The sequence below is a fragment of the Cryptomeria japonica genome, chromosome 9 (assembly GCF_030272615.1).
Source record: "Cryptomeria japonica chromosome 9, Sugi_1.0, whole genome shotgun sequence".
In the NCBI taxonomy this organism is placed as follows: Eukaryota; Viridiplantae; Streptophyta; class Pinopsida; order Cupressales; family Cupressaceae; genus Cryptomeria; species Cryptomeria japonica.
In genome coordinates, this window is record NC_081413.1 from 569,642,272 (window position 1) to 569,714,360 (window position 72,089).

The 72,089-nt window shown below is 34.5% G+C and overlaps 1 protein-coding gene across 1 annotated transcript; it reads right to left on the reverse strand.

Annotated features, from left to right (window-relative positions):
* Window positions 1-23,485: 23,485 nt before the first annotated feature.
* Window positions 23,486-32,305, reverse strand: LOC131051290 (uncharacterized). Its single transcript, XM_059211766.1, has 5 exons — window positions 32,165-32,305; window positions 25,276-25,318; window positions 24,631-25,186; window positions 24,398-24,524; window positions 23,486-24,072 (listed from the first exon to the last, which is right to left on the reverse strand). The coding sequence occupies exons 1-5, from the start codon at window positions 32,303-32,305 to the stop codon at window positions 23,503-23,505; spliced, it is 1,437 nt and encodes a 478-aa protein (XP_059067749.1). The 3' UTR covers window positions 23,486-23,502.
* Window positions 32,306-72,089: the final 39,784 nt, after the last annotated feature.

Below are 72,089 nucleotides of genomic sequence, written 5' to 3' on the forward strand. Positions count from 1 at the left end.
CCTCACCACACCTTCCTCACCCTTGACCTGTTCCACCTGTTTCTCCCTCACAAATCAATCAACACATCCCAACTGTTTTGAGCCTTTGCTTGCCCCTCTCATCCTTGTCGGATGTTGCACTCCATCTAATGAAAGGCCACATGGGAGGTTGCAGGTCACCAATATGCACCTACTCCCCATTATCAACTGAAAATCCAACCCCGAGAAGCGATGTTGCCAAGAACTTGTGCATCCCATATAATTACTCCTCCTCGATATACTACTGCATCACCCAACATACATCCTCCTTATTACCCATTGTAGTTCCCATGCCATGACCATGGAGACACTGTTTGCATTTTTTTGGTAGCAATGAGTGGCACTCATTTAATTCCTCACCCAAGGGAATGCCCATTTTTTGAAAGAAAATGGGCTTTGCATGTTTAAAAATACTTTTCATTCTTTTCTCCGACACCTAATCCATGAATGCCAACTATTGTTTAGTTGTCACTAGTGAAAAATTTGCTTCCATCCTTAAAACACCACTGCCACCTACTGATTTCCACTTACCAACTCAGTCAAAGGTTTTCTGCGAGGTGAAAGTGATGCAGGAGCATCCTCAGTTCTTGGCAATCTTGCATCAACCAAATTTTTTTTTTCTTTTGTTTTGCTTTCTTTTTGTATTTTCAACATTTCTTTTTTCATTTGCACACCGAACCTTGCGGAGTTAGATTTTGCTTATGGACATGTTCATCCACCTTATCCTTAGTCCGCAGGAGCTTTGGATCTTTTTTTCAACAAGTTATCGCTTCTGGAATCTGGGGTAGAGCATCGAAACCACTTGGACCTATTTGCTAATGGAGAATCTTGAGGATCTTTCTCGTAGCTTGTGAAGCCTAATTTAGTTGCTTCCAACCTTCCTTGGCGTGTGGCCGACCTTCTCTTGGGTCCACACATCTTTCTATGTTGTTTCTGGAGGGATTCCTTTGGTAGAGGCCGACTTGCTTGTTTTACATGTTTCATCTTTGTTCTTCGGCAATTATTCCATCTTGGGATGACTCGGATCATCCTTGAGCCATGAATATCATATAAATCGATGTAATTAAGCACATGAAAGACATATCTCAAGATATAGAAGATAAAGCAAAAGGTTAGGAGATCTAGAGTTAGCTCACATTCTTGCTTGAGCCTAGATACTGTATTTGAGCATGTGTGTCGAATCTTGTAAGCTCGCATGTTACCAACAATTGCAATACAATTATTGATGTAATATAATTCATATTTTGCATTGCCTCCATCATATTGAGTTGTTTGTATCGTGTTTCATTTGTTGCATAGTCTAGAGAGTTCTCTTTGAGGACTCTCCTACCGTGATTGCACCAAGTGGTATTAGAGCGAGTTTTCATTTCGGAGATTGTAGAGTCCTAAAGAATTTTGTTGTAGGGTGGCGAATTGCGGATCCGACCTGTAGCTATAGAGGGCTGGTGTGAAGATGGCCCAGAGAAATGTTAGAGGAATTGCAGCTCGATTGGAAGCTATTGAAACAACTTAGAGAAGAGGTCGATATATTGAAGTGTTGGCAATTTAGCATTATAATAGACAATGGGAGATTGTCGGCATTTCAATAAAGATATTGAGAAGGTTGTTGATGATTATGGATATAACTGATTAAGGATGTTTATTGTCTTAATATTATTATTTTGTCATAGATGTCAAGAAATTGATTTTCTAATTCAGTATGATGTTGCCATATCTTAAGAAGTATGATTTGAAGAATATAAAGATGTCGGTAAAAGACACAGAAAGATTATGATGAATAAGAGGATGAATAAGGTATTCAATGGGCAACTATTACCGAGTCAGACAATGATGAGATCATGATGTTTAGATTGTTTTGACATCATGCATATATTGTAAATTGTAAGGTTAATACTATACTATGTTACCGAGCAAAGAACCTAGTCGGTAAACCCTAAGGTTATCGCTATCGGTTAATGAAGGCAGAATGTCTACTGAGTGAAGTTTAGTATTTATCGAGTTGTTACCGAGCTTTAACTGAATGCATTAAATGTTTACATGCGTTATTTAATGAAGGAAGCTGATGAGCTGGAACTGATTAAATGATTGGTATGCCGTAAATAATGTTTGTTAAGAATCTATGGCAATGGAAGATCGGCAAGAAGATCTACAACTCAGATTGAACCGCAATACCCTAGCACAAGTTCCAAGAAATATATGCAATTTCCAAGGCGAGGTAAAATATTTTTCAGATCGAAAGATGCATTGAACCTGGTCAAGCATGAAGATTTGATGGCTATGATTGATCATGGGAAATGTGATCAAGGAGATTAAGCGGTTAGCTAATTGTTTATAAATAGGGAACTGTTGATAAACAATGCATGCAGGCAAGTGTATGCACATGGATGCTACATAGTGATTACCGAGCATAGAATCTTGAAGACCTGTTTGAATAACAGAGTATAGAAGCCCAACAGATGGACAAGATTAGCTCTATGTCTAGATTGTATTGAGCAAATAAGAATCTGCTTTAGCATTTTAAATGTGAAGTTGCAGATAGATTTTTATTACTGTTATTTTGTGAAAGTGACAGAAAATCTCTTAACCGAGTGGACTTAACAGTCTTATTTGTAAAACCCTCTAGCAAGGTGACATTCTGATTGAGTGTTTGAAATCCTTTAACAAGGTCACTTCTAACAAGGTGAAGATCCTAATAGATATGAGGGAAATCCCTTAACCGGGTCACATCTAGCAATGTGTTTGTAATCTTTAACAGGATTTGCTTTTAACCGAGCATACTCTAGAAGAGTATATTTCTTAGTGGGTCCGAAATCCCACAGTGGTTTTTCCCTATTTGGGTTTCCACGTTAAATCTGGTGTTATGAGGTTTATGATGTTTATATGCTTTTGAGTTTGCATGTTTAGCAGTTTTGGTTATATTACTGAAGCATATGTTACCAAGGTTGAATCTGATGTTTTTATGGAAGATTAAGTTTGTATGATTCAACCCCCCCCCCTCCCCCCCCTCTCATCTTGTTGGCTATTGGATCTGTACTTATATTAAGTATCAGAACTATCATGAAGATGTGAGCAAAGATGAAGAAGAAGAAGTGGGAGTGGGAGAAGTTAGAGAAAATCCACCAACGAACAATTTGGATGAAGAGAGGTTCATAAGAACCTTGACAAGAGTGAATACCATACCATATTTTAATCCAACGGATTATGATGGCAAGTTAGATTCAGATGAATTACTCGATTGGATAATGGAGATGGAGAAGTGTTTTGATTTTGAGGGCACTGCCGACAAAAGGAAGGTGAGATATGCTTGCACCAAGTTGAAAGGACATGCATCTCTTTGGTAGGAACATTTGTAGGTAGATAGGCAGAGAAGAGGTAAAGAAAAGATTAAATCTTGGGAGTGGATGGTTAGTAAGTTGAAATCGAAGTTCATGCATGCCGATTATCAAGTGAATATGTTCCAGAAGTTGCAGAACATAAAACATAAGGAATCTAGTGTGAAGGAGTATATTGAAGTGCTCTAGAAGTTGAATATCAAATCTAGACATACAGATGATGAGGTTGAACAAGTTTCCAAATACCTGAATGGGTTGCGGATTTCTATACATGACAAACTCAGTCTAATCAAGTTGCAGAGTGTTGAGGAAGCTTATCAATATGCCCTGAAGGCGAAGGAGAAGCTGAACAAAAGAGATAAGTAGAAGAAAAGAGGTAGAGGAGGAATATTTCAGGGAGTAAGATTTCAAGGAGGTAGGACTTATAATGGAGGAAGAGGACTTGGCGCAGATTAGAACAAAGACAAGGAACCTAACAGAGATGGTAGTTCATACCAAAAGGATGACATAAATTTTACTAGAGAAGAGAACCTAAGGGTTATTGGAATGAGGGTTATGAAAAGGAAGACAAAAGATAGGACAATAGAGTGTTTAGAGGAACTTTCTTTAAGTGCGGAGGAGAAGGACATTATGCTTTTGAGTGTAAGAAGGCAGAGAATAGTAAAAGAACAACATTGGTGGAAGCGCACGGGCTTCATTGGCTATGCAATATTATATCACATGCATTCATATTGGAAAGTTTAATATCCCAAAAATGAGGGTACAATATATTATTCCCTATCGGTGAAAATAGGGGGGTTTTAATTCAAGGTATGAAAAAATACAATATTTGGTGAAAATAGCGGGGCATTTAATTTAGGCTTTGTATTGGTAGGGGGTGACAAAAATGAAGTTTAGGGCAATATTTTTTGAAAATAGGGGGATTATTTAGTATGCCATGAATGCACGTGATATAACCCAAGTTCACTAAGTGAAGCCCTCATGGGTGGAAGAAGAACCCGTCAGATCAACTAACAAATCAGAAGATGAAGAATTATTGGTGATGAGGAGAGCATTGTGCCACACCAAAGATGATTAGGAGCCCTTGTAGAGGAGAAATGCATTCAAGACAAGATGTAAGGTAGTTGGTAAGTGTTGTAAAGTTATTATTGATAGTGGTAGTTCAATAACGTAGTTTCAGAGGAGATGGTGAATAAGTTGAATTTGGAGAGATTGAAGCACCCTAAGCCTTATTAGATAGCCTAGATTCAGGATGATCATAAGATACCGGTAAGTGAACAATGCTTGGTAAAATTGAAGATTGGGTCTTATCATGATGAAGTTTTGTGTGATATTATGCCTATGGATATATGTCATATCTTGTTGGGTAGACCTTGGCAGTATGATAAACATGCAATACATGATGGAAGCAAGAACATATACACTATTGTTACAAATGGGATGAAATAGACTTTGTTGCCCTTGGAGGAGCCTCTTAAGAGAGAAGTTTGTACTAGTGCTGGGGTTTGTTTGGTGGATGAAAGGAAATTCCTGGATGGAATGAGACATGAGAATGTGTGTTTTTCTTTAGTTCCTAAGAAGACTGAGGATCCTGAGCATAAAGAAGAACAATCGGAGGAGATAAAAGAGTTGTTGACAAAATATGGAGACATAATTTTAGATAATGTACCTAATGGATTACTACCTATGAGAAGTATCAATCATTGCATGGACCTGAATCTTGGAGCTAGTTTGCCTAATAAAGCAGCACACCAGATGACACTAGCAGAGAATTATGAATTGAATAGAAAAGTGCAGAAGTTGTTGCAGAAAGGTTTGATCTGAAAAAGTTGAGCCTTTGTGCAGTTCCAATAGTATTAGCACCTAAGAAGAATGGAAAGTGGAGGATGTACACCGACTCTAGAGCAATAAACAAGATCACAGTGAAGTACCGATTTCGCTTGCCTAGGATGGATGATATAATGGATTGTTTGAGTGGAGCCAGATACTACACAAAGATAGACTTGAAGAGTGGATACCATCAGATCAGAATCAAAGAAGGGGATGAGTGGAAGACAACATTCAAGACAAATGAAGGACTATATGAATGGTTGGTGATGCCTTTTGGACTGGCTAATGCACCAAGTACTTTCACAAGGTTGATGAATAAGGCATTGAAGAAAATATTTGGTAAGTTTGTTATTTTGTATTTAGATGACATCTTGATTTTCAGTAAGACAAAGGAAGAACATATACATTGCATTTGAGACAAGTTTTGCAGATGTTGAGAGAAGAGAAGTTGTTGATAAACATTAAGAAGTGTAGTTTCATGAAGGAGGAGTTAGTCTATTTGGGATTTGTGATATCTGTGGATAGATTGAAGATGGATCTTGAGAAGGTAAGAACAATTGTGGAGTGGCCTACACCGGAAAGCATTGGAGAGGTAAGATCATTTCATGGATTAGCTAGTTTCTACCGAAAGTGTATCAGGAATTTCAATTCAATTTGTAGTCCTATGACAAAAGCAATGAGGGGAGATATGAAGGATTTTAGGTGGACAAATGGGGCGAATAAGAGTTTTGAGTTGTCGAAACAAAGGGTTACAGAGTAGCCAATGTTGGCTTTACTGAATTTTAGCAAATTATTCTAGGTGGACTGTGATGCAAGTGGGAATGTAATTGGAGAAGTGTTGAGTCAGGAAGGAAGACCGACAACTTATTTTAGTGAGATTGAATGATGCCAAAAGGAGATATTCGGTGTATGATCAAGATTTTTATGCCATAATTTAAGCATTGAAGAAGTGGAGACATTATTTGTTGCCTAAGGAGTTTGTGTTGTATATTGATTATCAAGCTTTGTAGTACTTGAATAGTCAAGGTTAACTGAATCAGAGACACATGAGATGGGTGGAGTTCTTTCAAAGTTTTACCTTTGTTTTAAATCATAGAAGTGGAAAGTCAAATAAATCTGTTGATGCCTTGTGTAGGAGGAACTTGCTGATAGAGATGAGAGTGAAGGTATTGGGTTTTGAGGAGTTGAATAATTTGTATCAGGATGACCCAAATTTTGCAGAACCTTGGAAAGCTTGTAAAGAACTGGTTATGGTGGATAGGAGCAAGTGGTTAGATTATTTTATTCAAGATGAGATGTTGTTCGGAGGAACTGATTGTGTATACGTAGGAGCTCTATGAGGGAGAATCTGATAAAATAAAATCATAGTGGAGGATTAGCCAGACACTTTGGTGTTGATAAGATAGTAGCCTTGGTTAGTGAGAACTAATTTTGGCCTCTATTTCATAAGGATGTCAGAAAATTTGTGCAAAGTTGTAGAATTTGTTAACTTGCAAAAGGTAGCAGTGAGAATATTGGATTGTATAAACCTTTGAATGTTCCAAACAGACTTTGGGAGGACATACGCATGGATTTTATACTTGGATTACCTACGACACAAAGAGGAAATGATTCTATATTTATGGTGGTAGGTAGATTCTTAAAGATTGCACATTTCATACCTTGTAAGAAGACAACAGATGCAGTGCATATAGTTGACCTATTTTTCAAGGAGGTGGTAAGACTACATGGATTACCTAAGAGCATAGTTTTTGACAGAGATACTAAGTTTGTTGGATATTTTTGGAGGACACTTTGGAAGAAGATGAAGACATATTTGAAATTTAGTTATACTTTTCACCCACAGAACGATGGATAGACAAAAGTAGTAAACAAAAGTTTGGGAAACTTGTTGAGATGTTTAGTTGGAGAGAAAAATGGAAATTGGGACTTGATCCTTGCACATACAAAGTTTGCCTACAACAATTCAGTAATCAGGAGTACTAGAAATAAACCTTTTGAGATTGTTACTAGAGTACACCCTAGAGGCATATTAGAGTTGACAGACACCAGTAATGAAGATAAGAGGAGTGCAAAAGCGGAAGAATTTTCAAACCATATGAAGACAGTACACTCAGGTTAAGCAACATTTGGAGGATATGAATAGTAAATATAAGGAGAAAGCAAATGAAAAGAGGAGACATAAAGAATTTGAAGTTGGAGATGAAGTGATGGTGTATCTGAGAAGAGAAAGATTTCCAGTTGGTACCTACAATAAGTTGAAGATGAGGAAGTTTGGACCTTGTAATATCTTGAAGAAATTTAGTTCCGGAAATGCATATGAAGTGGAGTTGCCGGATACTTTGGGTATTTAGCCTATATTCAACATTACAGACCTACATTAGTATCATGAAGCAAAATTCAGTGAAGACAATACAACAAAATTGGAGAAGCAGATACCCCAGAAGGTACTGGATCAAATTGAAGATATTTCAAATTGATATTAGGATTGGGTACAACACCCGGAGCAATCAGTACAGAGAGTATCTTGTGAAGTGGAAGGACATACCACTTGAAGACTCATCATGGATTTCGTAGGTAGAGGCAGACTTTCTTGGTTTTCCTTTGACCCCTGCAAATTGAGGGACTCACTTTTTCATCAACTCCGAATGTCTGATGTAGGAGCATCCCAGGTTCTTGGCAATCTTGCATCAACCAAAAACATTTTTTCTTTTGTTTTGCATTCTGTTTGTAGTTTCATCATAATTTATTTCTGAGTTTCTTTGCATTTGAACATCGAACCTTGCAGAGATGGATTTTTCTTATGAACATGTTCATCTAGCTTATCCTTAGTCCACAGGACGTTTGGATATTTTTCTGGCAAGTTATCACTTCTAGAATTTGAGATAGTCTTCTAACTTAGAGCACCAAAACCACCTAGACCTATTTGCTAATGGAGAATCTTGCGGATCTTTCCTGTAGCTTGCGGAGCCTAATTTAGTTGCTTCCAACATTCCTTGGCGTGTGGTCGACCTTCCCTTGGGTCTACACATGATCCCACAATACTGGGTTACACTTTTTGGTACATCCTGATTTTTGTTGAAATCATACATTTTTTAGAAAATATAATGATTTAAGATTTAAGAGGTCCCATTTGAAGTAATTAATTGAGGAGAGTTAGATCATATATTCTTAGATCAAAATTTCTTGGATAGAACCTCTCTACATCTAAATCATATTTGCAATGGAGTCTCCTTCGCACCTATCAAAATGCTGATAAATAATCACTTTTACATTAGCTTTTGGGGGGTCAAATGAATCTGTTTATGTTTTTTTTAATTATTTACTCATTATTATAAGCTTTCCAAATAATATAATTTTTAATATATTTAATTTCATTAATATATTTACGTTTTATTTCTTATGAATGTAGGTTTTTCATCGAACATTAAGGATTGTGTTACACACATGTAGAAAAAAAATAGACAATTTTTGTTTTTGTAAAAAATATATTTTCTCTAGGTATTGATATCCTCATTTCAAAATAAAAAGAATAAGTTAATGCAAATGCATACAAAGAAATTTATGTATTATAGAATACATCTCTATCCAAATTACAATTACTCTGTCTTAAAAAATTAACTAAAAAAAATATATGTGAAAAACAATTATGAAAAAATATCCATTCACTAGACATTGGTGTGACAATTCTATATTTTTAAAATTAGAATTTTCTTCTTGCTATAAAAAAAGTTATGCATTATCAAGTAAATGTCTCTAATGAAAAATGCCGATTACTATAAATATTGAGTTATTAAAAGCTACAAAATAATATGGACAATTAATTTTTAATTACTTTAAAAATATATATTTAGAATCTCTATGAAAAATCTCATAAATTATTAGTTTACTTCACCTTCAAATTCTTAATGGTCTAGCTCCTATAGGTTTTAGAAAGAAGATTTGATGCAAAATGTTGATTCTAGTGTCAAAGTTGGCCACAAAGTGTAACCCAATATTATGGGAGCACATCTGTTGATTCTAGAGGGATTCCTTTAGCGGAGGCCGACCTGGTTGTTTTACACTTTTCATCTTTGTTCTTTGATAATTGTTCCATCTTGGACCGACACAGATCATCCTTGAGCCATGAATAGCATATAAATCGATGTAATTAAGCATATAAAAAACAAATCTCAAGATTTAGAAGATAAATCAAAAGGTTAGGAGATCCAGAGTTGGCTCACATTCTTGCTTGAGCCCAGATATTGTATTTGAGCATGTTTGTAATCAGGCATGTGTGTCGAATCTTGTAAGCCCATATGTTGACGATAGTTGTAATAGAATTCTTGATATAATATAATTTAGATTCTGCATTGCCTCCATCACATTGAGATATTTGTGTTGTGCTTCATTTGCTGCATGGTCCAGACAGTTCTCTTTTAGGACTCTCTTGTCGTGACTACACCATGTGGTATTAAATCTTGAAGAAATTTAGTTCCGGAAATGCATATGAAGTGGAGTGGCTAGATACTTTGGGTATTTCGTTGATATTCAATATTGCAGACCTACATCAATATCATGAGGGAAAATTTAATGAATACACTGACATCAGACTTGGAGAAGTAGATACCCCAGAAGGTACCAGACCAAATTGAAGACATTTTGGAAAGTAGGATTGGGCGCAACACCCATAGCAATAAGTACTGAGAGTATCTTGTGAAGTGGAAGGACAAATCAATTGAAGACTCTGTTGGGTCTCAAATCAACAGATTGGATAGGTTCTAAGGAAATGCCAACTCCTATGATGAAACCCTCCTATGATCAAACCCTCCAATTGACTTGGCCAACTTATAGAGTGAACCTATTTGGTTACTAACTCTCTCACTTTAGGCTCTGCAGGACCTAGGCGGGTATACCTACTCACTAGTTGTTCCTTCAACTAATGCTTTTTATAACAGATTTAGTGTCTTAATCTGATATCTCCTAGTCTCAGAATGGCATAAGTTTCTTAAATAGACTGATTTCAGATGTGTGTATTGATCTATGTATCTTACAAAAGTATATATGTTACACTTTGGCTAAATTATCTACTATACCTACTCTACTAATCCTAATGCTTAAAAGTAAAGGGTAACTGGTATGGTTAAAGGGTTTGTTTACAAATGATCAGTGCCTTTCCTCTTATTTGGGCTACAGAGTCTTATATTTCTTTAGGACTTATTGTGTAAACTTATGAGACAGTTTTTAAACCCACCACCTCTTGATGAGTTTGTCAGTTACTGTTTCTTATGAGCTCTACTTCAATGTCTATATTGTAAACTGCTTGAATGGATTTAACCCTAACTTTTAAGAGACCATCCAAGGAAGAAATACAGGGAACAATTACAATTCACGAGTAAATCTTTTTGATCCAAATCTACAATATGAAACACAAAATTTTACTAGAAGAACACGAATAACCTTATCCACTTTTAGATAATATCATAAGCAACTGCCTTCTGAAAATATGTTAACTCTCAAGACATATGAGAAAGAAAATGCAACTAGTAATTTTTGATAAAAAGTTCAAAAGTACAAAATTGCCACCACCTCTTTTTTTTTTTTTTTTTCTCTCTTTACATTTTACATCACACATATATATGTGTTTGAATGGTTTTCATACCCCTTTGGGTGAAAAGACACCCCCCTTTTAAATAAAAATAATTCCAAATCCCGAAATTGCCTTAGTTTATGTAATTAATTGTCACTTTACAAGTTGTTTAGGCATATTAGAGGTATTTTAAGGCTATTTTATGGGTATATAATGGATAAATGGTCTTTAAATGATGTAAATACCCCCTTTGGTGCTTCACACTCCATTTTTTATGCCCATTATTGTGTTTATGTTATGGTTTCATATTGTGCAACAAATATAAAATATATTACTTGTACCTATTCAATATATATATATGTATATATATATTTAGAATTTTTCTTGCTCCTTGTCTTGGAATTTGGAATTCTAAAAATTGCAAATTTTAGGGTTCCAACAGACTCATCATGGATTTATCAGGTAGAGGTAGACGATCGTGGTTTTCCTTTGATCCCTGCAAAGAGAGGGACTCACTTTTTCATCAACCCTAGATGTTTGATATAGGAGCATCCCTGGTTCTTAACAATCTTGCATCAACCAAAAACATTTTTCTTTTATTCTGCTTTTCGTTTGCAGTTTCAACATTTCTTTCTGCATTTCTTTGCATTTGCACACCAGACCTTGCGAAACTAGATTTTTCTTATGGATATGTTCATAAAGCTTATCCTTAGTTCCCAGGACGTTTGGATATTTTTACGGCAAGTTTCCGCTTCCGGAATCTAGGATAGTTTTCTAGCTCAGAGCACCAGAACTGCCTGTACCTATTTGCTAATGTAGAATCTTGCGGATCTTTCTCATAGATTGTTGAGCCTAATTTAGTTGCTTCCAACGATCCTTGGTATGTGGCTGACCTTCCCTTGGGCCAACACATCATTCTATGTTGTTTCTAGAGGGATTCCTTTGGTAGAGGCCGACCCGATTGTTTTACACATTTCATCTTTGTTCTTTGACAAGTGTTCCATCTTGGGCCGACACAGGTCATCCTTGAGCCATGAATATCATATAAATCGATGTAATTAAGCATAAGAAAGACAAATCTCAAGATATAGAAGAAAAATCAGAAGGTTAGGAGATCCGGAGTTGGATCACATTCTTGCTTGAGCCTGGATACTATATTTGAGCATGTTTGTAATTAGGCCTGTGTGCCGAATCTTGTAAGCCCACATGTTGTCGATAGTTGTAATATAATTCTTGATATAATATAATTCAGATTCTGCATTGCCTCCATCACATTGAGCTGTTTGTGTTGTGTTTCATTTGCTGCATGGTCTGGACATGAGTTCTCTTTGAGGACTCTCCTATAGTGACTGCACCAAAAAGGAGCTCCACCTCAGACATAAATAATGACTTTTGACACATAGCATTTATTGCACATCTTACCATCATTGTCATCAAATTTCAGTGGCATACAACCCTCCTTGCTCATCGGCCTGCTCACTTGGCATTCATTAATCATCAAGCTTTACACCTCAAAGATCTTCCCATATCTTCTCCAATTGATCTCCATTTATTGCTATTGGCACATGGATAGTCTGTATGCCACATTTTTCTCACCTCTCAAGGTGTGGGTGACAAGGAAACTTTTGAAATTCGATAAATAATCTTGAAATAATTTTACGAATTTATTCAATTTCCAAGAAATTGACTCACTTTTGATAATGACGTTTACTACTAACTGAGAGTTGTCTTCCAAATGATGGTTTGATACTGCTAACTTGTTTGCCATTTTTAATTGCTAGCAGAGCGGCTTGGGCTTCGACTTCATTCTTCATACCCTCTGCCCTCTGCCAACTTCTTTGCCCCTATTGCTAGAACATTACCTTTCCATTCCCTTGCAACAAATTTTGCTCCTAATGGACCCAGATTACCTTTTGTCGCCCTGCCAAAATTCACCTTGATCCACCCCTCCTCAGATTTGTACCATTCAACATCCTTTGCCCTCTTCGTATTCGAATTAGCCTAGACAAGCCCAATAACAGACCATTATTATTTTTAAATTATAAAAAAAGTATTTACATAAGATGAATTTATTTAAAATAAATAAATATTTAGTTTTTATTATAAAATATATTAAAATTTTAAATTAATTTATTAATTAGTATATAATTTTAATTAATAATATTTTCAATTCCAAAATATTTATAATATATCATTAATATCATATAAATCGATGTAATTAAGAATAAGAAAGACATATCTCAAGATATAGAAGATAAATCAGAAGGTTAGGATATTCGGAGTTGGCTCACATTATTTCTTGAGCTCGAATACTATATTTGAGCATGTTTGTAATCAAGCCTGTGTGTCGGATCTTGTAAGTTCGCATGTTGCTAATAGTTGTAATAGAATTATTGATATTAATATAATTCAGATTATGCATTGCCTCCATCACATTGAGTTGTTTGTATCGCGTTTCATTTGTTGCATAGTCTAGATAGTTCTCTTTCAGGAATCTCCTACCGTGATTACACCAAGTGGTATCAGAGCGAGTTTTCATTCCGAAGATTGTAGAGTCCTAAAGAATTTTGTTGTAGGGTGGTGAATTGTGGATCCAACCTGAAACTATAGAGGACTGGCATGAAGATGGCCCAAAGAAATGTTAGAGGTGGTGGACTGTGTGGAAATGCAGACCCTGCTATGATGGAAATGTTGAGAGGAATTGTAACTCAATTGGAAGCTATTGAAACGGCCTAGAGAAGAGGTCGACATATTGAAGATGTGAGCGAAGATGAAGAAGAAGTGGGAGTGGGAGAAGTTGGAGCAAATCCACTGACGAACAATCTGGATGAAGAGAGGTTCATAAGAGCCTTGACAAGAGTGAATACTAGACCATATTTTAACCCATCACATTATGATGGCAAGTTAGATTTAGATGAATTGCTTGATTGGATTATGGAGATGGAGAAGTATTTTGATTTTGAGGGAACTATTGAAAACAAGAAGGTGAGATATGCTTGCACCAAGTTAAAAGGACATGCATCTCTTTGGTGGGAACATTTACAGGTAGATAGGCAGAGAAGAGGTAAAGAAAATATTAAATCTTGGGAGTGGATGGTTAGTACGTTGAAATCAAAGTTCATGCCTCCTGATTATCAAGTGAATATGTTTCGGAAGTTGCAAAACATAAAACATAAGGAATCTAGTGTGAAGGAGTATACTGAAGTGTTCTACAAATTGAATATCAAATCCAGACATATTGATGATGACAATGAACAAGTTCCAGATACCTGAATGGGTTGCGGATTTCTATACAGGACAAACTCATTCTAATCAAGATGCAGAGTGTTGAGGAAGCTTATCAATATGCCCTGAAGGCGGAGGAGAAGTTGAACAAAAGACATAAGAAGAAGAAAAGAGGTAGAGGAGGAAGATTTCAGGGAGTAAGATTTCAAGGAGGTAGGACTTATATTGGAGGAAGAGGACCTAGCGCAGATCAGAACATAGACAAGGAAGCTAACATAGATGGTAGTTATACCAAAAGGATGAGATAAATTTTTACTAGAGAAGACAACCTAAGGGTTATCAAAATGAGGGTTATGAAAACAAAGACAAAAGATAGGACAAGAGAGTGTTTAGAGGAACTTGTTTTAAGTGCGGAGGAGAAGGACATCATGCTTTTGAATGTAAGAAGGTAGAGAATAGTACAAGAGCAACATTGGTGGAAGTACATGAGCTTCATTGGCTAGGAAATGTTATATCACGTGCATTCATATTGGGGAGTTTAATATCCCAAAAATGAGGGTATAGTATATTGCCTATCGATGAAAATAGGGGGGTTTTAATTCAAGGTATGAAAAAATACAATATTTGGTGAAAATAGGGGGCATTTTAATTCAAGCTTTGTATTGGGAGGGGGTGACAAAAAAGGAGTTTAGGGAAATATTTTTTGAAAATAGGGGGATTATTTAGTATGCCATGAACGTACGTGATATAAACCAAGTTCACTAAGTGAATCCCCCATGGGTGGAAGAAGAATCTGCCAGATCAACTAACAAATCAAAAAATGGAGAATTATTGGTGATGAGGATAGCATTGTGCCACACCAAAGATGATTAGGATCCCTTGCAGAGGAGGTATTTGTTTAAGACAAGATGTAAGGTAGTTGGTAAGTGTTGTAAAGTTATTATTGATAGTGGTAGTTCAATAACCTAGTTTCAGAGCAGATGGTGAATAAGTTGAATTTGGAGAGATTGAAGTACCCTAAGCCTTATCAGATAGCATGAATTTAGGATCATCATATGATATCGGTAAGTGAACAATGCTTGGTAAAATTGAAGATTGAGTCTTATCATGATGAAGTTTTGTGTGATATTATGTCTATGGATATATATCATATCTTGTTGGGTAGACCTTGGCAGTATGATAAACATGCAATACATGATGGAAGCAAGAACATATACACCATTGTTACAAATGGGATGAAATAGACTTTACTGCCCTTGGAGGATCCTCTTAAGAGAGATGTTTGTACTATTTCTAGGGTTTGTTCGGTGGATGGAAGGAAATTCCTGCATGGGATGAGACATGAGAATGTGTGTTTTTCTTTAGTTCCTAAGAGGAATGAGGATTCAAAGCATGAAGAAGAACAACCAAAGGAGATAAAAGAGTTGTTGACAAAATATGGAAGCATCATTTTAGATAATGTACCTAATGGATTACCGCCTATGAGAAGTATCAGTCATTGCATGGACTTGATTCTTGGAGCTAGTTTGCCTAATAAAGCAATACACCAGATGACACCAACAAAGAATGAGGAATTGAATAGAAAAGTGAAGGAGTTGTTGCGGAAAGGTTTGATTAGAGAAAGTTTGAGCCCTTGTGCAGTTCCAATAGTATTAGCACCTAAGAAGATTGGAGAGTGGAGGACGCGCACTAACTCTAGAGCAATAAACAAGATCACAGTGAAGTACCAATTTTGCTTGCCTAGGATGGATGATATAATGGATTGTTTGAGTGGAACCATATAATACACAAAGATAGACTTGAAGAGTGGTTACCATCAGATCAGAATTAGAGAAGGAGATGAGTGGAAGACAACATTCAAGACAAATGAATGACGACATGAATGGTTGGTGATGCCTTTTGGACTGACTAGTGCACCAAGTACTTTCAAGAGGTTGATGAATGAGTAATTGAAGACATTCTATGGTAAGTTTGTTATCGTGTACTTAGATGACATCTTGACTTTCAGTAAGACAAAGGAAGAATATATGCTGCATTTGAGACAAGTTTTGTAGATGTTGAGAGAAGAGAAGTTGTTGATAAACATTAAGAAGTGTAGTTTCTTGAAGGAGTTATTCTATTTGGGATTTGTGATATCTACAGATGGATTGAAGATGGATCTTGAGAAGGTAAGAGCAATTGTGGAGTGGCCTACAATGGAAAGCATTGGAGAGGTAAGATCATTTCATGGATTAGCTAGTTTCTATCGGAATTGTATCATAAATTTCAATTTAATTTGTAGTCCTATGACAAAAGCAATGAGGGGAGATAGGAAGGATTTTAGGTGGACATCTGGGGTGAATAAGAGTTTTGAGTTGTCAAAAAAGAAGGTGACAAAGTATTCTGTGTTGGCTTTATCGAATTTTAGCAAAGTATTCCAGGTGGACTGTGATGCAAGTGGGAATGCAATTGGAGAAGTGTTGAGTCAGGAAGGAAGACTGATAACTTATTTAAGTGAGAAATTGAATGATACCAGAAGGAGATATTCAGTGTATTATCAAGATTTTTATGCCATAATTTAAGCATTGAAGAAGTGGAGACATTATTTGTTGCCTAAGGAGTTTGTGTTGTATACCGATTATCAAGCTTTGTAGTACTTGAATAGTCAAGGTTAGTTGAATCAGAGACACATGAGATGGGCGGAGTTCTTGGAAATTTTTACCTTTGTTTTAAAGAATAGAAGTGGAAAGTCAAATAAAGTTGTTGATGCCTTGAGTAGGAGGAACTTGCTGATAGAGATGAGAGTGAAGGTATTGGGTTTTGAGGAGTTGAAGAATTTGTATCCGGATGACCCGGCTTTTGCAGAACCTTGGAAAGCATGTAAAGAACCGGTTATGGTGGACATGAGCAAGTGGTTAGATTATTTCATTCAAGATGAGATGTTGTTCAAAGGAACTCAATTTTGTATACCTAGGAGCTCTATGAGGGAGAATCTGATTAAAAAAAGTATAGTGGAGGATTAGCCAGACACTTTTGTGTTGATAAGACATTAGCCTTGGTTAGTGAGAACTAATTTTGGCCTCAGATTCATAAGGATGTCAGAAAATTTGTGCAGAGTTGTAGAATTTATCAACTTGCAAAAGGTAACAGTCAGAATATTAGATTGTATGAACCTTTGAATGTTCTAGAGAGACCTTGGGGGGACATAAGCATGAATTTTATACTTGGATTGCGTAAGACATATAGAGGAAATGATTCTATATTTATGGTGGTGGATAGATTCTTAAAGATGGTATATTTCATAACTTGTAAGAAGACAATAGATGTAGTGCATATAGTTGACCTATTTTTCAAGAAAGTGGTGAGACTACATGAATTACCAAAGAACATAGTTTCTAACAGAGATAATAAGTTTATTGGATATAATTTTTGGAGGACACTTTGGAAGAAGATGAAGACAGACTTGAAATTCAGTTCTACTTTTCACCTACAAACCGATGGATAGACAAAAGTAGTAAACAAAAGTTCGCGAAACTTGTTGAGATGTTTAGTTGGAGAGAAAACCATAAATTAGGACTTGATCCTTGCACAAGCAAATTTTGCCTATAACAATTCAATAAACAAGAGTATTGGAAAAAAACCTTTTGAGATTTTTACCGGAGTACACCCTAGAGGCATATCAGAGTTGAGAGATATCAGTAATGGAGACAAGAGGAGCACAAAGGTGGAAGAATTTGCAAACCATATGAAGACAATATATACTCAAGTTAAGCAACTTTTGGAGGATATGAACAATAAATATAAGGAGAAAGCAGATGAAAAGAGGAGACAAAAAGAATTTGAAGTTGACGATGAAGTGATGGTGTATATGAGAAAAGAAACTTTTCTAGTTGGTACCTACAATAAGTTGAAGATGAGGAAGTTTGGACCTTGTAAGATCTTGAAGAAATTTAGTTCTGAAAATGCATATGAAGTGGAGTTGTCAGATGCTTTGGGTATTTCACTTATATTCAACATTGTAGACCTAAATCAATATCATTAACATAATTCAGTGAGGACAGTACAACAGACTTGGAGAAGTAGATACCCCAGAAGGTATTGGACCAAATTGAAGACATTTAAAATTGATAGTAGGATTGGGTGCAACACCCAGAGAAATCAGTACAGAGAGTATCTTGTGAATTGGAATGACAAACCACTTGAAGACTCATCATGGATTTCGCAGGTAGAGGTAGACTGTCTTGGTTTTCCTTTAACCCTTGCAAATTGAGGGACTCACTTTTTCATCAACTTCAGATGTCTGATGTAGGAGCATTCCCGGTTCTTGGCAATCTTGCATCAACCAAAAACATTTTTTCTTTTGTTTTGCTTTCTGTTTGTAGTTTCAACATAATTTATTTATGTGTTTCTTTGCATTTGCACATCAGACCTTGTGGAGTTGGATTTTGCTTATGAACATGTTCATCTAGCTTATCCTTAGTCCATGAGATGTTTGGATCTTTTTCCAACAAGTTATTGCTTCTAGAATTTGGGATAGTTTTCTAGCTCAGAGCACCGGAACCACCTGGACCTATTTGCTAATGGAGAATCTTGCAGATCTTTCCCATAGCCCGCGGTGCCTAATTTAGTTTCTTCCAACGTTCCTTGGCATGTGGTTGACCTTCCCTTGGGTTTGCACGTGATCCCACAATACTGGGTTACACTTTTTGGTACCACCTGATTTTTGCTAAAATCATACATTTTTTAGAAAATATAATGATTTAAGATTTAAGAGGTTTCATTTGAAGTAATTAATTGAGGAGAGTTAGATCAAAGACTCTTAGATCAAAATTTCTTGGATAGAACCTCTCTAAATCTAAGTCATATGTGCAATGGAGTCTCCTTCACACCTATCAAAATGCTGATAAAAAATCACTTTTACATTAGCTTTTGGGGGGTCAAATGAATTTGTTTATAAGTTCTAAAAAATAATAATTATTTACTCATTATTATAAGCTTTCCAAATAATATAATTTTTAATATATTTAATTTCATTAATATATTTATGTTTTATTTCTTATGAATGTAGGTTTTTCATCGAACATTAAGGATTGTGTTTCACACGTGGAAAAATTGAAAAATAGACAATTTTTTTTTGTAAAAAATGTATTTTCCCTAGGTATTGATATCCTCATTTCAAAACAAAAAGAAAGTTATGTATTATAGAATACATTTCTATCCAAATTACAATTACTTTGTCTTAAAAAATTAACTAAAAAAAAATATGTGACAAAAAATTATGAAAAAATATCCTTTCACTAGATATTGGTGTGACAATTCTATATTATTTAAAATTAGAATTTCCTTCTTGCTATAAAAAAAGTTATGCATTATCAAGTAAATGCCGCTTATGAAAAATGTTGATTACTATAAATATTGAGTTATTAAAAGTTACAAAACAATATGGACAATTAATTTTTAATTATTTTAAAAAAATAAAATATTTAGAATCTATATGAAAAATCTCACAAATTATTAGTTTACTTCACCTTCAAATTCTTAATGGTCTAGCTCCTATAGGTTTTAGAAAGTAAATATTTGATGCAAAATATTGATTCTAGTGTCAAAGTTGGCCAAAAAGTGTAACCCAATATTATGGGATCACATCTGTTGATTCCAGAGGGATTCCTTTGGCGAAGACCGACCTGGTTGTTTTACACATTTTATCTTTGTTCTTCGACAATTGTTCCATCTTGGGCTAAGGTGGATCATCCTTGAGCCATGAATAACATATAAATCGATGTAATTAAGCATAGGAAAGACAAATCTCAAGATATAGAAGATAAATCATAAGGTTAGGAGATCCAGAGTTGGCTCGTATTCTTGCTTGAGCCCAGATATTGTATTTGAGCATGTTTGTAATCAAGCTCGTGTGTCGAATCTTGTAAGCTTGCATGTTGCCGATATTTGTAATATAATTCATGATATAATATAATTCAGATTCTGCATTGTCTCCATCACATTGAGCTATTTGTGTTGTGCTACATTTGTTGCATGGTCCAGACAGTTCTCTTTGAGGACTCTCTTGCTGTGACTACACCATGTGGTATCAAATCTTGAAGAAATTTAGTTCTAGAAATGCATATGAAGTAGAGTTGCTAGATACTTTGGGTATTTCACCGATATTCAATATTGCATACCTACATCAGTATCATGAGGTAGAATTCAATGAATACAATAAATCAAACTTGGAGAAGTAGATACCCCAGAAGGTACTGGACCAAATTGAACATATTTTGGATAGTAGGATTGGGCGCAACACCCATAGCAATAAGTATTGAGAGTATCTTGTGAACTAGAAGGACAAATCAATTGAAGACTCATCATGGATTTATTAGGCAGAGGTAGATTGTCGTGGTTTTCCTCCGATCCCTGCAAAGAGAGGGACTCACTTCTTCATCAACCCCAGATGTCTGATGCAGGAGCATCCCTGGTTCTTGGCAATCTTGCATAAACTAAAAATATTTTTCTTTTGTTTTACTTTTTGTTTGCAGTTTCAACATTGCTTTCTGTTTGCAATTTCAACATTTCTTTCTGCGTTTCTTTGCATTTGCACTTTGGACCTTGTGGAATTGGATTTTTCTTTTGGATATGTTCATCTACCTTATCCTTAGTTCTCAGGACGTTTGGATCTTTTTCTGACAAGTTTCCACTTCCAGAATCTAGGATAGTTTTCTAGCTCAGAGCATCGGAACTGCCTGGACCTATTTGCTAATGAAGAATCTTGCAGATCTTTCTCGTAGATTGTTGAGCCCAATTTAGTTGCTTCCAACGATCCTTGACATGTGGCCGACCTTCCCTTGGGTTAACACAACATTCTATGTTTTTTTCCGGAGGGATTCCTTTGGTAGAGGCCGACTTGGTTGTTTTACACATTTCATCTTTGTTCTTCGACAATTGTTCCATCTTGGGCCGACATGGATCATCTTTGAGCCATGAATATCATATAAATCGATGTAATTAAGCATAAGAAAGATAGATCTCAAGATATAGAAGATAAATCAGAAGGTTAGGAGATTTGAAGTTGGCTCACATTCTTGCTTGAGCCTAGATACTGTATTTGAGCATGTTTGTAATCAGGCCTGTGTGTCGAATCTTGTAAGTCTGCATGTTGTCGATAGTTGTAATAAAATTATTGATATATTATAATTCAGATTCTGCATTGCCTCCATCATATTGAGCTGTTTGTGTTGTGTTTCATTTGTTGCACAGTTTGGACAGTTCTCTTTGAGAACTCTCTTGCAACGACTACACCAGAAAAGAGCTCCACCTTGAACATAAATAATGGCTTTTGACACATAGCATTTATTGGACATCTTACCATTACTGTCATCAAATTTCAGTGGCATACAACCTTCCTTTCTCATCGGCCTACCCACCTTGGCATTCATTAACCATCAAGCTTTACACCTCAGAGATCTTCCCATATCTCCTCCCCCAATTGATCTTCATTTATTGCTATTGCCACATTGGATAGCTTGCATGCCACATTATTCTCGCCTCTCAAGGTGTGAGTGACAAGGAAACTTTTGAACTTCGATAAATAATCTTGAAATAATTTTACGAATTTATTCAATTTCCACTCACCTTTGATAATGACATTTACTACTAACTGAGAGTTGTCTTCCAAATGAAGGTTTGATATTGCTAACTTGTTTGCCATTTTAATTGCTAGCAGAGCGGCTTGGGATTCGACTTCATTGTTCATACCCTCTGCCAACTTCTTTGCCCCTATTGCTAGAACATTACCTTTCTATTCCCTTGCAACATATTTTGCTCCTAATGGACCCAAATTACCTTTTGTCGCCCTGCCAAAATTCTCCTTGATCCACCCCTCCTCAGATTTGTACCATTCAACATCCTTTGCCCTCTTCGTATTCGAATTAACCTAGACAAGCCCAATAACAGACCATTATTATTTTTAAATTATAAAAAAAGTATTTACATAAGATGAATTTATTTAAAAAAAATAAATGTTTAATTTTTAATATAAAATATATTAAATTTTTAAATTAATTTATTTATTAGTATCTAATTTTAATTAATAATATTTTCAATTACATTCATATATTTATAGTATATCAATAAAAAATACTAAATAAAAATTATATATAATTGCTTTTGGTTTTCATTGTTTTGATTGTGATGGAAACATAGAAAAAAAATCATACACAATAAAAAAATCATTGAATAGAATAATTTTTTTATCATTAATAAATCTCCATGGCTCAAGGAATTCACCAAGGTCGTATGCATTGAGGCCTTCTATGAAGAAGGGTGAGTTATGACATTAAAGTTCCATGGTTCTTTTTGTGTTTTGTTGGACCCTATGTTTTGAATTCGACAAGCTTTGTGTGGGGTCTTAGTGTGAGGGTTGTCGATTATCTTAATCATGCTCGTTTTTCTCTATCCAATTTCTGCTATAGACTATCTATATGCTATGGGTAGTCATGTTGGCTTCAACTGTCTTTTTTGTAACTTTTGTAAATTTCAGTGCCCCTTATTTGGCACCTAGAAGGGCCAGATAGGTTGTAATTAGGGTTATTTTTTGGGGAATGGACATTTTGGCTCTTGTATTAAGCTATGGTGATGGAGTATGTTTGTAATTTGGGTTTTTGGTTATATTAATATAATCTCCACCTCAACGCATTGCCCAACAACAAAAAAATTCATTGAATTATACATAACAAAAAATAGAATAGTAATTTTAATTTATAAAAATATATTAAATTCTCAAATTATTTTAATTAATTAGTATGTTATTTTAGTTGATAGTGTTTTCAATTCCATTCATATATTTATAATATATCTATATAAAATACTAAATAAAAAATATATATAATTGCCTTTGGTTTTCATTGTTTTGAGTGTGATGGAAATATGAATAAAAAACATACATAATCAAAATCATATACAATACTTTATAGATTATGAAGAACTCACGTCAAAGGTTGTGCAAATGCATTTTACTCTTTTAAGATTAAAAAGCATTTAAAGTAAAAAGTGTATTTTACATAGATTTTTAAAAATATAGATATGCTAATTATTTTCTTTTGGATAAAAAATATACTCCAATTAAATATTTATAATCATTGAATAATTTTTTTAATTTTTTTAATTTTTTTTTATCATTGAACTATACCTAATAAAAAATAGAATAATTTTTTTTTATCATTGAATTATACCTATCAAAATGCTTACTCGAGTAGTGCGAAGAAATTTTTACTATCCATGTGATTATCTATTCACTGTTTATGGATTTGATTGTGTAAATTTTTTAGCATCAATGTTTTGGGTCACACTAGTTGAACCATCATGAAGATGAGAGAGAGCTCAAGAAGTTGAAAATTTCTACTAGCGATCAAATCAAATTTTACACAATCAAATCGAGAAGCACCAAATAGATGCTTGCTCTATTTTTCTTCCAAATAACAAAAATCAAAATGATAATTTTAATAAATTGTTGTTACATAATAGAGGAAGAAGTAGAAAAGAGAATTGAGAGAGTTATTAATGAGGAAGTGGAAAAGAGAATTGAGAGTTATCAGTGGTTGGATGAGAGGGAGATCCAAACACCATCTCCATAAGATCAATCTCTCTCTTTCCATGCTCTAAATCCACCATATTGTTCTCAACATCCACAAATTCATCTAACATCATGTTTTCGTCATCTCCAGTGGGAACACCATCCAACAAAAAGGACAAGTTAATGGTGTTGTTAAGAGGAGAAGAGAATTGCTGGTGATGGGAAGAGGAGATGGAGATGGAGTCATTGCTGTTGGTGGTGGTGTATTCATTGTGAGGGGAGCAGAAAGACTCATCATCCTTGTCCTTGCCAGTCTGTGGGGGATTCAAACTCTTTATATACTCCTCCAAAATGGAGCTCCTCTCATGGCTGCCATCAAGTGCTCTTCTGCAGCGGCGCCGCCCAGACTGCCTCCTCTTGGTGGCATTCCAGTGGTTTTTAATGGCATTCTCTGTTCTGCCAGGAAGCCTCTTTGCAATCTCAGCCCATTTGTTTCCCAAGTCTCCATGAGCCCTCACAATCATTCTCTCTTCCTCTTCAGTCCATACATCTCTCTGTGAAAAACCACAACAAAACCCAAATCAAAATTCACAAACTTAAGAAAAAAAACGTGAATATCATTAGTTTTAAATTAACATACCTATTTTCAGAAAAATCTATGTAAATCACTCCATGCTAAGCGATTTCTATAGTCCACAGTATAGAGTGAAAGCAGTTTTTGATTCAATTATGTTCAAATTTCTGAATGAAAAAAACTTGAACACAATTGAATCCATAAACTACTTTCGCTCTATGTAAATCACATAATCTATGAAGGAAAAGAGAAATCATAAGTAATGAAATAGCAAGTAGAGGGAAAAGTGGGAAATGGGCAATGACCTTGATATCAGGGCGTAAATGGTTGTGCCATCTTTCTCTGCATTGCTTTCCCACCCGCCCTGTGAGCATTTGTGCAACCTGTGACCATTTTCGCAGGCCATACTGTTCAACTAAATTTATAAGCAACCTGCACCACCATTAAAAAAACTGAAAAGCCCGAATATTTGAATGTGAAAGAAAACAAAGATGAAGCAAACAAACAGACAAACAATATAATCATAATAAGACCTTACCTGTCTTCCTCTGCAGTCCACTGGCCCTTAATCACATTGTGCCTTTTCTGCACTCTACTGGAGCGCTTCACAATCCTTTTAGCATTCTGATTGATCACCCCACCACCGCCATAGTTTCTAGTGCAGGAAAGCTCTTGATGGAAATAGTATGACACAGCTGGAAGTGGAACAGCAAGCTTCTGGTTTTGTTCAAGCTGGTAATCTAAAATCTGGGACCTCATATCAGGTGACAGAACCAGAGAATTCTCATGGTGATAAGTTTGTCCACCCACTAGAGCATTTCCCAAATGCCCAGCTTGTGTGGAAGTAGAAGCAGCAATATGATCTGGTTGCCCCATTTGTGTGCCATACCCCTGCATGTCCAGACCATAGGCTGAAAACTTATCAGGCAGAGATATTTTCCCTGGCTTTAACACTCCTCTTGTTGGGCCTTTCAAGGACACCCTTGTGAGATTCAGTGTTGAGCTTTCCTTCTGGTATTGGTATGACACAGAAGAAAATCCCATTTCCTCAACAACTGCATTTTGTGCCCCCAGCAGAACATGACCATTCATATCTACATCAAAACATCAATGAATTCATCAATGTAAAACTCTGTAATTTCTTATAAAGAACATCTAAAGGCAGGGCAGAAGATTAACTTACCTGTAAAATCAATACCCAATTGGTGAACCCGCCACCCAGGGCTCTGAATCAAATGCAATCTGATCAAATGGGATAACTTTTTTCTTGCAATCTGATCAAATGGGATAACTTTTTTCTAAAAGGGCTACTTTTCTGGAATGGGATTGAAAACCAGAAAAAACAGAAAACCAGAATGCTCTTTGCTCTGTTGCTTCTAGAACTGTGGAATTAGTACTGGTTTATCATATCGATATGTTTCAATTGCTTATGCCCGAATTAGCATTGAAACTTAGTAAAAACTGTGTAATTCAGAAGGAAGAGCAGAGCTCTAATCTGCAATGAAGTAGATAAATTTTCACGTCCATTATTGAATGTTTTCAACCGTAGATCTCAGAAAGATCCGACGGTGGAGGATTGCTGGTGACCGTGACTTTTCGACTTCCACCATCGAAATTCTATTAATTAGAATTATATAAATTAAATTAAAAATCTTAGTTGATTCTCGACCGTAGATGGGAAATAAAATCGGACGGTTGTGGGCTTCTCGTGGTTGTGACTTTTTGCCTTCCAACATGGAAATTCTCATTCTAGGAATAATTAGGGCTATAAATTTGGCTAAAAATAGCATAAATGAGAATCCATGTTTCTTTCTTACATTTGTCTTATTCTTTATTTCTTGTTAGTTCCTTAAAGGTAGGATACTATTGTATTTATTGAAATCTATTTTTTAATTAGTTAAAGCAATGAATGCACAAAATTAAAATTTTCTAACGAAAACTTTATAGTCTAAATTTAATTTTAATTTTAAATAATTATAAAAATACCATTTTCCTTCATTCTTACACATTCCTTTCCATTCCTCTCAATTATTATTATTATTTTAAATAATAAAAGAAAGGGTTTTGAATAATTTTGTTTAAGTTTTATTCATCTGTATGGACTCTAGTTTGAGTAAACATAATCATACATAAAGGTTCGGGTTGTTAATGTGTGGGTAAATATAAGGTGATGTTATGGAATTCATAAGCATTAACTAGCAACTATTGTGGATTGTGGAAAAATAATCCGTTTCATTGATGATGCAAAAAATTACACAAAATCAAACCAGAAGCATTAACTAGCAACTATCATGGATTGTGGAAAAATAATCTGTTTCATTCAATTTTATTTTCAAGATTTCAAAAAATATATTCAAAGAAAGTAGGAGGTCTAGTATCCCCCATGGCATCTTCTTAATTAAACATATTAAAACAATAATCTAATTAGAGGCCTTCAATCCTAACGCTGGACCCATAATTAAAAATATTAAAATATAAATCTAGTTATGAGGTCTCACATCCCTAACACTAACCCTTAATTAAATACATTCAAACATAAATATAATTAGGACGGCTCACATCGAGATACTAGACCGTTAATTAAATATATTCAAACATAAGTCTAATTAGGAGGTCTCATATCCCTAACACTAGAACCTTAATTAAATACATTCAAACATAAATATAATTAGGATGTCTTGCATTGAGACACGAGACCTTTAATTAAATATATTCAAACATAAATCTAATTAGGAGGTCTCACATCCCTAACACTAGACCCTTGATTAAATATATTCAAATAGAAATCTAATGCAAAATTCTTGAATCCTCGACACTAGACCCTTAATTAAACATATTCAAACATAAATATACTTAAATTTAATATAATATTTAATCTCATTAAAGAGGTAGAAGTTAATCTTATATAAATACATTTTTATAATTCTTGAAAAAAAATTAAATTATTAAAATTTACGCAAATTTATTAAAGGATTTTGTTATAGTTTTATTAATTTTTATCAACTCTAATTTTTAGTTGGAGCAAATAAAGTAAATATAAAAATGAAGGTTTTAATAAAATATTGTTTTCATATTATTAATTTATATCAACTCTATTTTTTAGTTGGAACAAATAAAATCAAGTATAAAGATTGGAATTTTAAAAGTGGTTAGTAAATTCAAGGTAACCTTCAAATAATTTTATGGATTCCAATGATTTATTTTTTATTCTAATTTATTTTGAAAATACATTTAATTAAAAATTTGACTAAAGTCTTCTTTCTTAAACAAGATGCTTAATTAAATGTAATTTAAATATATTATAATGGTTAATTCTATTAAAAATAGTAAAAAATAATTTCTTATATATAAAATTAAATCATATGTTTTGATACTATTAATTTTTTATTTGATTTTTTTAGCTAGAAAAAATATATCCAAGTATAAAGACCTTAACTTTTAAAGGTTGTGAATAAATACTAACTTTAAGTTCATCTTATATAAATAATATTTATAATTCTTAATATTCTTATTAAATCATCTTTAGTTAAATAATTAAAAATTCTATAAGTTTATTAAATAATTTTGTTTTACTTTTATTAATTTTTATTGATTTTATTTTTTTGGTTAGAATAAATATAATAAAGTACAAAGATTTGGGTTTCAATGGTGGTGAGTAAGTGCATAGTGATTTCTAAATAACTTTATGGAATTCAATTATTTCTTATATGTTGTCGAGATTTCAAATAAAATACTTGGAAGGAAAAAATATTCAAATTAAATTTATTATATTTTAATTTTATTTAAAGTAGTAGAAATTATTTATGAATAAATATTTATAATTATTTAATAAAGTATTTATTTATTATTTATCATATTTAATTATATATTTTTTTATGGAGGTTTGTCCACAAATTCGTTTTAGCTACCTGATACAAGAGCACAACACGATCCTTGGTGGGTTCATTAAGAACCTTGCAACTTCACCAGCAAACCAAGCACCCATTATATATGCATAAATTTATTAAATAATTTTGTTAAAGGGTGACCACTATAATGTCTCCTTCAACAATGATGTTATTAAGGTTTAAGATTTTGACAAAAGATCAAGGAGTAGTGCTTCAACTTCTACTTTTTTATTGGTTCTTGAATTAAATTTTTTGTTTCCACTTTGATCACCTTACTTGAAGAACCTTGTGAGGCCTCACCTCGTATGTAATAATTTTGAGCCTATTTCTTAATTATATTCCTTCAACTTATCAATTAGATAGATCAAAAGTGATATAGTAAGCTAATAAACTGAGTGACCATCTTGGTAAGCCATATTGAATTTTTCTATAACTCTCCTCTAAATACTATGATGTGAATATATTTAAATAGTAAAAGGAATTGAGCATTATTTTATGAATAGTCATGCATCTCATCTTAAGTAAGCTTATATTACAAGGTTGTTGCTTATGTCATTTTCCTTGTTGTTTACTCTTTTCGTTCTCTTTGGGCGAAAGGTTAGTAATGATGTTATATGTGTAATGGCATCAAACACTATAAGGATTCTATTATACCAAGCATGGTAGGCGTAGTTAGTATGTTAACAAAAAAAATAAAAAATAGTATTATCTAGGGGTGAAATTTTTGGGCATGGTAAGCCTCAAGTAACACATTTATATATAAATGGGTTTAGGTTTCCCTAATATGCACCACCAAAGTTTAATTTCTATATATGCATAGCTATCATACGATTAAATTGACTTGTGAGCAATCAACTAATGAATGAATAAGATTTGAATCCCATGAACATGAGAATACTAGATAATTTATTCTTTTTTTATCATTTCTCTCTACAAGAAGAAAATATGCACTTTTGAATTGACCTGGAGGAGACTCTACTCGTTGCTCTACTCATTGTTAGAATTGTGATGGAAATTTCTAGGATTTTTTTTGCCTGACAATAGAAATTTCTAGTTTTGATGTCACTATTTCTCACCCATTTTCCTTGGATTTTTTAATGAAGATACATGTTCCATTTGGACTATCTAGATAAAAAATGTCGGGTTGGAGTTCCATAAAAATAATCCAATATTACATTATTTTTACTGTTCATAGTTTGAATAATTGTAACAAAATTTCTAGAAGGGTTATACTGCCTTTCAATTTATCAATTGTCTAGTCTCAATATTTCTATGAAAATGAATAATTTATGAATAAATGGTTGTTCATTTAATTAGCTTGTACATACAAAGAGGATACAAAAAAAGATCTAGAGAAACCAATTTTTTTAAGTCTATCCTCAATTGGGACTTTCCTTTTGACCACAATCAAAGAAAAGGCCCTAAATTAAGTAGTCCTTGTGCCAACATTTAACCATTATCCACTTTGGATCTTTCAAAGCATTCATCAAAGATTCATAACCAAAATTTAACAAAAATGATCCGCTTTAATTTATCATCCATTTTTTTGATGTGTAAGAAAGCTAAATTAAGAAAGGTTTGGATAGTGGCGACATAGTATGGAGTAACTATAATGTATGGAAACTAGGGTTTCACAAGTTAAGCAATGTAAACTAGTAAACCCACTTATTTATACACACCACATTAAAAAGAGATTGAATTCAATATATCTACCCTCAATTATGTTGAAAAATAAGACTAAATGCTAATTGAATTATGTTCCTTTTGTTTAGTGAAGATGCAATTGAGAAAGTGTAATTTGAAAGCTAGATCTAGGGTGATTGATAGAAAGGTGACATAAAACAACAAGAACAAAAAAGCTACAGACATCAAATGTAGACACAGAGCTAAGTCTGGATAGAAGAAACATAGGAGCACTTGTGACAACAAATTTGGCTTGAAAGTGTGAGGACATGTGGCAATGGGCATCTCAGTCCCTGATGTTAGATGCATATAGATGTGAATCCTTTGGAGTCAAGATGCCGCTCAAAATCTATTCCCAAAAGTTTATCAAAAATTATTGGGACCATGTGGCACTAGGCAACTTGGTCCTTTAATTTTTGCCTTTGCAAAATCCAGAACTAATTGTTGTCATCTCCTTTGTCAAAATCTCTGCCTATGGCATATGGATCTGTTGCTTGCATAGAGAAAGAAGGAAAATGGTGTTGTTGAAGGGTTTTTTTCCTTATTTCAAACCTTGGGTTTGGAATTAACTCTTGAATTGAATTAAAATTGAACTTGGAAATAGAAATGACTGAATTAAAAAACTTGTCTTTTAAGGACAAGACTACATCTAAATTTGAAAATCTTGAATTGGAACTTTCTTGCATTGAAGTGTTCATGCCAAGATTGATAATGTCATGTACAATATCTAAAAAAGTCTTGATCATGGATGCCATCATGAATGCTTGAAATCTAAACTTTGACCTCTCCTTCACTACCTTGAGGATGTGTGATTGCTTGCTCACTTGAATTTGAAAAGTGCAATTGGAAACTTATAGAGAGAGAGATCCTAAAATGAGGGGGTTAGGATTTCTTTTATACCTAACTACGCCAAATATGTTTGAAATTTTGAGGCAGGTCAACATGGAGAACATTTTTCAACTTGAAAAATGTGACCATTGTGGGGTCTAAATTTGGGCCCCTTTTGGGAGGACCATGGCGCCCACGGTGTCCTAGTCCCAGGAGCATGGCACCCAAGTCATCTTGATCCTACCAATCAGGATTGAAATTTGAATAGGGTCCCACATAGGTACAAAGGATGCTAAATTTAGGTGGGTGTGAGTAGAATCAAAATAGAATCAGGGCATGAGAGGCCACAATGTAAAAGTGAGGTCTAGATAAGGATAAAATTGTGTAGGGATACAATTTATGATGATACATCTAGCCCCCACTTTAGCAAGAGTATGAGACTACGTTCATACTCTCGAAAAGTACATGGTAGCATTGAAAAACATTCATCAAGACATTAAAGAGTCAAGACACACCAAACCCCAAGGACTTAGTATCTTATTAATCCAATATCAAGATAAAAGGAGCAACACATGAATAGAAAACATGACTATGTTGGCCTAGTAAGGCTTATGCTTACTATGAGTCATGTCAAGAAGAAAAAAATTGAATTGAAAAATTGGTGCAAAAGATCACAAAGCAAAAGGTTCAGTTTGCAAAGTAATTTGAATAAGTGAATTGAATTGAATGCAAAATGGATATTACAACATGCACCAAACATGTCATGGAGTGTGATCAAAATTGTACGAACCGAGTCTCATGATGTGTTCAAAAAGTGTAACAATGAGTGGAGTGCATGTAACCACGTTAAGTAATTGCATGCACTTCAATGGGAGCAATAGATTTAAGGTAGCATACATGCATCTTGGAAGACAAGAATGTTGCCACAATGACATCCCCCCAAGCAAGGACAAATCAAGGCCAATGGTCACAAAAAATAATGAGAAAACATAAAAGGGATCCACTAACTATGGTTAGTATGCACTTTTGATAAATCATGTATATTAATTATGATTGCATTGAATTGACCTCATCCCCCAAAGGTAGTGGATTTACGAACACAATGGAAGAAGAGCACATAAGAAGAACATACAAAAGTATTTTTGGGTCCACATGGTAGAGACCAAAAAGAGATCTCAATGCTTTTCATCATCCCCGAGTAGAAAACACAAAAGCACATTTACAAATAATAGAACATGTAGGACATAACATTGATATGACATATAGAGAAATTGAGATACAAATAGAGTAATTTCACAACAAATTTGACCTCTTTATTACCTTATGTCAATGGAGCAAAAAGGGTCATCCAAATAAATCCTAACACAACACAAAGAAATATCAAACAACACATCATGGGGGAAGCACATTACATACTAGAAAACACACATAAGAGAATCCATCGCATGAGCCAAGATAGTCAAGCAAATTGTCTACTCCCTAATCATTCTTAACATTAGTTAGGGATAGTGGAAAATTATATAAGAGGAGAAATAATGAGCACAATAGATGGAGCTACTGCAAGTTCCAAACAAGGACCATGCTCTAATGATGAGTTACTTTGTTTGTAACTAGGAGCTAGGATTAATGTTCTTAAAAAATGTCAAAGAGAGCTCATTATTAAATATTACTAACCTCATACATACCATCATCGGGATCAACATTATTAGCATTAACAATATTATCATCATCATCATCATCCATTTCATCATCTAAATTAATCACAATAGGATTTGTAACACGAAAAGGAAATGAACCATCATTTCTTTTAGGCATTTTAAACTTTTGACATGGTGGATTGAATTGAACTTCCTCCTTGGCATTAGGAAAAGATTGGACAAATGGGACCAAGTTAAGATTTTGCTTCTTTGGGGAGGAAATGGTTTTGGAAGCAAGTTCATGATCCTTTGAATGTTGTCTACATAAATATTCTCTCACACAATGATTTCTCTTAGTTTGACTTGAAACTTGTGAAGGTTGGGGATCAATCAACATAGGCTTCTTTTCTTCCCTTGTAGGGGGAGTAATGAAATAAACCTTACTAGGTTGAGATATACAAGATGTTAACTGCTTTCCTTTATATGATGTAGGGAATGGAACCACAACATATAGAGGAGGAATAGGAGTAGGACAAATTCCCTATCCAAGATGAGGAAGAGGAATATCCATCGATGAAGGGTTTTTAGGTATACTTAAGGCCAATATCATCTCATTTTTTGACTTTTGATAGGATAGGAAAATAAGATATGTATGCCATTTCAAAGGTAATGGTTGCTGAGGCCAAAAGTAATAAAGAGTGAAATTTCTACATCTTGTTGTGTGTTGGTAAAGGATATGATTGAACATGATAATATACCCACTATGAGGGAAATTCAAACACTTATCGATGGAAGAAGGGATAGATTGCATGGAAGAGAGACAAGGATTTCCCAATTTTACACGAAATTGATCTGAGTAGGGATGATAGTGAAGGTAACATATAAGCACTTAGTACCAACCTCAACTAAAAGAGTGATAGAACCTATAGTAGGAAAAGTGAAACCATCGTGCACCTTCATCATAATATCATATTTTTCATATGTTTCTTGATGATATTTTTGAGTAATGAGATGTTCTTTAGTGATAACATTTACCATACACATCAGATCAATGAGCACTCCATGTGATAACTTTCCTTTAATCTTTAGAGTAATGTATAATGGTCCATCATGTTCCTTAATAGTCTCCCTAGAGTCACAAATGATGCAAGGTTCAGTTTTAGGCTTGGGTTTTTCAATAAGGTTCACAACATTGTTGGATTCTATGCCTAAATCATAGAAGTAAAGCTAGGTTTTTTAGACTCAACCAAATTAGCAAAATGATAAGGCAAAGGATCAGTAAATATTTACAAATTTTGATTAGAAGGTGCCACATATTTGTTTCCTTTATCATCCACAACTTCCACACATATAGTATTGCTATCAATAAGGTCTTGGATATTATTTCTCAATTTGTAACACTTTTATTTATCACGATAATCTTGATGATGGTATTGGAAAAAAGATTTATGGTCAAAGGAAGGTGGTAGAGGCTTAGAGGTATCTATAAGTTTGATGGGAGGAAGTTCCAATACATTATCATTCATCAATCCAAACATTATACTATGCAATGATTCATAAAGAGAAATTAATTATTTTCTAAAGTATTTGGATAAGGGGGTTGCACCTAATGTTGTGGCTGCCACTTGTGGGTCAATATGGTTGGAAGAATTATCATTGATTTTGATGAAGCCTTTATTTTACTTTTTAAACTTGTTGAATGATTTTTCAACACTCTCATTCTTATCAACCAGAGCCATTGAAGAAGAGGATTCAAACTAGCTCACTTGAAGCTAATAGTTATGAAGCACTGCACACAATTGTGTGAAAGATGGTAATTCAGAAAATAGAAGCGTATCTGCAATATCCTTTTGTAAATTATTAATGAAAATTATTTGAACATTAGAATTAGTTACTAGATAAGAATTTTGTGAATGCAAATGTTTTTATCTTCCAATGAAATCAAACACTTTTTCTTTAACTCTTGGCATACAATGAATCAACACAATCAAAGTAATCTGAGGACCAATGCTATTTTGAAATTGTTGAATATATGCATTAGCCAATTGTGAAAAATAAGTGATAGAATAAGGACACAGAGAGAAATACCATTTCAAATCTTTATCCTTAAAAGTGCAAGCAAATATTTTTGCCATGAGTCTATGATCATGAGAGAAATCATTGCACAAGGTTTGAAATTTTTTCACTTGTCAAGGGATCAACTTTTCCATTATATAACTCCAATTGGGGAATTTTCACATCCTTAGGAGCAACCCCATGAACCACATCATCAGATAGCGGGATAGATACATCATATGTGGGGACATTTAACTTAGATTTAATTAAAAAAGATAATTTTTGTTACATAAGGATGAGACACTTTTAGCTTGGTTATTGATAGTGGCTTGAGTGGATGGGTTGGAATTGGACATGTTGGATTGTGGTGGAGGTGTAACATTGAAATAGGTAGGTGGAGATTGAGAATAACGAAGTTGAATATTATGGTATGTTGGTAAATGAGATGGTTGTGAAACAAATGAAAGATTCATAGAAGGATATATGTAGGAGTATTGATTAATATGATTACCCCCATGACTAACATGTGTAGGATTAGCACTTTGTGTAGAGGTAGCCATGATCATAGAAGATGTATATGTAGACACATTAGGTAGGGACATAGACATAGGAATGGAATGCTTAACTTGATTTGTAGGATTAGAGTAACCAAGAGCTTCAACACAACTTTTTATTGGCATAATATTGGTATCAATGATATGAGCAATGCCACATAGAACTTCCACACCTATCTCATCACTTTCAACCATTCTCTTCAACCCTTCAATCAAGGGGATTTTCTTAGTATTCAAGTGTTCTTGAGCCATCCATTGTTGAATCTTATCCAGCTCACTATCAAGCTTCCCAAACTGGTCACTAGCAACCCTAGTTAGTGAGATATCCTCATCATGATAAGTATGAGGGGAATTGTTTTCCATAATGTTAGGCATGTCTTATGCAGGATTAGAAGAAGTACCAAAAATCACATAGAATAGGTTACTCAACTTAGGCTCCATATCCTTGGTATTTAAACTTCGAGAGGCCCTTAGTCTATTTATTCTCACTAGAATATTGGATGTAGGTAAAAGGGTAACAAAAATCATGCACAAAGAAGGCAATATTGAATGCCAAGATTTGAAATCAAACTATCTTTGGTAATGCAAGCTATATATGATTAAACTATTCAATTTCCTTGTAATATGATTGATTAACCAATGAATAGATAGATTTAATTTATGAGATGCCTCTAAATCTAAAAATGACATGCCATAATAGTCAAATATGAACATATAAATAAAAAATCATGCAACCCACAAGTCAATTTTATCAAAATAAATTAGGGCTTTTGTAAATTAAACCTCTAAAGTTATGTAAATTAAATGCACATATGATATATGAGTGTAAATATGATTTTATTAGATACATACAAACCAAATTTAACAATTAGAATTGATGCTAGCACAATGTCACATTCACCAAAATGTAATGGATGGAAATGGAGTAGGGGCCTTCACAAGCTAAGCAATGTAAACTAAGAAGTCCACTTATTTGCATACAAAACATTAAAACGAGACTAATTTCAATATATTTGACCTCAATTATGTTGAAAAAGAGAGTTGAATGTTAATTGAATTTTTTTCCTTTTATTTAGTTGAAGATGTAGTTGATAAAGTATAATTTGAAAGCTAGATCTAGGGTGAATAATAGAAAGTTGACATAAAACAATATGAACAAGTTAAATAGACATACAATGCAGACATGAAGCTAAGTTTGAGAAAAATAAATAGAGGATCACTTGTGATAAAAATTCAACCCAAAAGTGTGAGACTGTGTGGCACTGGGCATTTCGGTCCCTGATGTCTAATATGAATAGATATGAATCTTTTAAAACCAGGATGCCACTCAGAATCTATTCCTAGAAGTTCGTTGAAAATGCTCAGGATTGTGTCACACTCGGTGACCTAGTCCTCTTATTTTCACCTCTACAAATGTTAGAACTGATTGTCATCATCTCCTGTGTCGGATCTTCATTTGTGGCTCTTGTATCAATCACCTACACATAGAAGGATGGAAAGTGGTTTTGTTGATGAGGATTTTTCCTTAGGTCAAACCTTGGGTTTGGAATTAACCCTTGAATTGAATTCAAATTCAACTTGGAAATAAAATTGACTGAATTGAAAAGCTCATCTTTTGAGGACAAGGCTAGATTTGAATTTGAAATGCTTGAATTGGAACTTGATACCTTGATGAATCCTGCATTGAAGTCTGCATGCTAAGGTTGATAATTTCATGTAGGATGTGTTCATAAAGTTTTGATCATGGATGCCATCATGAATGCTTGAATTTGAACTTTGACCTCTCCTTCACTACCTTGAGGATGTTTGATTGTTTGCTCACATGAATTTGCAAAGTGCAATTGGAAACTTATAGAGAGAGATCCTAAAATGAGGAGGTTAGGCTTGCTTTTATACCTAAATACACCAAATATATTTAAAATTTAAAGACACACTAACATAGAGAATTTTTTCCTGCCTCTAAAGTGTGACCATTGAGGAGACCAAATTTGGGCCCCTTTTGGGAGGACCATGGTGCCCAGGGCATCCTGGTCCTACTAATTAGGACTAAAATTTGAATAGGGGCCCACATAGGTACAAAGGATGCTAAATTTAGGTGGGTGTGAGCAGGATCAAAACAAAACTAGGGAATGAGAGACTCAAATACAAAAGTGAGGCCTAGGTAAGGACAAAATTGTGTAGAGATACAATTTACAGTGCTATAACATTAAAATTTTGAGGCATATCTTTCATCTTGTGTAAAATGACACCGTTAATAATAGTTGTATTCATATAATTTACTACTTTGGATCCCCAATGCCTAATTGGAAAATAGTTTTAAATCTCTATTATATTTTCCCTATCTTTTATATCTTTGCTCTTTGTTGGAGTAATTTTAGGATAGTTATCTAATTATTTATTAATTAGGTCCTTTAATTGCTTTTTCACTTAAGCTAAACTTAGGTGCTTTTTATCATCTAAATTTTTCTTTTCTAGTTTTAGTTATAGATGTAGTTAAGTTTAATTTAGCTCCTACTTTGCATTTCTATAGTTCTACAAATTTTAGCATTAGGGTTTGCACCTAAGGTTTCATTGATCCTTTACAAGGATTCATTAATTCATTGTAATTGTGTACCTCTAATATTGTATCTTCAATCATTAATTGTACAATAATACATAATTTTCTGGTTGTTATAGAGCATATTATCTTTGCTTGATCTCTTTTGTGTGATAGGTGTTTTGCTTGCAGATGATTTTTGGCTCCTATGGTTGATCATCAACTTCAACATTCTTGTTCCATGAATCCATGCAGAATTCAACTTTTCTCCCAATATTTATTGTTGAAAACTTATCTTGTGTTGTGTTGTCATTGATGCCAAACTTGTTTGTGTTATCTTTGATGTTGTTCAGTTGTGCAAATGATGTATGGTCTGAAAATGAGTGTTAAAATATTGTTATGTGGTCTGGTGGTGATGTTGAGTAAGTGTGAGGTATTTCAAAAGGTTGGTGTAGTAGAAGTTTCAATATGCAGGAAACCATGTTTATATGCAGGAAAGAGTATTTAAATATTTTCGTGGAAGAATGCTTTACATTCCTCTAGTTCTTGATGTTCATGGTCTATGGTTTTGGATATAATGTCTATGTTTCCAGTTGATGTTGCACTATCATGTTTTTAGATTCTCATTTGCTTAGATGATGTAGTTGGATGTGGCAGTTTGGTGACAATGAGGTTTTCTGTCAAGACTGGTTCAAAGAATGTTTTGCATTTCTTCACTATGGTGATTCAAGTGTTGTGGCTTGGAGGTCATGTTCATATGGTTCATGCAGTGCTCCAATTCAGATTTCTAGTGTTGGTTTGATCAGCAAATAAAACTACATAATGTTGTTCTATGTTTGACGTTGTCAACTATGTTGGTCTCTGGTTGACATAGGTGTATCTCATTTGGATCATTCTCTTTTGGTCTATAAATAAATTATAAGTTGAGTTAGAATGTTGATATGGGTCCCACCATGACATTTGTAGGTCTGCATTGAGTATTTTGTATTGGGTGATGTGTTTGGGTTGATTGGTTAATGTGTTTCATTGTTAATTTTACAAGTTATGTTTGATGTTGTCTTTAGTGGATATTGTAGTCTTTGGTGGATATTGTAGTCTTTGGTGGATATTTTAGCATGTGTATTTAGTTGAAATAAACTTTGGAAGATGTGTTATGATATTTTTGGGCCCTCTTTATCTATTGGAGTGGACCACATTGTGTATATTTGGTTCGGGTGGCCGACTTTATGTAATTCTTGTTTATTCTATCTATGGTCAGCCTAGTTGAGGGTTTCAATGTATAATATTGTACAAATGAAAATGAAGATGTGTGATTTGGTGTGTGGGTTGTTGTGAATTGGATGTGAATGTTGTGCAAGCAGTAGAAGAGTGCATTTTAGTTTGTGATGAGCTTTGTTGATCATATCTTCAGTGCGACAGTGTGTTGAGACAATTAATAAAGTCTTGGTTGTGTTTGCCATGATATTTTTTGCTTGATCCAGTTGTTCACGAAAAAATTCAATATCAAGAGATATTTTTCATTATAATTAATTATTTCTTGTACCTCCCAAAAGATGGTGAGTCCTTTGGCAGTTTGTACAACTCCTTGTAACTTGCTCCAAGATTGCGCATCTCAATATTGCAAGTCCTTTGTATCTTGCCCTATAGTTGTGTGCCTTAGTTTTGTAATTCCAATCAAGTGTAGTGAACTCCTTTGCCTTTATCCTAAAACATTGTAATTATTTATTCATATTGTGAGTGTGATTCTCACAATGGTTTTTCCTTTCTTAAGTTTTCAATGTTAATCTAGTGTTCTTGTGTGTGTTGTGCTCTGTGCTTTCATGTTTCATATTTGTAGTAATAAGTTAATTGTGGTTTGAAGTTTAATGGATTATAAGTAAAGTGTTTTAAGGTCCAAACTAATTCACCCCCCCTCTTAGTTTTGTGGTGTGTTCAACATTCACTTCCTAAGAGACATGATATGTTATTAATGGTGAAAATACAGATGTCCTCCATATAGTCAAAGTGATTCTTTCTCATTAGTCTAATCCATATTGAGTCTTTATTTGCATATGCATTAAACATGTTGATTTCTCTCCTAATGTCATGTTATGCAAAAGATTTTTTTTATTCCATCCCTATCAGTGGTGAAGGAAAAAAAATGTCTCAAGCCATCAAGGGGAGCTTATTCCTATCTTCTATGCCTTGAGAGAGAACATCTTTCATTATCTCATCGATTACATCTAGGATCTTTATTTTTGCTTCTTTGACAATAGAGAAGAGGTATATTAGAGATAAAAAGACTATTTTAACCATTGTAATCCTTCCTTAAAAACTTAGCCATTTTCTTCTTAATTGAGTTATTATTGCCTTAAATCTCTTAATAATGGAATCCAACTAAGCACCCTTACAATAAACTATAAACATTAGACACCAAGATAATGTAAATGAAGAGGTTTGCACCTAAAACCTAGCATCCCTATAATTATTTATTGATTCCTTGAAGAGAAATTAAAAAATAAAACTTAAAACTTGACCTCATTCATTACCTAGAAATAACATATTAATAATTTAGAATTCCTTTGATAGTCCTTGCTCCACACAAGCTAGATTCCCAAAAAATGTATTTATAAATTTTAGGTATGTGAAAGCTTCAAAACCATTGATCACTTTGATTACCTTTCAATTTCCTTCCACCCTTGAAATTGAAATGCACTTCCTTCCACTATGATTATAGAAAGATATCATGACAATTGATCTCCTTGTCTTATATTATAGGAAAGAAGTGAGGAATATACCTCATCTCAAGTTGTCCTCATTTATAGAGAGAAAATTTAAAGTTCCATTCTCTCCTCACTAGATTTTTTTAAAAATGTGTTTATTCAAGCCTTTATCTTTTTAAAATGCTAAAAATCTTTTTACCAATATAAACATAGTAGTCTTTTCGATTTTGAAGGAGGTTTCTTACCAAAAATTTATGCACTGTACCAAAAAAAAATCATCTTCAAACCAAGTCAAATTTGAAAGGAATTTTTGGATTAGATGAATCCTCATTCTATGAGAGGGAAATAGAAGAATGATCAAATCCATTTGGAGGATGATGCAACACTCAAATATATTATTTTAACTCAACCAATCAGGGATATATATTTCCAATCCCAACTCTTTGATTATTCCACATAAAAGTTCCATTTATTAGTTTGATATTAACTTTAATTAGTTTTGCTACACAAAGGAGGTGAAGTAATAATGTAACTAAATAATTTTTCTTAGACCTCATTTATTATTGAATCTTAACACTAAACATTGAATTCTCTACCCAAAACTACCAATTCCTTATCCATAGGAGCTAAAATATCAAAAAATATTATCCCAAGGATTTTTTTGAGGAAACTTTGTCCATATATTAAAAAGATAAATATATGATTGGTGGAGTAACATGAGGTTGGGCATATTTTCCCAATTGAAGCCTTGGTTAATTGCATCATACTAACAAATTTTTCATAACTTAAGATTCTTAGGACCCTAAAATATCCAAAGGCAGAGGAGAAATTCCCCTTCTATTTATACCATTTAGAGTTTATATTGTTCTTTCTAATGCCAATGTCATTAAAAATAAAGTTATCCTTAGCTTAACAAATATCTGCAACAATATTAGCACTAACAACAAAATCTTTAATAATATATTTACCACTTGAAATAGCACTAATACATTTGGCCTAAAATTCCAACGAAGGTTTCTGACAGAGAAGTCATATTGTGACCAAATTTGTTTTTTTTTTGAAAAAATGCCCACATTCGTCGGAATTTCGACAATCATTCAACATTTTGTTTTGACGGAGAAGGAATTGGCAATAAGATTTGTGTTTTTATGAAAAAGTGCCTACATTTGTCAAAATTTCGACAACCACGGGCATTGCTTAAAAAAAAACAAAAAAAACCAAGTCATTTGATAAACATTAATCCCGCCTCTTCGTCCCGTCGACCTCTGCGATATTCACCAAAAAATTGGGCATTTCAAGGAGGGAAATAGTTCTGGAAGGCGGCGCCGCCAAGATCCGGTTGAAGAAAAAAGGTAGGGTAATCAACCAATTCATTCAAGCAATGTTTTCTTGAAGAAAAAATCTTTAAGTTTGTGACAATGTGTCGAATTTTCTTTATGTAGTGATGAAATTGTTTGAAATATACATAGGAGGTTGCATTTGTGTTGGTTGATGATCAAGTTTTATCTTTATTATAATGAATTTTCCTACTCATAATTTTTTTTCTCTAGCTCATATTCAGTCTGGTAGAAAAAGAGAAAAATAAGATTGATTTGGATGGTTGATCAAATGAAATGATCAATTATCCTCTATATAGGAATAACCTCTTAGGGCATACCCTAATTAAGGACCGGGATGATCTAAACCTGCATGATCAAATAGGGAAGAACATAGATTGTGCCACTCTTGTATCCGACATCCGTTGGAAGTGGCCTGAACGTAGGCACTAGCTAAGGAGCTTACCTTGGGTATGGATGCTGGTATATATGGTTGTGATAGAAACTCCCTGCTGCAGGACCATCAGACCACTGTGTAGCGATCAAGTGCCATTTAGGAGAGTAGTAATTAGGATCTTCTAATTATGGTGGGGCCTAGCCAACATAGGGTTATATGAGGCAGGGGTAAGTTCAACAGTGATGTGTATTAAGATTTATACCTATAGTGATATGTGTTATTGTGCCCTGGATAATATAGAGTCAAATGATATTGGGTTCTAAGGCTGTTTTTGCTTATGGTGGCATTGCACAACATAATTTATTGTGAATTAGTGTTCAAAATGAAGCTGGTTAATTAATCAGAATTAAGAGAATAGGCCCTAAAAATGGACTCTAAGGTGATGGGGATCATTACTATTTATAGGAACTGTAGTTATATTCTTTCGTTTGATTTAGAATTTGGACAGTTTTGTGTAGTAGCCGAATTATGACTTGAAATATGAATGGAGCCATTGACTGGGAAGACCCACCATATGAACATAACCATTGACCAAGTAGGGTCCAACTTGTGGTGACAACATTGATGCATAGATGCAAAGAAACACTTGTCAAATTGATTGTAGTCCTAGTGGAGCTTTGATGTTCATATCATTAATTGCTTCAGGTTTCCTGCCATAATATACCTAATGTTTGAGTAGAATGCATTACATTCTAACTATAGAACAATTGTTTTTTGTCTGATGAAGCAACCTGTAACACAATTCACTTTTTCACCAGTCCATTGTTTCCCTTGGAAGACTTGATATGCACAGAGTTTAACATGGGTCACCATGCCAAAATCAAGCTCCCCTTTTCATCGTGATTAGGTGTGTCATGTGGGTACTGATATCAATGACTTCTTTGAGTGTTTTCTTTAAGTAGTTATTTTCTTTCACTAGGATTTACTAGAATTAGCTTATTTGAGTTTTCTTTTGTTTTCAAGAGATACCTAGTTTGATATGCAAACATACATGTTTTTTTGCTATTTATTGTTTTGAGAATTATAAGTTCCTATTTTCTTAGACTCGTTTTCTCTTTGGGAGGAAGCCAAAACCAAAACTTATAGCTACACAACCAAACAAACAAATTGTTAAGGAAACCTGAATGAATTTGTAAAGAAATCGGATATTATTCAAGATCCAAGTTGAAAGTATCCTCAAGATTTACCCTAGTGCTATTGGACACATTGCTTGAACAGTAGCAAGCCTGAGGCAACCTTAACTAAATGTCATGCCCCTAGCCAGATTTCTAATCACTGTTGGTAGCACAAAATCATGTTTATAATGTACATCTCTTCTGTAGCGTGGCATTTCTCTTGACTGTTTCTCTCTTATGAGCATTGAGGCCAAAACTTAAAGAGTCGCACTTTGCAGTGATGACATGAATTTTTGATTGTCTATTGATTTCAGTATTAGTATATACATTATAAACTCATCTAAATCAGAAACCTAAGCAGGCATCTCAGTAACTTCTGATGGCTTCCTATTGCTCTAAACATGATTAGGCTTTTTCACTATGTTGAATACCACCTTTAATGGACTTTCATCATGAAGACTTATTACTATTGCCCTCTTTGACTGTCGCAAGATGACTAAAATGTTTGCATAGATCTAGGACTAGTAAGATCCTTATATAGTTACTAGGAGTCATGTCAGAGACACATAAAAGCATGATACCCAAGTTAGTAAGATCCTCTAATACTTAGTCATAGATCACATTCTAACAAAAAATAGAAGGTCATATCTTGGTAACCTAGCTAGTACATGAGTAGTAGCTCAAAATTTTATCAAAGCTAGGTTAGGTTAGGAACCCCAAGAACCTATAATGTGTCTTATAATGGGTGTTGAAAATAATCTACATTCAAGCCAACAATGGAATGGTAAGAAAGTGAGCAGTAGCTTAGGGGGCAGTAGCTAACAACCTCTAGTCACCTTCATGTACCAAAGCCACTAGTGCCACACCTTTAATATGAAAAATCCTTCACTTATCATCCACCATATGGCCTAATTATCAAATTTATTTCTTCTACATGTAAAAGCCATATGCACAAGATGGAATGACAATTGGTAGATTTAAAAGCCATATTCCACAACCTTTGCTAAAATCCTTTCTGCCAGTGCCAAAATGTGAGGTTTGTAATAGGATGCGACATCCATCAAAGCATAATAGAGATGAGATTTCATAGTGTTTTAAAGAAGATATCATAGTTTTTCCAAAAAATGTCAAAACCTTGCCTAGTGTTTATCGAGAGGAGTAAATAATGTATAGTTTGGTCTCCCATGCATATAAATTCACCCAAATGTGTGGGAAGGCCTTTGTTCATGCTATGTATCATATTATGTTGTGTGCAGGGCTCCAAATTAGATTTGGTATGTGTTTGGGCATGAGGACAGTTTGATATCTCTTATGTATCAGACAATAAAAGGCAATAAGAGTGAAGAATTTGGTGGGAAGACCAAGCAATTGGTATTTTGAAGTGGTTGATGACAGAGAGAGGGGTGAGGCGACCCTATGCAACCTTCAGAAGGGTTTCTGGATCAAAACCAAATGAAATAGATTAAATTTCTATGACTGTCCTAAGGGTATTGATTGTCACAGTCATAGTTTTACTAGTGATATTGTTTTTGTTTTGACAAAGTTGTGTTTGTCAACCGAAGTGTGGACATGTAATGGAGTCATGAGATGTCTTAAGAATACATCAATACTTAACAACAACATAGTGTGTAGGCACCTAAAATATGAAAGGACTACATATTGGAAGGCGTGTGTGATGATGCCATGAAAGGTCTGATATCTCGTTGTATCGGACTGAGAAAACCAGTGAAAGACAAAAAAAATGCATTGAGAAAGAAAAAGGTTGAATTGCCTAATGTTTGTTGTTGAAGTGATGTGTGGGGACCCTGCCAAGTCAAATACTTTGTTGTATTTTCAAAGGGTGGAAAAAGAATAAGTATTTTATTTACCGTCCTAATAGACCATCCATCATAACAATTATTACCAATATTGATGTGTGCATTGCAAAAAAAAGTTCTAGAGGAAGGCTCTTTCTATTGTAATACCAAGTGAGTGTTCATAGACCTTGTGTAGGGTCCTCCAAGCCTAGAGTAAGGAGTTCGAAGCCTACATACATTGATTTGGCCTTGTGGCAATCAATGAGTGTTGACCCAATAGGAGAAGTCTTGAGACTGACAATTTTGGAAGTGTGGCATTGTTGAGAGCCAACACTTATGTGTGAACCCCGTCTTCACATATTATGATTAGTTGCCATGATACTTGACCCTATCCTCATGGTGTTGGCTCAATTCATATTAGTGTGTTTTGTTGAAGAAATATGATGTGAGAAGTTTCATGCAGAGGTGAGGGTAGAACTCAGTATTTCATATTAGGACATCAACCACATTGATTAGGCAAGTCAGATAAGGTCTCTCCAATGTTTAGGATACTGAATTCACATTAGATACTCATGGATTACCACAACCACCACATCCATGAGTATCATGATACTTGACCCTATCCTCATGGTGTTGGCTCAATTCATATTAGTGTGTTTTGTTGAAGAAACATGATGTGAGAAGTTTCATGCAGAGGCGAGGGTAGAACTCAGTATTTCATATTAGGACATCAACCACATTGATTAGGCAAGTTAGATAAGGTCTCTCCAATGTTTAGGATACTGAATTCACATTAGATACTCATGGATGACCCCAATTAGACATTAGTCAACTTAAGATATGATACAAGGATTGCATACCACAAAGCCATTAGATATGTTTTGAGATGAAAAAGAAAAGTTTAATGGTTTTGGTTCAATGATGATAATTTCTATTTTCAAGTAATTTAATTTGGTATATTATACTAAAACATGATTTCATAACTAACATTTCAACTTCTATATAACTAGTTCTATAGCCCGATTTTCTTGCTTTTGAAGAAAGACCACGTCAGACAATATCAGTGAACAACAAAATAAGGAGACAATTGCTAGATTGTGGTCTAACTTGAAAAGAAAAGGTGATGGAAAATGTTATTGTCCCTGCAAAATTTGTAAGGGGTTAAAGACTAGAAGACTTCTAATCAAAACAACTAAGAAACATTGTAGGTTGCATGGTCACATTGAAGGTGGACATGATTATCATCCATTGGTAAGTTTTTCATTATATCATTTTAACAATTTATATAGATAATAAATCACTTGATGATGAGATCATGATCATGATTTATTTATGTTTATCAATTTTATATAGGCCGAGCACCCCAGAGCACATGATATGGATCAACACAACCTGAAGAATATGGTTTTCGAAGTGGACGAACATGGAGGTGTGAATATCAAAGTTGAAGATAATGATCCCATGGAAGATGACGATCATGAGCCACAAACCATAATTGAAGATGATGGTACAAATAGATTGATCCATGACACATTTAGCACTCGCGCAGCTAATCATGATGATGAAGATGATCTTGATGTTGTTCATGATGTCCCTCTACTTGAGAAGGCATCTGAGGCCCTTTACAAAGGCTCGCAGACAACTCTTCTCTCCGATGTATTATTGTTGGTGAAATTGAAGGTTATGAATGGTTTATCCAACATAACAATCTCATGTATGTTAAGGTATGTCATATATGTCATAATAAATGGTGAATCATGTGGTACCATTAATATTCTTTATATTAACAAATTATATTTTTTTGTTGTAGATTGATAGGTGAGTTTTTGTTACCACCATCAAATATTCTCCCTTGCTCATACCAAGAATTATCTACCATTATGAAAGATATTGGGATGGAGTATCAAGCAATAGATGCTTGTCCCAATGATCATATTATATATCACAAACAACATGAATTTTGAACTGAATGCCCTAAATGTCATATTAGTAGATATCAAACAAATCAAATAACAAAAAGGGTTCCTCGCAAGGTTCTTTGCTATATTCCTATTATTCCACGTATGCAACGATTATTCAAGTGCACTAGCTTGGCACAATTTATGGATTACCATGCACACAATAGAAGTCGAGATGACATTATTTGAATGCATATAGATGGTTCACCATTTATTGACATAGAGGAAAAGTGGCCACACTTTAAAGAAGAACCTCGCAATCTCAGGCTTTCATTGGTAGCGGACGGTGCCAATCCATTTGGAGAGATGAGATCTGTTTACTCAGTGTGGCCTATTTTTGTTATCAACAATAACATTCCTCCATGGATGTCAATAAAGAGGGAGCACATAATGTTGGCAATAATTGTTCTAGGCACTTTATCATTTAAATATAGTCATCTACATTTAATTATAAATATTGCAGTAAAATGGTCATAATAATTATGTAATGTTTTTGTTCATTCGATTTTGTAAGTACCAAGTTAAAGATATGAATGTATATATCAAGCCTCTTATCGACGAGTTGCTAGAGTTATGGAATGGTGTCACTATGTATGATGTCTCTAGACCAATAGGACAAAGATAATTTCAATTCCATGCGATGCTTCTATGGACAATACACGATGCCCCAGGGCTAACACATTTTCGTAGTATGTTATAGTGTTTAAGTTGTGCATGAACATTATAATTCAAAAAATTATCATATTTAATCCAATTATACATTATATTGTAGGTCTTCAAACAAAGGGAAAATTTGCATGTCCTGTTTGTGGTCCAAAGATGAAATCTCGTCATTCAAAAAGTTTAGGAAAGCAGGTGTTTGATGAGTATAGGCACTTTATCCACAAAAATAATAAGTATCGAAATATTGAGAAACATCTTTTCAATGGGAAAGAAGAGAATACATCAAAGCTACGAAGAATGACACCTCACCTATGGAAGTTGGAATATAATAGAATTCATTGTCAAGGTAATGCCATTCCATCTAATGGTTTGTCATAAAACATCTTTTCTATTTTGTTTTGTTTACTGATGATGTGATTGATGATCACGAAGATTGTGAAGGCATAAATGACCACCTTCCTAAGGGACTAAAAAGTTATCCACAATAATTTAGTAGGTTGCCCTACTACGAGCAGTTACAAATTGTGCATTTGTTTGATACTATGCATATTGGAAAGAATATAATAGAGACATTATGGAAAATATTGGATGGAAGGCGTGACAAAGAAAAAAATATCAAAATATGTAGTGACATTCAGGATTCCAATCATGTAATGATAAATGTCATTCAATCAAATAGCCACGGAGACCAAATTAATATAAGTGAGCTTCCTTGGTTATTAATGGAGCAGCAAAGCAATGCTATAAAAGAAGTCATACAAAAAATTTGATTTCCCACAGGATTTGCTGCGAACATAAACAATCTCATATCAAAGAAAAGTGAATTTGGGCTAGGGATGAAAATGCATGATTGGCATACCTTCATTAAGGTAATTCATGTTCTTGTGTTTTTACTATGTATTTAAGTACTGCACGTACGTGTACTTTTCATTGTATTATGTTAGAAAAAAATGAAAAGATAATTTTATAATTGTTGTAGTACGTTCTACCTCTCCCAGATGACTTCGACAATAATGTCAAGCAAGTCATATATGATCTTGGAAAATACATGAGGTAAGTAGTGATATTTGTTCAGTACATTGTATAGATATTATATTTGCAATTTGTTTTACTTGTTATGTAATATATTTTTTTGCGTCTTGGATATCTTGTAGGTGGTTGTCAGGTAAAGAAATCCATAAAGAAGATATAAAATATTGGAAGAGAAAAATTCCTCATTTAATGTGTGAAATGCAAAAGTGTCTACCTCCAGCTTTTTTCAATGCACAAGAACACTACCTCATACACCAAGTTGAGGAGATTGAATTGTGTGGACCTGTACACACTAGGTCAATGTGGATGGTTGAGAGGCACTTGAAATTTTTGAAGGCTTTGGTTTGACAAAGAGCACATCCCGAGGGTTCTATGGTGGAGGGATATATGGTATACCAGACTATGGTGTACATTTTTGAATATCTTCCTAAGTTTGCAACAAAGATCCACGTGGATCGCATTTGGGATCCCAACCCCATTAACAAATTCGAAGGGGATTACTTGATGGGAAAGGTAGAATGAGGAAAGTGAGAGGTAACTATAAGATGTTATTGTAGTTAATTAATTCTTAATCTTCAAAATAATTCGGTTGTAAGACATCTATTTTTTTTTTTACAATTGGTCGAGAGTGGGATGCACTACATTTGTATATTGCAAACAATCTTGATTGGATGATGGTATGGATTGAATGTTGTCAACATTTTGGATGCACGTTAACATGGGAAGGTGTGGCTTCATTGGTTAAAGAAGCTTGTCATAATGGAGATTCCAATGTTACGCAAAGGGAAATTGATTTAGCATATGGTTTAAGAGATAAACAGGTATGTATAAATTTATTAATCACCCATATGTTTATCAACTCACAATGCAATAAATTTTACATGTTTGACATATCGCAGGTCAAACACCACAACGCTATGTGCTGCAATGGTCATAAATTTCGCATAAAAGAGTTGGATGACACGAAGAAAACTTGTGATTTTGGCATCACTACAGTCTTTGAGGTGACAAATATTTCATCGAGAAATGACATACATCCTCAACAGTCTCAAAATCGATACTATGGCATTTTGGATGATATACTTGAGTGTGACTTTAATTCCTTCAAATTAGTTTTGTTCGTCGCCAAATGGTACAGGCTACAATTGAATAAAAATGATCCTGATAGATCTATTATTGAACATGATAATGGTTTTACAATGGTTAATACAAGGTCATTTGAACCAGTTGGGGATGAGCCCTATGTTCTTCCAAGCAAATGTGTGCAAGTATTTTACTCAGAGGTTCCACATAAACCGAGTTGGTCATTTGTTGTTACACATGATCCAAGAGGAATGCCAATAAAGTATAATGTGATGGAAGAAGAAGATATCGAAGAAGTAGAAGATGAAGTACATGATGATCACGATTGACAGTTTCTCAATGACGAAGAAGAAGAAGAAGAAGAAGAAGAAGAAGAAGAAGAAGAAGAAGAAGAAGAAGAAGAAGAAGAAGAAGATGATGATGATGATGATGAGGATGAGGATGAGGATGAGGATGAGGATGAGGATGAGGATGGTGATGGTGATGGTGATGGTGATGGTGATGGTGAGGGTGAGGGTGAGGGTGAGGGTGATGGTGATGGTGATGGTGATGGTGATGATGGTGATGATGGTGAGGGTGATGGTGATGGTGATGGTGATGGTGATGGTGATGGTGATGATGATGGCGAAGACGATGATGGTGGTGATGATGATGATGATGATGATGATGATGATGATGATGATGATGGTGATGATGGTGATGATGGTGATGATGGTGATGGTGATGATGGTGATGATGATGGCGAAGATGATGATGGTGGTGGTGATGATGATGATGATGATGATGATGATGATGATGATGATTATGATGATGATTATGATGATGATGATGATGATGACGATGATGATGATGATGATGATGATGATGATGATGATGATGATGTTGGCGATGATGACCTTGATGTTCATGATGATGAATAAAATGTATGAGGTATGCAATTAGTATATTATCTATTTAATATTGATATCTTGATAGAATTTTTTTTACATCATTATGTTTTGAATTCTAATGCCATTACATAATTAATTCATGATGCACCTTTTAATATGGAGATGGAGATAGGGAGAGTGGCAATTTATGTGACATTTTTTAAACTTTGTGTCTATTTATGGAATTTGGATTGTTTATTAGCTATGTGATGGATGTTGTTTTAAAATACATATGTGATGGATTACATGTTTATGATGATGCATGTGACATTTTTTGAACTTTGTGTTTATTTATAGAATATGGATTGTTTATTACCTATGTTATGGATGGTGATTTATGATAAATATGTGATGGATTACATGTTTATGATGACACATATGTGATGCTAATTGTGATGCTCAATTACATATATGATGATACATCATGTGATGCTTATGATGCTTATGATACGTATGTATTTATTGTTTATCAACTTACAAATGTAGTAATGCTTATGATGCTCAATTGATGGTGTTGATTTCATGTATAGTCCCTGTGTGGTGTTGTCACCCTTGGTGGGAATAGGTCGTTGACTACAGACATCATCAACCATTTAGTTGAGGATCTCGCATAGTCTACATAAAGTAAAGGCAAGGAATTAAAAAATTTACAATGATTTTGATGACAACATCTTTTTATTATTTAATACTCTTTTTGTCTACAAAGTTCATGTTGTTCATGTTGTGTACTATGCAATTTTTAGCTAACATAAGATAATTGGATTACATGTGCAGGAACCTGAACCCCTTTGATGAGGATCCTGCACAGTCTCATGGATGGATAGGTATAACTAGTCAATACAACCTATAGAAATAGTTTATTTTTTAAAAATCACTTGGAAAACAAACTTCCTCAGCTTTTCAAACCTCGACATTAGTAACAAATCTAATACAGTTATCAACACTTGAGGCCCCAGTTGGACTTATTCCAATTTTAATCCCAAAATCAACTTTAGGGCCGACTTCTTCATCAACATTACCCTCATTTGCAAAATTTCTCTCTCATTACCAATTAACTCTCTCATTTGATGGAGTGCAGGTACCCCCAAATAGGTATTTGTCAAATATGTCTTCATCGAGTGAGGGAAATGCAGGAATACAAAATGAAAGTGAGACATGTAGTAGGTCTACAATAGGGAGATCAATAAGAGGTCAAAAGATTAGAAGAAAATTCAATAAACGCATGAAATTTTTCCTTTCTCAAGGGGGGTCATGTTCTTATGATGATGAGACCAAAGGCGACATTGAGGTGTCACTGAGGTACAAACATCTATAGAAACAATGGGTGCCCAAGGAACTTCCTCTAATAAACACCGATTTTTGTGTTAACGATAGGATATATCGCATAGCACCTTTGTCGTTACATGGTTTCGGCTTATTTTCCATGGACGACATAAAGGACTGTTACAACAAAGTTGTTGAATTGATGGAGTTTGCCGGACCTTGTTACAATTACAATAATTGGATGCAGATTGTTAAATATAAAAAAAGTATGCGTAGGTATGCACTGTCGGCAAATTATATACAACAGAAAGATAATGATCAAAGTAAATGAGTGGCTGTATACATTGATGGTCGACCAAAGCAACAGGGAATATTGCAGGTTTTATAAATAGTATGCGACCTGGGTCAACTAATAAATAGCCCAATTACATAATTGAGGTGCGCGAGGGAAATCATGTATTTGTATGTGCGATAAAATCAATAAGTGCAGGCAAAGAGCTTCTAATCGATTACAGTTTGAATCATATAGATACAAACAAAGTTAATATCATGGGGGTGGTATGTACTATATACCATTTAAATTAACCAACCTCCAATTAATGAATCCAATATACCATTTTATTATGAATTTTTTTTTCTAAGTCTATTGGTTTAATTTTCCTAATGTTTTTTATATTTTTCTTTGTCACAGGTTGACATGGATCCATCACATATCGCAGACAGGGATGTAGGTCGCAACACTACTACTGAGAATGTAAACCTCATTGTAATTGTACAAATTAGATAGAAGCAAACTGTTACATTATTATGTTGTTTTTTTCAGTGATTTAGACTAATTTTGTAATTGTTAATGATATTCTTGACACAAACGGATGTTTGGGGAAAGGGAAAGGGAGCTGCAGTACCTGAGCACCTCTCTAGGGATGTGGAATCAATAGGATTAAGTGATGATGACCCTGAAAATTCTACACACCCTATGGAATTCATAAAAAAGCCTCTTAGAAAAATTACTAAAGAGATTGTTTCTTTGGCAATCGTGTATCATATGACTGATGAGATATGAGAGAGGGTGGAAGTATTGATTCAGACAACAAAAAACTTGCAAGTAAGCAGTAATGAAAGCTTTTATTATAACAAAAGTTCAATAATGGTTTATATTTTATTCTCTTTTATGTCATTAACTAAAATATGTACATGTTGTTTTTACAGCAATTTATCTGCCCTCATGAAAGTCGTTGCCATGATCAAGGTGTTGCAGGTACTTCAGGTGATGACGATTTTCTTGTATTATCGCTTGCTTGGCTTATCACTTTGAGTACCCAAAACACATCATACTTGATACCGTCAATCTTCAAAATAAAGGTTCATCCTTGTTTACAATTCTTGCACTTTTCATGTATTTAATGTATTATTCTTCAAGTGTTGTCAATGTTCCTGTGCAAATGTCGTCGCTGCCTCATTAGAGGTTAGCCCCACTTGTATTGCTAACTGCAATGTCGGCAACACGTAGCATGCAAAGATCCTTTTCTGCACGTCATATTGGCCCGCCTACTGTTGGTAGATCCCTCTTTTGCTCTATCTTTTGTATGTGTTTATTTCCCTTCAAACGTTCTTTCTTGGGAGCATTTAGTAGTGGATTCATTTTCTGCAGGAGGAGATGCACGTGAGGATGTGCCAGAGGCAACTACTGCTAATAACATACCATCATTTCCTGGATCTTCTCGTATTACTAGTACAGGAACGTTGCAGGCCACATTGGTGGTGAGCGACGAAGAAATGATTTCCTTAAAGATACAAAAGGTTCCAGGTACTTTAAAATTATTATTATATATAGTCTAATTGTAATTTACTTTATGATCACTCGTTTTGGACTAATGATCCCATGATTTTTTTGCAGGAAATAATATTTTCTATAAACATCTTAGTGACATTGCATTGCAGATATTTGGGCCCACCATACGTAAAAGGTGATACATCATATGTGAACTAACCCTAATCCACTATTTTTATTTCATATCATTGCTAGAATAGTTTTCCTTTGATCCATTTCTTGAACTGTAATAAATGTAGCTTCAGTTCATTTATGAATCTAACAGGTTTGTTTTTGCTTTAAAAGGTGGAATGACCAAGAAAAAAGGTTAAAAGATGAATTGACAAACCAAATGGTTGAGTGGTTTGGAAATGACACCATTGACAAAACCAAGCTCCTTGAAAAAGTTGGCACATATCTAAAGTATGTGAGAGACCAATACATGACCCATTTAGAGAGGAACCTAAAGTACGAGCGTCCCCCCATGATTCCAGAGAGGGAGTGGAAGGACCTAATTTTGGATGCCAAGGAGAGAATTGAAAGGAAAAAAAGAAATACACCACCAGACGCCAGAAGAAGGTACAAGATAATATTAAGAATGTAATTATGTACTAATTAATTACTCTTTATATTTATATAATCTAACATATTTCAAACTTTTTATAGACTGAGTGACACATCAAAGGAAACCAAGGCAAGAAAAGAAAAGCACGGGCAACACAAACTCGGCTCTGGTGGTTATATGAAACTTGTTGCACGAATTGTAAGTATCTCATGTAAACGAAATATTGCATCAAAATATTAATAAATTGCAAACGATTTTTTTTTAATCAAACAATGCAAGAAAAATTCACGATACCAAGCAAAAATGTAGGGCTCTGAATTCAATAAAGCACCCACAGAAGATGCCAAGAGAATTGCCTACTAGTAAGGCTATTTAGCCGTGGCTGATTGGCTACGAGAATTGAGTGGGCATACACAATATTCAAGTGCATCCGTCACACAGGTAAATATGCTAAATGGAAATTGTTTCAAATTGAATACTTTACCAATAATCTAATTTTTGTTGAGCTCCAACATAAAGTGACTATATTTATTTTAAATAAGCAAGCAATGGTAACAATGTGCATGACATTGGAATGCATCCTGCTAATCATGAAACACCACCTGCACATGAAGGTCCAGATGTGCATCCTAGTAGTGGAGGTATTCATTTTCTATTCAAATTTATTTATGTAGTTATTAATACAATTAAACATATTAATTTGTAATTAGAGTAGTAATTAATGTAACCTTTTTTGTTAATATTTTAGAGCATGTAGTTGGTGGTGACCAAGTGGAGCATGATCTGGGTACACAACATTAGAAACGTGATGTTCCCCACTCAGGTAAAGAGGACCACTGCTATTCCTTTAAACAAATATAATTACAATTGGTGTTCAACATTAATGTAACCTTTAGTATTTCAACTCCAGATGATCTAGAGGGTGTTCAACATGTTGAGGTTGAGGCTAGACAAAATGATGTGGCCCCATCAGGTAAAGAGTGCAACAGTTATGTTCTCTAAATTAATGAAATACTTGTAACAATAATAAAAAAATGTTTTGAATTTAACCCATTTCTTTGTTATTGCATAGGACCCCCCTTCACTTCAGTGTCCTTGTCCTCAATATTGGACTAGGCATACATCGAGATCACGAGCAGAGGGCGGAACAACTGCAAAGGGGGGAAATGATGAAGAAACCGATGTTCCACTTAGTCTTTTCATATCTTCAAAGAAAAAATAAAAAATAAAATGATTGTAATCTACCTTATTTGATAATGACTGATTTTTATGTGTTAGTGAATGTAATTATGTGCTAATTAATGGTTATGGATGATATGTGTTAATTAATATTGATGAATGTTGCATGTTAATTAATGTTAATCAATATTATGTGTTAATGAACATTATGTGATATTAATGAATGAATGTTATATTTTATTAATGGTAGAAAGAATGAATGTTATAAGATGTTAACGTGGAATTTAGAGTGATGTTAGGGGGGGAGGGGCCAAATGAGCTTCCACCTTAACGTGGTTGGCCCTGTTAAGTAGAGAATATTAAACTATTCTCGAAACCAAGCGAAGCTCAACAAGATAACACACTTTTCAATACTTCATTATGTTGCACAGTTAATCTTATTGAATAATGTATATTGAATCTTAATTGCAGGGTCCAACAGAGCCAACACGAACAACAACACCACAAGTTGCTGGGTATAATTAACTCCCATATTGTCTTGTATGTACACGAACAATATGAGTTGCTTCTAGTGTTGATATCCAAGGCAGGACTGCAAAAGTTATGAATATGCCTCATCCTTGTAAGTTTTTTTATTACTTGTCATTTTCTTTAGCATTTTGTTACTTCATGAATGAGATGTTTTTAGATGTCTATTCCATGAATACCTCTCTATTGTATGCTTCATGATCTCACTTCTGATTCAACTCTTTATATGTCCTAAAATTGTATGAGCCTAATAGCTTCTACTCTTGTTGATAGTTTGGTGGCTCTGAACAATGGCTCCTTCGAAGAAGCATGATCCTTGCAATTTTGGCCTTCCATGATGTGAAAAAGAGGTTATGTTATGAATAATGGTCCAGATGATTTAGTTATTTCTTATTATGTTGAGTATGAGTAAATTTGGGCTTCCTTGGCTATGGTCACTATTTTGTACTAACTATTGTCATTTAGTGTGATTTGAGCATGGACTTCAAGTAATCATGAGGGTGGAAACAATATTCAAGTGTAAGGGGGTACGCGGCCTTGACCAAGGGATGAAAGTATCAAGAAAGTACAAGTGATTCATGTGTAGATCAATGTATCATTCACCTATTAATTCCTAGCAACATTCTCAAATAAACAAGCAAGGAAAGTATGTTGAGTGCATATATACATTTTATGTTGCCATGATATAAGTAAGATATCAAACATGTAACTTAGATTGATTTGCAATTTCATTCATAAATATTAGATCTTCCTTGTGGATTTTTGAATGCATAATGTCTCGTTGATTTCAATATCTTTATTGCAAGTACTCTTTTCAGCATGAAACTCCACTCATTGAGGTCTCTTACTAAATGCAAGTCAGTTATCCTATCAATGATGATACGTTTTGCATGCATTTTATGGGGAAATCTTATTAATAGCTTTGGTTGGGTTGTTAATTGTTTTGTGAAAATATATACAAGTAGATTGAGATCATTGTCCTAATTGTAACAGTCAACCACTATTGGCCCAAGGCCACACCAACACCGTTGTGACACCAAGGTTTGTGCATACTGGTGTAAGGGCTATTCTTAGGACATTTAATTACCATTACATATACACACCTAGTGGGGTTTCCAAACACAACTTGTTTGAGTAGGCAGTATCATTGGTAAACTTGTGATTGTCACATTTGGTACCCTTAGGATAGTCTTCAACCTATAGCCCACACTTCACCACTAATCCTTCGTCAATAAAATTATGCGTGGCTCCACTATCCACTAGACGGAACTTCTGGGAACTCTAGATAATGTGGCTATTGTGCTGAGTAGAATTTCTTTGGTTGTAGTATCCTTCAATTCTACCCGCAGTTGTTGATCCTCATGATCTCTATCACCTCCAACACAAGCCTCTTGTTCTTCTTGTTCTCCATTATTAGACATAACCTCAATCAAATGAACTTTGCCATTCCCAAGGCAATGGTGTCCAGGCTTCCAAGGTTCCTTACAATTGAAGCATAACTTCTTCCTTCTTAGTTCATTCCTGGACTCTTGATCAATTTTTGGCGGTGTGCTCTTCTATTGATTAAAGCCCTTTTTATTTGATTTCCAAGGGTTGAAACCTTTCTTCTGTGGCTGAAAAGAAGGTGTGGTCTCAAGGTCAACTACTAACTCAATGGCATCATGCAAGGTGTTAGGCTTATGTGCCTTGACCAATCCCCTTAATTTTTCACTCAAACCTTCCACAAACAGCATAGTGACTCTCTTTTCTAATATATCTAGAACCATGACAAAAAATATTTTGGAACTCATTAATATGTGATTCCACATGTCCAACTTGTTTAAGCTGAGCCAAATCCCTATAATAGACTTCTACATCTTTCTGGTCAAAGCGAGCAATTAGATTATTAACAAATTCTTCATAAGAGTGTATAATGGCATGATCTTGTGACACTAATCCATGGTGCCACTAATCATATGTCACTCCCGCCAAATGCAAAGTAGCAGACCGTATAGCCTTATCCTCCTCCATGGGCTTAAGTGATAAGAAGGATAAAGCTATACAGTTTAATAAGGTTTTTGACATAATTAAATGGAATTGAATTCCACTTTAGCTTTTTGCTCCTCATATTAATTTTATCATCTTATTCCCTTAATTATTCCTTTCCTTAGTCTATGGGAACAAAATAGGCTGGCAAAATATTCATTATTTAAGCTAGGCGAGAAGGGACATCGCAGTATGCTTCATATCTTATGTGTATTTGCTTCATGTCTAATGTGTTTTCAGCGTGTTTATTCCATGTGTGTTTTACATGTATGCCTCTCTCATGTATTCTTTTGTCCCGTGTATGCTTCATATCTTATGTATATTTTCTTCACGTCTGATGTGTTTTCAGTGTGTTTACTCCATGTGTGTTTCATGATTACTTTATGCTTAACATATTTGAAAATGCCACTTCTTGGTAGTTTTTCCCACTTCTTCAAGAAGCCATAATCTTGCATCCAAATTAAAATAAGGTACATGTTTTAGACCATGAAGGCCCTTCTTTAATCTGCAAACATGAGTCTCATGCTCAGGCACTTCAAAGTCCCCTGGCATTTCTTAATGGGTTGATTGGGGAGGAAAATAAATGTCTCAAACACCTCTGAAAGCTAGATCTCGTTAACAAACATTCACTTCCACATCTTAATAATGGAAATATGAATGAATTAACCACATTTTGTTTCTCGTGTGCCAATCTCTAGATGATACAACGAAGCTATTTGTCTTATTTGCAATAAATAGATGAGGCACAACTTGTAAATTGTCACAAAAACACCTCACAAGCAGTAGTTCACCTAATTCTGCTTGATCCTAAACATGCATTACCTTACATACATATGAATTGTAGTGCTAATACACAAAAATCCTCCTTATTGAATTCTTACTGCCCAAAGTTCAAATACATAGCTTTGCAAGCTTATGCTCGAGAGAATTTGATGTCTCATACGTACCTAGTAAAGTCTTGCACCTAGCTAGTTCCTAGTAGAGAACTTATTCACTTCTTAAGTTTACTTAGGTTTAAGGTGTTATTTTAAAAAGTTTGTCTTGCCTAAATAAGATCTTATATCTTCTCTTTATGACTTTTACTTAATTCTAGTCACCTAAGTCATTTAATATTTGACACTTTAGTTGTCTCATAACATAGGATTAAGACACATTATAATTTTTCTTAATCATATCCCCCAACCTTGTCTTTATAAGCAAGGTCATCCCATTGTATATTTCAAATTAATTCAATCAATCTTGCATTGTTGAAGCAAACCATTTTTGTCATTTTTTCTCTTGTAGAAGATATTCCAGTCTAGCAATTGATCCTAAAGGTGTTGAGTCGCCATTAACTCCTACATTAAGTACAAAAGAAGAAGAAGAGTTATTGTCCAACTAGAACAATCTAACTTGCATACTTTTCCCTAGCCTTAGATCATAAGAATCTCATTCTTAAAACTTTTGAAACTTTATAACCGTATGCATTATCTTTATCCACAATGAAGGGAAGAGTATTATTTTTCTACTTTATTGTCTTCTTGATGCTTGCATTCAATTGCCTTTTTTGTTATACTACAATAATTTACTACCTTGGTTATAATGGTGTCCTCCATATGACCATCCTAAGCCATGAAATGTACATTAGTGCACACAACTCTTTAGGCCAAGGTGTGTATCCTTATTTTAAGTAGTTCACCCATATTATTCCCTTTAGAATATTTTTGTATCATTCTCTAAGGCATTATCCCTTCACTTTGTGGACAATAGATGAAACCCACAATTTTGTTATGGGACTTGTTACACACTACATATCCCATCACATGTGCATGATTGTCCTATCTAAGAGCCTATTATTTGCCACCTAAACACAACACTTCATGTTTACCCTTTAGAGATCCTTCTTTCATTATGTATTGAGTTGTATCATGCATTGAATAAAAACATCTATTATAGGGAAGATGTTGGGCATTACTAACTATTGTAGCACGAGGTTCCTGATGCAATCTGGACCTCTTCTTCCCAGCAAGAAAATATCTCATTAATCTTATTACTACAAACGTTGTTACACACATAATAAGTTTTAAAGGACAGTCATATGGATGTACTAAATAGTCATGAGAGTGTTTCAATTGCCCTACAAACCTAAGTTAACAATGGATGAGTGAAACAAATCAGGAACTTGCAAAGACTTTGGAGAGCATATGGAGAAAGGTTTATATAAGTGTCATGAAGATAAAAGACTGTGATAGGTATAGGAAAACATTGCAAAGTGAAGTGTACAATGAATAGAGTTTAAGTGAACAAGAGAATAGTTGGATACAGGTCCTTACCCTACTCATTTTGAAGGTCAAGTTCATCATTGTGTACAACAGCGAAGACAGGGAAAGATAACAACCTATATGAGTATGAAGACAATAATCATGTCCAAAATAATGAAAAGTAGGGCCATATAATGTATGGAAGAAAGTGTTGTGGAGTCAAAGTATGAAAAATTGTTGCTGCATTTTTGTTTTTAGTGTATCAAGAATCTCTTCAAGGTAGAAATCTAAAATAATTGTCTTCATTGTGTCCATGGTGGGCCTTTGTTGCTGTTGTTGTAATATTAAAGTTGTTGCAAGCTATCAACATTGTTTGAAGTATATGGATCCTATTGCGCATGTTGAAGTTACAACTATAAGAAAAGAATACAAATATAAGGTAATCAAATTTAAGTTTCATATAATTGAGTTCCAGACAACTTGCATCAAGTAGAGAGCAAGGAAATGCTAGACACTTCTCAACTTATGTCTACAGTGAAAAGTCATGCATATAGGAAGTGTTGAATTAGTAGCTAGCTTGGATACCTATCTATTGTATTTTAATGTTGTCAATGACAATTAAAATACACATGTATTATCTCTCATACAATTCGAGCTATTTTGGGCTAGACCCAAACACATGTAACGCGAAGGCAAATGATGTAACTTAGGGCTGGGATCAAATACATGTAACTTGTAATTATATCTTGCTATGGATAGGACAAGACCTATGTATAATGTAACTTGTAGATAAGGTAGGCCCAATTTGGGCAGTAAAATCAAATATGTATTTTGAGCGATTATGTAATTGGGATGGGCCCAAACTCATGTAGCATGTGGTAAAAGGCAAACAAGCAATAACGTGTTAATAGGTCAAGACCTATTTGGATGATATACATATTATTATTATTAAATTAATAAGCAAGATGAATTAGGGTATTGGCGCCAAAGGTTGGATATAAAACCAACAGCAAATGAAGTCATCTTCATTATCACATGCAATCTGCTCTCCAATATTGGCGATCTCTCTCTCTCTCTCTCTCTCTCTCTCTCTTGTGCGAACTTGCTTCTCATCTACAACTAACTTAGATAACGTAGATAAAGTCATTTCATCTCCCTGATTGGCTTTAAAGGCTCTTATATTTGGGTTAGCTAATTCCCTATCAACACCATTTTTAATAGGTTTACCAGTATTCAGTGGTTCATACAGTCCTCTTAGGAGTTGGACCATCTCAACCATGGTGCGCCTGATCATATTAGCTTGAAACTAGTGCACCTCATATTAGCTTCAAACCTATGCCCCCTATTAGTAGCTGATGGGGATAGAATATCATTCGCTGTACATATCAATGAGGTTTGCTTTACGTCTAGATAATAATATTTTTTTTAAATAAATAAATGTTTGTTGGAATTACGATGGAGACTAAGCTTTCCACTGACAATAGAATCACAAGACCAACAACATTCTCGTTGGTGAAAAGTTTCTGGAGTCGTCGAAATTCTGACTCAAACTACACAAACATTTGACGAGGATGATGTATGTCCGATGACACTTCCTTGTCGGATGGTCGTCGATGCATATTAATGGACCGATGACACAATCATCAGAAAAACATTATCCCCGTCGGTGCAAAGTTTCAGACTTCCGTTGAGTTTCTGACGCCGTTTAAACAAACATCCGACGGGGATGTTGTATGTTCGACGACTTTTTTGATCGGAAGAGCTATCATGCCCGTCGTCGGTAGATTCCATGGGATTGTCATATTTCCGACGACGAGTTTTCAACGACTACTTTTGTTGGCACTCCGACGAAAAGTAGTCGCAATTCCGACAATCAGGGTGTCGGAAATTGTCACCAAATGTACTAGTGTAGATTCATTTTTCAGTAATTTTGAAATTAAACCCATTTTATTTCTTATGAAAATATAATTTGTTGGAATCCAAGAACACTGAGAGGGGGGGGGTGAATCAGTGTTCTACCGAGATGATCAATTTTAACCTTATTAAAACATGCATACACCAACTGGTATACTGGTGCATATAGAATTGAAATAAGTAAAGCAACCAATAATCCAATCACACAAATGAATACCATGACACACAAAATTATATGTGGAAAACCTCAAAGAGGAAAACCCACGGTGGGATTTGTGACCCACAATATCAATCCACTGGCCATATGAAGAGATATTACAAAATATAGGGGCCTGCACTTGCAGGAAGGCTTACAGCCTAGAGCACACTACTCAATCACAAAAGGAGCCTCATTGACTACATACAGATCCAGACTATAGTTCGGAGAAATGATTGAACTGCAAAGATAACATCTTCTATGCCTGAATACAGTTCCGGTTAAGCTCTATCTGTTCTGATATGAAACCCTAAACCCTTATCGAAATAACCCTTACATAAGTATCCTCACATACATGATCTCTCTCATATGTTTCTCATATCCTTTACATTCCATAACCTTACACACATATATTCCTTACCATAACACAAAATTATCTAATCAACTGACCTATATACCCCTTTACAATCTATCATGCCTTATGTCGGCTTCCAAAGATAATTTAAATATGAATATACATGTCAACTCAATAACATAAATACATGAATATCAAAAATAATTGCCAATGTCGGATCTCCCAAGTGACGTCGGCCTCCAATACCGATAACTTGAATGTAAACCATGTTGGCATGCATTGCCGGTAACCAAATAAATCCTTCCAACCTGTCGGTGTTGGTGAAGTGTCTGTGGAGTGCCTGTTGGTACACAACTAAACCAACATATGAAGTCGGAACAATTGCCATGTTGCCATCAATGACAACATATTGAAACCAACCAATTGAGTGCCAATTGACAACAATCTCCCCCTTTGGCATTGATGGTAACACTCAAGTAAAAAATGATCATGGTTTCCATATGTCGGTTTCATCCTGAGCCTGCTCCCCCTGAGCTGAATATCCATCTGAACAAAATACTCCATATTTCCAAATGCCAAGAATATATTTTTCACCTATACTCCCCCTTTGACATCAATGCCATCAAAAACTCCAAAAATAATACCAAAAACTGAGACAAAGAATGAAAGACTGTATAATGAATATGTCCCAAAATACCTTACTGGAGCTGAATACACTTGAAAAATTCTGTATAGGCCTTCTCCAACAAATCTAGACAAGTATCCCAACCAGATTTGAAAGTGCCAGAAATAGATACAAGTCCATTTAGCATATGGGCATATGACTCTTTCTCATTAATCTATGTCGGTGTGGGCTTACCAACCATATCTATACACTCCTTCATATGTACACTTAATGAATCCAACTGAGGACTCACCAATCCTCTAAGACTTCTGGCTCTCCTTATTATTTTATCTTTTTCCCTCTCAAGAACAAAAACTTGGGCTTCCAAAACCAAAATCTGACCATCAATAGATGCAGTCAATGAATTCAATCCATCAAAATAATTAACTATACCTATAATCTCCTCTTGAATATCCTTAATCCTTTTATCTGTCTCAGCTGTGAGTAAACCTGTGTTACAACATACTCTATAAATATTAGTACACTGTCTCAATGTATTATCAATCAACTTCAATTTATCATTAATCTCCTTCCTTTCTGACTCAATCATTTGATCAAATGTAGCTCTCTTTGCCTGTGTAAATCTCTCCAGTGCTTGTCGGTTTGATATCTGCTGTAAAGACTAAAACTCCTTTGAAATGTGTTCTATGATTATCTTAAGCTTACTGGATGGGCTCACTTCATTGTCAAATTTGCACTCTGGGACAAGTCTATGTAAAACAGTGATAGACTAATCAATAACACCTTTATCCATAGATCCTTCCTTCATCATTTTCTATGCAACCATCATCATGAGTTCAGTAGAAATCATCTTGGTTATGCTTTTCTTTTCAACCTACAAGGTGTCAATTGACAACAATGATGGGCTGACTACCGGTTCCCTATCAGATTCCTCTTTTTCTCCCTCTGATGGTTTAACTTTTATAGCTTCCTCACTTACACTGGTGGCTTCACCACTTGGTGCAGTCTCAATAATTGTCAGTTCCTCCCTAGGAACTATAACCTCATCCTATACAATTTGATCCGGAGGACTATTGTCCTCGACAGTAGTAACCTGTACATTTGCAACCTTTACACTCTCTGTATCTGACAGTATCTCAACATTTTCCTGTACATTAGTATCTATCTGGGGCTCAATATCCACTATCTTAATGTTTTTCAAAATTGAGGGTGAAGTACCCATAATACCTTTACCTTTCCCTTCAACCGGGATGTCTGTAGTATCTTTCTTAGGTTTTGGTGAAGTGTAAAAACCATGGTTTTCTTCAAAGAACTTAACCCATACCTTGAGTGTCTCCTTTACTATCTCATTGACCCTACCTAACATAAGAATGATTATTCTATGCTTGCTATTAAATATTTTCTTATCTGCAACTTCAAGTGTCTTGTCCATCTCCTTTGGAGTAATAGAAACACAAACAGATAACAATTCTTGAATCTTTAAATACCTGTCCTCTTCCATTGTCGATAATCTTCTAGTATCTAATATGTCATATAATTGTCCCGATATTTGGTTTTCAATTTCTAACAAGGCTTTCTTATATATATCCAAATACAACAAAAATTCTTCCTTTGCTTCTCTTTGTTAATCATTATCCAAATGTTCATAATAAAACTATACATTCTTTAGTAATTTCATCAACTAATTCTGCACAAGTCTTTGGTGGAATAATAGTTACATTACCAGATTCAAGTGCAAGATCAATGTCATCCTTCTTCTTTCCCCTTCCATTACTGGATGGGGTTGAAGGTGTTTCTTTTAGTGCTCTTTTCTTTGCCGGTACCCTGATAGTAATTTTCCTAACCGGTTGCTTCTTAGCTTCTACCTCAGAGTCTTCAGTTTTCTTCCTTAATACCCTTTTGAATGTCAGGGGTGTGTCATCATTAGATCCAGATTCTGCTGCAATAGGCTCAATGAATATTTCTGGTTCTTTCCTCTTCCCACCTTTCTCTAGAACAACATCAATTAATGCTTTGATATCCTGTGAAACCTTTTCAACAAATTTACTTGCCTTGCCCTCCTGCTTCTCTCTCTTCTTCTGGTTGAACTCAGTTTCACCTCTTGCTTCTTCTTCTTAGTAGTATCAAAGGTTTTTACAGTCTCATCAATAGGCGCCTCAATTAGAATCTATGCATAAGCATCAAGAATCTGTGCATCAACTTCATAACTCATTTCCTCAATCCAAATATTTCGAGACCTTACAACTTCCATCAAAGTTTCATCTTTCTTGACCATGAAGCATATCTCGGTTGAGTACTTCTCAACAATGTGCTTTGGAACCCTCACCCTAGAATTCATAGCCTTCTAAAATGATTTAAAATAACCCCACACTTTGTCATCTCTTTGACTACCCAATGTAGAAATTGATTGTTTTAGTTGCCTCCCTCCTGGGATATCGAATGCCCATTTTCTCTTCCCAAAACCAGGAGTCTCATTGATGAAAAATAGCATTAAACAGACAATTAGGTTTCCATACCGGAATGTTCCCTTCTTTTCTCCTTTTATCTTTCCAATGTTAATCAACAATTCATCCAACATCCAACCACATAGATCTAACTTCTCATTCTCCCTCATCATTTTATGAGCTGCATAAATGCAAGAGCTAGAAATAGAATTCATACGGTTTGACTGAGTTACCTTGTAACCGATGACCATGCTTTCAAATTTGATATTTGTACCGGTGATAGTACTAATACCCATTGATCGCTTGTTTAATGTTGTGCCAGTGATCTTGTTGACCTGATCATTATAAACTTTCTTCTCCGGATGTTGTCCAACCTGCAATAAACCAGTGATTGCCCTGATGGCCTCCTTCGAAATCTTATACGGTCTATCCAGCTAGATAAACTCTCCATGCACTTTGCTCAAAACATATCTAACAATATCATCTTCAAATTTTGAAATATCCAAAATGTCGGTAAACCCTAGATCCTCAATATGTTCGTATTTGAGCTTAATCTTTTCAAAATCTCCCATTAGCTCACTCATGTACATGTTCTTAATATCGCTTGTTCCCAAATCCTCAATATGATAGTGAATGTAATCTCTTACATCTTCAACATACACGACTCCTTTAGGGACATGGGAAAAAGTTCCAACCAAATCGTCTAGGGTAGCAACATGCAGATATCACTTGAAAATTGGCCTGGGACGGTCCTTGACCTCAACTACAGTAGTATTTGCAATAAACATAGGTACAGATGATGATCCCACTTCCATGATGAAATATAAATACTTATGAATAGATTTCGGTGAAAAACCCTAAAGAACTCTTCTAATCGTTGGTGAATCACTCAAGATGATATCAATCGCACTGAATCGCCTTAGATTTCCTCTAAATCACTTTGAATGCAAATTGATTAAAAATGAAGTGAATTCGACCTTTCAACCTCCAAGAAACCCTAACCCGTCATTGATATCAATGACTTTCGGTGGAAGATACCAGATCTCGATCAAACATCTCCATGTTAGATAAGCATCTCCAATGTCTGGAACATCTTCCAAAACCTCTTCCCGAGGCATATGCAACATCTTCATGAATTTTGCCTACCCCTAAGGCATCTACCTTAGTTATCGGATAGCTTCCTACCGATGCAGGAGCAACCTCCTCTGCCGGTTGAGTGACCGGTGCATTTCCATTTGCTGATTTTTCTTTTGACTTTCTGACCCATCTCTGGGTATGATCTTGCCGAATTTCATTAACCTTCTCATTTGATCCTTCATTACTAACCGATGGATTTCTACTTCTACTGAACTTAGCAATATGTCCAACCTCATTACATGCATAACATGTAACATTGTTCTTTTGAATTTCTTTGCTAAAATTGAAATAATTGCTTGACCTACACTGATTAGCCATATTTCCAAATTTTCCACATACATAATATTTAACATTCATTCAACAATCTTTTGTCTTATGACCATACTTATTACATTTAGAACATTGACCGGGAGCAAAATCAGGGTTCTAATTTGCTCTATTTCTACATTGCCTAGTCATGCGACCAAATTTATTACAAACAAAGCATCTACCATTAAATTTATAAGCATTAAAATGCCTTACCAGTGCCTTATGATTTTGATCTTCATTTACAGTACCAGAATTTTGTCCTTGTTCAAATCCTAGTCCACTGGAATCTCCATTCTGTCTTTGTCTCTTCAATAACTCATTAAGTTGTGCTAAAGTAATCTTCAATTTTTCTTTATACTCACTTGCAATAGTCAGATCATTTCTCAAAATTATCATTTGTCTCTCAAGCTCCTGTTCATTACTCTGGGATTCTACTAAATTAATTCTCAACATACCATTCTCATGAACCAACCTACCACATTCTTCAAACTTGTTTTTTAGAGATACAACAAGATTTCTTCCTTTTTCTTCCAGTCTTCAATCTCCTTAGACATCCTCATATTTATAGATTGCATTTCATTCCTCATGACCATGTTCTCCCGACTCAGCTTCAGACATCTCTCATTAAGTGTATCTTTCTCATCATTATCCTTATTCTGCAAAAGTTCCTTCCTCCTAGCCTGAATAGATGATAGCCTCTCCTATAGGACAATAATGAATTCTTGAGCATAATTCAATTCATCTTGTAGCTTCAAGTTCTTCATCCTTTCAACATCATAATCTTCAAGTGCCACCTCAAGTTGCTTCTCCAAACTCATATCCATGGATTCTGGATTCAGGATCTTCCTTAAGTTGTTAAACTTCCTCTGAGGCACAAGGATCTGATACCAATTGTTGGAATCCAAGAACACTGAGGAGGGGGGGGGGGGGGGTTGAATCAATGTTCTACCAGAATGATCAATTTTAACCTTATTAAAACATGCATACACCAACCGATATATCGGTACATATAGAATTGAAAGAAGGAAAGCAACCAATAAGCCAATCACACAAATTCATACCATAACACATAGAATTATACATGGAAAACCTCAAAGAGGAAAAAACATGGTGGGATTTGTGACCCACAATATCAATCCATTGGCCATATGAAGAGATATTACAAAATATAGGGGCCTTCACTTACAACCTAGAGAACACCGCTCAATCACAAAAGGAGTCTCACTGACTATATACAAATCCAGACTACAATTCAGAGAAATGATTGAACTGTAAAGATAACATCTTCTATTCTTGAATACAGTTTTGGTTAAGCTTTGTCTGTTTCGGTCTGAAACCCTAAACCCTTACCAGAATAACCCTTACATAAATATCCTCACATACATGATCTCTCTCATATGTTTCACATCTCCTTTACATTCCATAACCTTACACACATATATTCCTTACCATATCACAAAATGATCTAATCAACTGACCTATATACCCCTTTAAAATATATCATGCCTAATGTCGGCTTACAAATATATTTACAATATGAATATACATGTTGGCTCAATAACATAAATACATGAATATCAAAAATAATTGTCGATGTCGGATCTCCTGAGTGATGTCGGCCTCCAATACTGATAACCTAACTGTAAACCATGTCGGCTTGCATTGCTGGTAATCAAAGAAATCCTTCCAACCTACCAGTGTCGGTGTCGTTGAAGTGTCTGTGAAGTGCCTGTCGGTTCACAACTGAACCAAAATATGAAGCCGGAACAAGTTGCCATGTTGCCATCAATGACAACATATTGAAACCAACCAATAGAGTGTCAATTGCCAACATAAGTTATTAGCGCGTTTTCTTTTCTATCCGGGGTATTCTTTTTTATGGTGGTCTTCATTTTTGCATAGAAATCATACATTAAGAACACCCAAAACTTCTCATTTGCAAATGATTAATTTCCCTCATATCTAATACCAATTTTTTCAAGGATTTCCACTCCCAAAGACAGTGGAACCAAAACTCTAGCATCCATATGCAGAGGGGTGGCCCGTGTCTCCTCAACTTGGAGTAATTTCCCTAAAGGAGATAAGAGATGAGGGAAAAAGGCCCATAATTGACGTGGTATAGTCTTAATAGTCACTCAACTTGGGATTGAAAATGATAGAAACTCATCATTTAACACATTTGGGGATTAAGACACAATCTTGTAGATGGGCTTACTCACATTCTAAAACTATCTAGCTAAGACATTTTTGTACATAAAATGATTTAATAAAAATAAAAATAAATCCTTTTGAAACATTCTACAAAATGAAACATAAAGACCAATTTTGTTACCCCAGAAATTGAGAATCCATTCATCGAAAAAATTCTTGGTAGGGAGTTTCTCCTTGTCAAGAGTTGTGAAGAAATTGATAACATTTTTAAGCCTATTTTCTTCCTTTTCGATAATAGCTAGAACATCTTTGCTAATATCAAAAAAGAGATTTTTCAAAGAAGGAGTCATCTTACCTTTTTCGGCTTTTGTTTGCAGACATCCACCAACATCTCCATCACCTCAAACCTAGATATGTTTGAAACCTTCTTGGGTTAATCTCCTTCCAACAACTCCTTGAATGAACTCTTGATTGACTTAAGAACATTAAATTGGCAACCTTCCAATGTATCCTATGATGGCTCAAAAAAAAGAATAGGCCAACCAATAACCCCCCACAACAACTATTTGTAATGAATTCTTGGGTTGGGTGGAAACTACAGTGACCTCAAATTGAATCAATAAAATTCTCAATCTAGGTAGAATCCCTTACAATTATATGGGAATTAGCTAGACTCTACATGTAACATGCCTACTTGATTCATATTATATACACAACATGCCTTTAGCAAACAAAATTTGGGAAGCCCTACAATTCGTATAAACATCATCTCCATTGGGCATTTAAGATAGGTATGATCAACTACCCTAACATAGATATGCAAGACTAAGATCAATTCAAAAACATGAAAAAATAAAACAAAGAGCAATAAAATAAAAATTCAAAACTCAAAACACTTCAAAGACTCCACCCCTAAGAAAGAATGGGGATTTAAGACCAAGAGGAGCAAAGATGATGATGGGATCAAGCCCAAAGTGAGAGCATGAGCATATAAAAAATGGAGGGCAATATTTTGTCTTTAACCCAAATCACAAAGCCTCTTCCAACCTGTTTCAAGATTCATTCTGGCAAAACAACTCTTTTTAAAATATATCAACTTAATTACTCTTACTAAGTCATCAAATATTTCTATGAGCTTTGTCTTTGTTTATTTCCATTCCTAAAATAAAATTTTCAATCTTAGATCATTTTTTTCAAATTCTCTAGAAAGTTGAGTTTTAAGTTCCCTAGAGCTTCTCTTTTGATTACTAATAAATAACATGACATCCACATACAAGACAATAATTAGAAATAAAACTCAACTTCAAAAGTGTATCATATTTTCAATATCACATCCAAGGTGATTATTTTAAACCTTTTGAAACCTACTAGTCAATTTTTTTTCCCTTTTACCTCAAATCCATCTAGCTATTTCATATAAATTTATTCTTTAAGATCCCACGAAAGAAAGTAATTTTAACTTTCATTTGATTAATGTACAAATAACAAGCTACAATAATGGATAAAAAGAATCAAATAAAGATAATTGGGAAATGGGAGATAAAATTTCAACAAAATCAACTCCTCTTTGGGATTAGTCACCAACCATCAATTTAGCCTTATAACTATTGAAATGACCATCTATAAGGAATGTTTTCCACACCCACTTGCAACAAACAAGTTTACCTCCCTTGGGATAGGTAAGAATATCCCAAGTATTACAATAATCTAAAGCCATAATCTTCTCTACATGACCTATATCTAATAATCACTATCCTTTGAAGAGAGAGCCTCCTTGAAAGTTCGTTCATCATGAATACACAATAAAAATTTGTTGGGATATACTTTTCAACTAGGTTATGTTGTCTAATAGAACGCCTAAAGAGTGGATCAAGAACTTATTCATATTCATTTATGTGTTCATCATGCTCAAAAATATCACCCAATACCATTTCTTCCATCTATCTTTTAATTCACTATTTTTCTCTTCAACACATGCATATTATTTCTTTCCAACCTTAGTATCAAAATGTAATGTTTAATTTCTTTGATTTTGCTTTAGTGGTAAGAACCTAGAAATACTTTAAACTCTCTAAAAACTATACAACCAGAATGAACCATTTACAAGTTAGTGGATTCTAAAGATTATAACCATTTATATTTTCATTGTAAATAATAAAGATACCTTTTTATGATTTTGGATTTGTATATGGTGAAAATGGATAACAATAATAACAATATTGAAAGGCTAAATGAATTCAACCACAAAACCCTAGCCTAACAAGAACAAAGATCCACCATAACATATGAAGATTACCTAAGACAATGCAAATCAAATGAAATCACAAAGATTATACCATCACATGTCCAATAGGGTTTGAATCTCCATTCTTCCTATCTCCATTGATCTTGCTTGATATATTTGCTCTCAGATTTTACATGCACAAGAGCTCAACAAAGAACGGAATGTGGTTGCAAGTAGGATCATAGTGTAGTCAAGTCCTTAAGATGATTCAGTAGAATGAATGATTAGGGTTGATAATGAAGGAAGTATCTCCTTATATAGAAGACACTATATAAAATGGAGGGATAAGATTGAGAGGTGTAAAAGGAGGTCGGCTATGATTAGAGGGTAGGTAAAAGAAATAATAAAATAATGAAAGGGGTAGGTAGTGTATGAATTAAGAGATGAATGACATGTGTCATGGGTAGAAAAGGTTAATGACTTAATTAAATAAATAAAGATTTATTTAATTAATAGAAGAAGTGGGATAATTAAATAAATAAGATATTTATTTAATTTAGGAAAAGGATAATTTAAATAAATAAATGTATTTATTTAAATGAGAAATAAGGCTAGAAGAGGATAAATGAATTAATTAAATAAATAAAGATTTATTTAATTAATAGAAGAATTAAGCTTAGATAATTAAATAAATAAAATATTTATTTAATTAGACTGGGCAATTTTGGGTGTCTACATTTTGCCCCTCTTTGAGACAATGCGGCTTGTCGCGTTGTTTCAAAGAAGATAATATGAACTGAT

What these genes read in the sequence shown, in the direction of transcription:
- LOC131051290 (XM_059211766.1), bottom strand. Translation starts at nt 32,305, where the DNA reads ATGCCTAAAAGAAATGATGGTTCATTTCCTTTTCGTGTTACAAATCCT. An exon ending in CCGATGATGGTATGTATGAG is followed by an intron (nt 25,319 to 32,164) that starts GTTAGTAATATT and finishes CATTTGATTCAG; the next exon opens with AGCCCTGGGTGGCGGGTTCA. An exon ending in ATTTACGCCCTGATATCAAG is followed by an intron (nt 24,073 to 24,397) that starts GTCATTGCCCAT and finishes GGTTTTTCACAG; the next exon opens with AGAGATGTATGGACTGAAGA.